Genomic DNA, 72,089 nt, shown 5'->3' with positions numbered 1-72,089 from the left:
TCCTCCATTTTCAAGTAGAAGTTGTTGCAACTAGAAGCACTCCCTAGCTTAAGAACCCATTTAAACTTCATTCTATGTCATCCCTATCTATTGGAAAACTTTTGACAAGGTACATATGAAATGTTAGTCTTTTTTTAGTTTTTCTAGGTTGCTTGAAGCCCTGAGACATTGGAGAAACATTGTTTTCAATTTCTTCTAGAATGAGTATAGAGGTAGAGAGGCGAGGGTCGTAGGGAAATTAGTACCTAAGACCTGATAACATCACCTAAAAATCGGTCTTAAGAGAAGTTAAAAGCATGTTCCTCCAGATTTAAGAAACTTCTACAACCATTTCTGTTTTTCTTTGAAAGAAATTGAGCTATAACTCCTGTAGTGGGCTGCTACAACATCCTGGAGAAATGGGTGCCTAATACCTTCCCTCTCCCAATCCTTGGGACCTGAAATCTCTCGATTGTGCGCCTTTTCCATGGAGAGTAGAGTCACTATCAAATTAAAAAAAAAAAAAGCTCATTTCCTCTAAAAAATGGGCGACACTCCATTTTTTTTTAGTCGAACATGAGCTTTCTAGAGCTCACTCTAAGCGATGAACAACCAATCGAGTGTTTGTATATAGGCATAAATCAAACTATTAGATTTTAGGGTTTACAGCTTGATCATGAATTTCTCACGAGTCTGTTTGCCAAAACTCTTTGGATTTCTAATAAAAGTTATGTTTGCATGAATACAGAGGAAGAGGAAGACAATCAACAATACCTAGTGCCCTTATTTGATATCTTTTCAAAAAGCTATCTCATTCTGGTTATTATATGAAAAATGTTACTTTTATTGATATTAGGGTAAAAAGTTGCCCTTATTGGCTAGAAACCCATATATTTTTGGTTGGGCCTACTTAATTAGCCCTACTTTTACAAGAATGCATGTCCAACTAACAATTTAAATAGTTAGATTCAGGCCAAGTTTGGAAGTGTTTATTTTCAAAATAAGTGCTTAAAAACAAGTGCTAATTCGAATAAGTACTTATTTGTGTTTGACACACAACTTTTTCAAGTGCTTATTTTAAAAACTAAGCACTTATTTCATAGTTGGCATTTGGTGGTCTATTTCTTCAATAAGCTTGTTCATTTAAAAAGACAACTTTGACCCTCATTTTAAGAGTCCCACATGTACAATGAAAGAATCGAAGAAACTTCGACAACAGATCTCAAAGGTGTTGGCCACTCATTAAGAAAAATGATCTTCACACTACTGATAATGTAGGTTTGAATGCAGACCGGATTTGTTGTCCATTACTCTACCCACAATCTACCCGGCATGAATTGCAGCCACACATCACCATCTTGTATTGTGAGATGTGTCAGGCTGCAATGTACTAGGAATAGGGCGCGGGTAGATAAATGTGTAGGAAATCTGGCCTTGTTTGAATGGCTGAGATGTTGATGTATTTACCCCCATCACATTGTAGAACAATGATCTCCTTATTTGTATCAACAGACCCCAAAGAAGATGGATTAGTACACCAAATTGACAGAGTTGTTTATTCCAAGAATGGCTAACTTTGGAGATGAAATAGGGACCTGAGCAATCAAGCGGTAAGAGTAGAGAGCATCTCCCATGCAGTCCAAGCAATAGAGGTTGCACTCACTCTTTTTGGAGTCACAATGGATTCTACAGTGACTAAAGTAGTTGGCCTTCAACCATGTTGGACCAAGATCATCGTCCCCAGTTTGATTGTCAAGGTCACCTAAAAATGCATACCCACATTCTCAAATCCATTAAAAACTCATCAAAATAAAGAATTACAAATAGAGACACAGAGAGACCAACCAACAAAGAATAAGAAGAAATAGAACAGAGCATTATCTAGTGATCAGTGCTCTCAGCATGAGTTTCTTTTGCTTGGTCTTGACAACCTCGATAGACTGTCATTGATTCTCGATAGGCAGCTTATCCAGTTATTTATTAAAAGACTAAAATGAGAATTGGAAGAAGAAAGCACACACACAACCGATCGGCTTACTATTGAATTTATAGAGAGAATTAAAGTACATGTGTAGTAGGATTCTAAGACCAAGTTTATCTAGGAGATTGATACAAATACAACTGTTATCAGTTCTTATCACTTGCAGGGTTCGAGTGGGACTCTGTCTTAGAGTCTTCCATCGTAATACTTGTGGAGTTCGAGTTGGACTCTGCCTTGGAGTCTTCTACAGTAATATTTATAGAAGGGGTAGAACGCAAACCTGAAAAGCAAAAGCAACCCATTTTAGAAAGGCAAAATAGATTGAGAGAGTATAGACCCTAAAGCAACATTAGCCTTGATTTCTTATTTACCAAGAATTGCGTAGTGTCAACAGTCAAGCTCTAAAAGCTCTACCTTTTGGAGAAGATTCAGAATAGAAGCCGCGGTGTTTTTGGAGTCGGATAAGGGGAGGCAACAAGCCAACAACAAGAAGAGAAGGCTGCGAAGGATTAAAAGAGGGTTTGATGGATCAAGGGAGAATATATGAGGAGGTACCTAAGTGAGATTCCCTCGAAGAATAAAACCAAAATAATAATAATAATAATAATAATAATAATAATAATAATAATAATAATAATAATAATAATAAAGGTTAAATTAGAAAGGCCCCCGTGTACTATGGAGTCAATGATAAAGACCCCCTATACTTTAATTTGTGATAAAGACCCTTCTTAACTTTTACCATACCACAAATACCCCTTATCTGTTAAGTCAAATAACGGAATGTGCTAAATTACCAAAATAACCACCTGAACTTTCTTTATTTTCTTTTCATTTCCCTTTTCTCTTAAACCATAACCTAATATAATCTTCATATTCCCTTACCAATCATCATTTTCTCCTCTCCCCTTGCTTTTGCCTCTACCCCCGTCGGTGCCGATCACCACTCGCTCTCAACATTCACCACCGGTTATCCACATGAATTGCAGAATAGGACGACCTTGCTAGCATAACAAAAAAGATCACTGTGGACTTCCAAGACAAATGCCACCAATTGAAGAGGATTGAACAAATCAATCGTCACTGTGGTCATTGGAATCATGGTGATTTGGTTGGTGATGTTTTTTCACTGTTTAAATAAATAAGAAAGGGTAGTTTGAGGATTTAAAAAATTTTAAACAACTAAATGAATTTTTTCTTTAAAGTTAACTGACAGAACACTAAGGGAGGGAGTCTTTGTCTAGTGGCTAAATTTCAGTGGGATCTTTGTCGCAAATTAAAGTACAGGGGATATTTGTCACTGACCCCATAGCACAGGGGGGTCTTTGTAATTTACACTAAAAAAAAAAAAAACAGAAATCGGTTGAAGATGAGAAGCAGTTTTTTTTTTTTTCTTTTTGAGAAAAACATTATCAAACTGATGAAAGTGTTACCTAGAGTCATGACACCATTGCTATAGTTATAGATTAATTATAAATAGTTTATTACAATTATTAGGTAAATTGTGTTATTGGTTTACTATAAATAGTTTACTATAGTTATTAGGTGAATGGTTTGGGAAATTAAATTCCAAGCAGAAGAGATGGGATCATATGAGAGCGTCATTTAGGCTACGTTTGGCTGAGGTGAACTCGTACAAATTAATGCATGAAAATTCGAATAAAAATTAAAGAACGTAAGATTCCGGCTTGAGGTTAAGGTTTTACTTTATTCTAATTCTCGCTTAGTTCTGATTTGGGTTTTATTTTATTCTGGTTCAAGTCATATATCAAATAAATTATATATTTTAGGTTTTACTTTATTCTGGTTCAGGTTTAATTTCAGGTCTTATTTAGATAAAACTAACTGAAACCAAAATAGAATAAACCAGAATTTGCACCCAATTAATAAAACTGCTCCAGCCCCCATGCATCCAATACTGAAACGATTCAAGAGAATTTAGACCAACATCATTGCCCCTCCTCCTAACGCTTGTACAATTTGAATGCGGCAGAGGTGACGCCGACCCCCTTGGATTCCAACTTCATTGCCAAGTTGAAGAGCAAATCTAAAACAGGGGATGCATGGATATATTCTCTAACACGCTCCCTCACACCCATACCTGATTAAAAGATACGATGGAAAAAATTCACAAATGCTATGTTTGGTTTTAAGGAAGGAAAAGGTAGGGAAAGGTAGGAAAACCTGTATAACGTTCATACAGGTTTCTCCTTAACACAGGGTAAAGAAAATGTAGATCTTGGTTTTTAAGCTAGTGGTTGATAAATTAAACACAACTCAGAGGGGATTGTTACCGTATGTTATGAGTAACCACCATTAATGTACTTTGTTTGCAAGAAATCAAAGACAGAGAGAGATGAAATCATAAAAACTGCACCCACGTTTTATTATAAAACCCCAGAGGCCAGATCAAAACACAGGCTACTTCTCTTTTCTCGCCTACTAAGCAAACAAGCAAATTAACCAAACCCACACACGATTGTGTGTGTAAGAGCCTTTATGTGGAAGGGAGAGGGCAGCTAGCTAGTAGGGTAAGTGCATTTATTATTGTTATTCCCTCGTAGTCGTAGAGGCCACTGCCCCTTCTTCTCTAGTTGCTGCTGCTTTCGCTGAACTGACAGGTCTGTGACAAGTCACAGATGGAGGGAAGCTTCTCCGCCTTCTTCATCAGTCTCTCCATCTCTTCTCCCTGTAATCTGCTTTGGTGCTGCTGCTGCTGTTGAACCGTCCACTGGATCGCCTCACACGTGCACTCGTCCCTCATGTTCTGTAGCTCTTCACAGCATCCCTGTGTATCATCCCTCTGACTGCCCCTTATGAGGTTCCCCGTCTGCCAGGATCTCATCAATTGCCGGCATTCGTTCAGTTGGTGCTTCTGGATCTCTTTCCGGCACTCACCAGACTGGCTTTGGCTTTGGCTTTGTCTTTTGTCATCATCTTGGACGACAGTGGTAATGGTGGTCCGGTAGATGGTGGCCTCAGCCATGGCCACCAACCCCACTAGGAAGATTGCCATGACAAGGAGTCTCGCCATTCTCGTTTCTGATGGAAGCTGCGCTGTTACTTTCTTCTTTACACAAGGAGAAGGAATTAATAGGTATTGAGACAGTTGAGACTTGGAATGAGTGGAAGCGTGGATTTCAAAGTGTGTATACGTGGGGGTATTTGTAGGAGGCTTTGATTGCTTGCATGCTTGGAATGTGGAAAAAGGTTATGGACACGTTGATTGGTTGGATTTGGATGCAGGAGGGTACATTGTCATATGCAACGGTGTCGAGTTTTTCAGTTTGTACCTCTGCATGCCGCAGACTGAGTTGCAACTTACAAGGAATATATTAACGCGTTTATAGATCAGACTCAAAACTTTGGATGGGTGCTTAGAGTTTGTCCCACATCGGTACACGTCGTTTTTCCCATACGCATAATTTTGTCTTCGTGCAGCAACTAGCCATGGTTTCTGGTGGTTTCTAGTATTGGTGAGTAAGCTTCGGTAGGAAATAATGGTTCTCTGTATAATACGGAGTTTTGATATATAGCTTACTGGCTGGTTTCACGTAATTAAGGGCCCGTTTGGCTCATTGGAATAAGAGTTTGGAATTAGAATGGGAATGTGCTATTTTAATTCTAACAGAATCTTATTCTCATAATTCCATTTCTGTTAGAACGATCATTCTCTCCTCTCCCATAGAATGAAATCCTAATACAATTTATTTCAGTTTTGATTCCTATTTCTGGATGAACCAAATAGATTGTTCCGATTCGGTTTTGATTCCGATTCTAACTTCGATATTGTACTTTGGCTTCTTTTGTATAATAGATATTATACGCGTGATAGTGCTAATTGCTAAATACAATTGCATTCCTTTGTGAAGTCAACATACCATCTCAGCCGACCCTCTTATTCATCTATGTGACGTTTCGATCGATGAATGAGATCATATTCGTCAAAATGAACTAGTTTGCCACACATCCTATTTATCTCTAATAATAATGTCTACTAAAGTGAGAATAACTAGTTCGACCTCCGGATTGTTTTTTCTTTCTTTTTCTTTGGTAATACAAGGGAAAAGAAACTAACACCAACGGTGTCAAGAAAGACAATAAAACTAAGATCCCACAAGCTTTCGTTCACGGACTCTTCCTCACCGATCACTCCTCTATTAGCCAACAAATCCGTCCCTCCATTGTCTTCACTAGGGGTGTTCACGGTTGGGTTGGATCGATTTAAGACATTTTGTTCAACCGATTCGACTTAATCGGGTTACTAAAACATCAAACCAAAACCGACCGACCATAAAGCAAAATTAACCCAAACATAAAGGGTCGATTTGGGTCGATTTATCAGCTTAATCAATTAGTTTATCAATGTGATTCCGTCCAATGCATTCCGGAACTAGAGATGGAGATGTGGGGAGTAACAATGCTTTCTAGAACTAGAAATCTCAATTGAAGTTTGATTTTTGGCCCTTTACACACCATGATTAAGGCTGCATTTGCAATTTGGCATTCATAGATACTCAAAAGACCAATGGATTTATGATGCAATCTGAAATTTGAATAATTCAGCTATCCAATCTGATATTGGTCAGAATGTTGGATATGGATAATGGATTTAACTATCCCTAAACCTAGAGAGGCTACCCTATCTAGCTTCTACTTTGTCCTCCTCTTTAGTGCACAACTCCTACTTGTCCATTTCAGACTTAAGAGTTGAGGGCATGAAGCTTTACAAAAGAATGTTGGAGATGCTACAGTAACCTCAGCTGCTTATTAACTAGCAGTCTAGCAAAACCTCTCCCAAAATGGCTGCTGCTACTTCTGCTTATTAAATATTAAATAGTAACTAGCAAAGCAAAATGGCTCCTAATAAAGATTAAACTTGTAATTGGACATCATTTCAGCCATAAACTAAACTGAACATCACTAATAAAGTTTAAACCTGTAATTGAACATCATTTCAGCCATAAACTAGACTAAACTGAACATCACTAATATAAACCATCTTTATAATAAAGCTTCTAATAATGCTTAAACCTGTAAATGAACATCATTTCAGCCATAAACTGAATTGAACATCACTAATAAAGCTTAAACCTATAACTGAACATCACTAGCTTTTGGACTTAAAATCAAATAAGGTGTAAAAGAAGCAGTCATAAACGGATCATCATTTCAGCCATCCAATGACAAAATTTTAAATGAAAAATTAATGACAATTTTTTCACTAATCACTAATTAATCCAAAATTTCTTGCAGCTGTTCAAAAACTAAGTGGCTTAATGGACTTAGGAACTTCATGTTTGAAGAGGAAAATGTTGCCAATGACTTAACTGTCAAGAAACAAATAAGAAAAGTTTATTTTACATTGTCATATTACTAGAAAAATGAAAATTTAAATTGTAGAAAAAATAATTACACTTGTAAAGATTATTAATTCTTACCAAAATATCATTCATCATCACTTATTTAATTTGACATAGTTAAACAATGCGAACTTGTTCTATTGTTCCTGAGAATTCTAAAGCAAAGAAACAAATATTAGTATGTAACCCAAAATATTATATAAGTTATAAATAATATCATGAAATAAGGTTTATTCACAAGATCATAAATATTACCTAATTTGATTTCATCATATTTTTCCACTTCATACATAACTTCTCAAACATCAATTGGGATTAGTTTGGACCGTAACCAATCTTGGCCATATATAAGAGCATTCACCATTTTTGGATATAGTGAACTCCTAAATATTGGATAAAGTAAATGCCTTGTTGTGTTGAATGCCAATTCAGAAGCAACTATAAAAATTGGCATGGCCAAAACATTCTTTGCTAATATTTGGGGTGGTAAATGGGTGGGTTTGGTTGGATTGGGTAAGGGTTGAATACCAACCCACCCATTTTGACCCACCAACCCACCATGACCTATCATCAATTCTTGATAAAGGGTCTTAACCCACCCTAACCATAACCCAGCCATATTGACCCACTTGACCCATTCATATTGACCCTTACCCACCCTCATCCATACAACCCACCTACCCTTACATATAAATACAAAAGTGGGTCGAGTCGTCTCGTATACTCAAAAACAAACAACACCAAGAAAAAATATCTATCAATGATACAATGTGGTAGAAGCGGGTCGGGCCAACCCGTATACTCGATAATAACAATGTCAAGAAAATAATCTCTATTAAGGATATCATGTGGTAGAAACAGGTGGGGTTGACCTATATACCAAAAAGCAACATTTTGAGAGAATGATCTCTACCAAGGATTCCATGCAGTAGAAACAGGTCGGGTCGACCCGAATACCAAAAAAATGCAAAAAATATGCAGAAAAATACCAAAAACTTTGCTGAAAATGCAAAAAAGGCAGTAATATTGCAAACAATTCATTAAATAAATACAAAAAACCAGAAAATTACAAAGAAATGCAGAAAATACCAAAAATTAAAAAACTTTTGTAGAAAAAATGTAGGAAGTACCATAAATTTGCAGAAATGCATGAAAACACCAGAAAATGTAGAAATTAATCAAAAGAATTGCAGAAAATTCACAACAAATATAAAAACAACAAAAAATTGCAAACATTGTGAGGACAATACCAAACTACTGCAGAAAATGCAGAGAAATAACAGAAATTGCAAAATTTATGGAGACAAATACCAGAAATTTGCATAAAATATCAGAAAATATAGAAAATACCAAAAAATTTGTAGAAATGTAGAAAAATAGTAAAAATTTTCAAAAATTATCAAAACATACCAGAAATTTTCAGAAAATACCACAAAGTAGTAGAAAATTGCAGAAAATACCAAAAATTACAGAAAATTACTAGAAATACAGAAAAATACCAAAAAATAAAAGAAAATGCAGAAAAATTACAAAAAAAAAAATACAACAAAATAGCAGAAAATTCCGAAAATTATAGAAAATTACAAAATTTGCAGAAAATGCAGAAAATACAAGAAAATTGCAAAAAAAATAGTAGAAATTGTAGAAAATAGCACGAAATTTCAGAAAATGCAGAAAAATACCAAACAGTTGCAGAAAATACAGAAAATAGTAGAAAATACCAAAAATAGCAGAAAACTACAGAAAATACCAAAAATTGTAGAAAATGCATAAAACACCAGGAATTATCAGAAAATTGCAGAAAATGCAGAATAATACCAGAGAATAGAAGAAAAATTGCAGAAAATACCAAGAAATTGCAGAAAATGAAGAAAATATCAGAAAATACCAGAAAATTGCAGAAAATTCAGAAAAATACTAAACAATTGCAGAAAATACAAGAAAATTGCTGACAAGTACCAGAAAATATAAGAAAATTGTACAAAATTAGCAGAAAATTGCAGAAAATTAGCAGAAAATACCAGGAAATTGCAGATAATGCAAAAATGCAGAAAATAACAGAAACTAGCAGCAAATACCAAGAAATTGCAGAAAATGCAAAGAATACCAGAAAATTACAGAAAATTAGCAGAAATTGCGAAAAATACCAGGAAATTGTAGAAAATACCAGAAAATAACAGAAAATACCAAAAATAGGAGAAAATAGCAGAAATATAGAAAATAGCAAAGAATACCAGAAAATTGAAAACATTATGCAGACAAATAGCGGAAAATGCAAAAAATACCAAAAAATTTCAGATAAATAGCAAAATATTATAAAAATGCAAAAAAAAAAAAACAAAAAATCATAAATAAATTTAAAACTTCTGCAGAAAAAAAAATCAGAAAAAAATTCACAATATAATGTTTTAAGAACCTTCTAATAGTATCAAAATTTAGCATGGTAAAGATGAGTACATCATAATTGATAAATTAAGTAAGCAAAGAAATAAGTAATGTTTGAAAGAAAAACCATATAAGATATTACAAATTTTTGTTTAGTTAGAATTAAATGGAAGAGATAGCTCACCAAGGACCTGTTCTAAGGAGTGCAAAATGATCAGTTTGATAAGGAGTTCTTCTATCAAATATCACTCTCTTTGTTGTCCCCATATTAGGGAGATGCTATAAAAAACCACAATTGTCAAATAGTTGTAAGTTAAAATAAATATAAATGGCATTCAAATAGTCAAACTATAAAGATAAATTGATAAATATATAAATGACACTACCTTTCTAGTCATATTGTAGGGATATGCTTCCAAATTTGGAGATATCAACCTCTAAATCAATGTTTACATTATCCTTTTCTGCTTTATCTACATTTACAAAAGGAAAAAGAAAAAAAAAATGAAATAGAGGAAGAAAATGTAATGTGTTATATTTACCTTCAAACCCAAATAAACAATCCCGAGTGCATATCATGAGCCATTATAGACAACTTAGGAAATCGTTTTTCACATGACTTTCAATATGCTATGATATCTAGTTCAGTTTGTCTCTCAATATATGGCTCCTTCAAATACAAGTCAAGTTGCAACTTCCTTTCATTTGTAGAAAAGACTTAATTTTCATAAGCATCATAATCCTACATAATACAAATAAATACATAATTAAAAATGCAAACAAATATATTATCATAATTTTGCATATGACTTGTTATCATTTATTAAAACAAAAATGTAAAATAATACTCACCTTCCCAAAGCCATATTCATTGTAACATGTTGCATTACTACCCTCCATTGAACTTGTGGAAGCACTTAGATCAATAGATGAATAATGATTCATGTATTCTTTAAATAATGCATACAATGTGTCTCGAACATGAACACTTTTATCTTTCCCATCCTCACCATATAACCTTGTAAGTGCATATTCCACAATCTTTAAATTGTAGCAAGGATCCAAAACTACAGCAATGGCCAAAATAGTACTATATTCTCCCCAATATTTGTCAAACATTTCTTGCATGGGTTTATTCATCACACTTATAAACCAGTCTATGCTTTCTAATCCATATCTTAAAGTTCCTTGGATATGATAAACTCTATGAAAAAACAAGTTTGAAGTTGGGTACTTTATGCAAAAGAAAATATTTGTAACTTCATAAAATTGTCTCAAAAAGCCCAGTCTTTTCAACCTTTACCCATTCATCTTCAGTTGGACAATTAAGATAGTATGGGTCCACCAACTTCAAGTGGCAAAACACCTTGTAATACTCAATTGTTGTTTTAAGCATAAGATAAGTTGAATTCCACCTTGTAGGAACATCCAAGCATAGCTTCCTCTTGTATTCCATTGAAAACTACTAGACAAATCCATGAACTTCATCAATCATGACTCAGAACCCTTAACAAATTTTACAATGTTGCGGATTTTTATCACAGATTCATCTATCATTTTCAATCCATCTTGCACTATTAATTTCTAAATGTGTGCAACATAACACACATGAAGGAATTTTCCATCATAAAAAAGTGCCTTTTGAAAATTTAACCAAGATCTATAAACATTAATAATATCCAATGTAATTGATAACAATTTATTCTCAATTTCCCACTCTTTCAACACTTTTTAAACCATATCTATAATGGCAGCATCAGAGTGAGGGGTGGAAAGTGGCAAAAACTGAGTATCCTCTTCTGCAAACACCAATCAAAATCCACAAAATGTACTGTAATGCAAATATAAGACTTTGTTCTGATAGAAGTCCACATATCCAATGTAAGATTATTTCTACCATGGATGGAATGCAACAAATCATAAAACCTTTTTCTTCTCTCATATAATCTTAAAATATTGGCCTTAATGGTGTTCTGTGTAATACATCAAACATCAAAATTCAAAACAGTATGAACATTTCTATTTGCTTCATGCTCTACATATGAGAGAGGATACCCATGCTTTATTATTGCCATTGCTATCGCTTCCTTATATGCAACTTCATTAAATATGTGAGTCCTACTTCGAGGACTATGGCTCTCAACTATCATTTCTTTACATATTTTCATATGTCGTGTCAAATTGGATGTGCCAAAACCAAGATTTATAATGCATGTTTTCTCACACAACTTACACTTCACTTTTGGTTTCCCACCATCATCAATAAACTTTTCAAAAACCCCCCCTATACATTTGAAAAACCTCTTTTTCCACTAGTAGAACTTGAGACTTTTGACATTTTTAACAAAATCTAGAAAAAAAATGCAAACATACAATTTAAGTGTATGACAGAGAAAAAAATACATATTTCATATTGTAAGTGTATGAGAAATAAGAGAAATAATACAAAAATAGCATTCATTATATGTAGCCATGAGCAAAATTAAGTTCATAGAATAAAGACATTAAGTTGAAGTTGACAATGAAATCAGTTTGTGGCATAAGTGAAAAATTTCATGGATAGTGCTGATAGACAGAGATAAACTCCCTATCCCAATAAGATATAAGCATGGGATGAGTTAGAAATAGAAATACTTTAGAAAGATTTAAGAGAGTTTTTAAGGAAGGGGGAGAGAGGTTGAGAGATTTTAGGATGATTTTTAGGTAATTGAGAAGTAAGTACTACTATGAGCAATGATAGCCTTGTTGCAGCGGCTCAATGAAAGAATAAAGAAGGATGACATCATTATTGCCCTCTTGGTGCTGTTATGAAGAACTAATATGCCAAACTTGGTGCTGTTATAGCATTGTCGCTACTGCTAGATGCATCGTTGTCGCCTTGGTAACCTTAAAGTGGAGGGACAAATTCTCCAAGTAAAGCATAGGCTTCATCCAAAACTCTCTTCCAAATGACATGCTAAGATAGTGCTATCATAGTGAAGCACTCACATGCACCAAAAGAGAGAGAGAGAGAGAACAAATCCCATTGAGGATGGAAACTCTAGTAGGATGATAACTCTCAAAAGATGAGGGTTTCCTTGAAAAGTAAATCCAAATTCCTTGGATGTCAGTCATGGCAATTCTAATAATTTAAGCAATGTATCCCTAGGGATTATCTCTGGACAAGAGAAGCGGTTATATGAAATTAGGGACAAGGTCGACTCCAATAAGAATAGTGTCAAGATAATAACATATCTGAAATTCTGAATTCCCATTTCTTATAACCTTTCTGGACTTCAAAATTTAAATCACTCATTGAATAAAAGATTAAATCTGTACTATTTATACCTTGTTAACTTTAACTTTTAAATTGGAAGAAAAAGCACTTTTCAAATTTAAAATTTTATAAAACTAGACAAAATAGCAATACAAGCTAGTGTATAGAGCTTATATGAATTAGTCGATTGAACTCATGGATAGGATGAATCGGTTAAAACAGAGTTTATAATGCAAGGAAGCTTCCTAATTGGCGTGTTTGTCCATACTTATGATTTTGTTTTTTCTTTTAAACAAATCCTAATCTCTCCCCATTTTCAGTTTTTTGTTTTTTTTGTTTTTTTTTTTTGCTTCTTTTTTTCATGTTTCTGAGGGAAAAACCAACAAATGAAAACCTTAACTTTCGACCTTGGTTGCTTCAATGAAAAGACTAACAGAGTTGCTTCAATGTCAAAACCAGCAAAGCTTTAAAGAAGATGAGCAATGTCAAAAGATTTACCTATCCAAACTCTCTTGGTTGCTTCAATGGCGGAACTAACAAAGAGTTGTGCTCCCCTTAGATTGCAAAAAAATTTGACAGCAAGTGGCTTGAAACCCTAACAACTTTTTTCCTTGCACTCGATCTGATGACCAGAACAAAGAAAACCTTAAATGGATTAATCTTCGATGTTGGAAGTTTGTTTGAATGAGAATTGAGAAAAGTCCTGAGATGTTTATTCGATAGACAACTTTGCAGCTTCTCTCTCGACCCTCTCCTTGACCCAAGTTACCCTAACCCTTTTTGACCCGATGGGTACCCTCGACCCAACCCATCCTAACTCTCTTTTCCTTGACCCTAATGGGTCATTTGACCCATATAACCCACTACTGAAATGGGTGGGTTTTGAAGCGGGTGGGTTGGGTGGGTCAGAAGGGTCAAAGTCAAGATTGCCACCCCTACTTGCTATTTGAGAAAGAATAGGATACTTTTGAGAATTCATTTTCCAACAAATCAAAATGTTAAATGATTGTATAAGAGTTATCTTGGGACATCCTTTCCTAACCGATCAAAAGTTCTTCCAAAATTTTCAGCAACTTCCAACATCAAATAGGTAGAATTTCACCTAGTCTCAACATCAAGGCATATAAGATTCTTATTTTTTATTTTCTCATTCTCAACACACCTTTTGAAAGTTTGAAGCCTAGAAAGGAGATGATCTTACATATCTTATTGCATTTCAGATTTTGAGAATAGACTCATGCAAGTAAAGTCTTCCAATCCTTCTTTTAATATCAAATTCATAATATGAGTAGAACATCTTAAATGTATGAATGCATGTTCTATGATGGTGACTTTCCAACCCCTAGTTCTTCTTTTTAAATATCTAATTGCACCATCATTAGAACCTACATTATCAAAAGTAATTGAAAAAATTCCATCAATGCCCCATTCTAACAAACACTCCTCAATATCCTTACCAATTGTTTCTTCCTTGTGATTAGGAATTTGACAAAACTTGAATTTTTTTTATTCAAGTTCCATTCACTATTAATCCAATGTGCAGTCAACCACATAGAACTTAAATTTTGGATTGATGACTAAGTTTATCATTGGTAAGATATATACGTTGATTTTTCATTGAAGTTTTAATCTTCTCCTCAAGAAAAATTTTCATGCAAACTCTAGAAATTGTGATACGAGATGGGACTGTAAACTTAGATTGCAAATCTCAAGAGTAAATCTTAAATTCTTCCTCCCTTTACAATCTTAAAAGGTAATTCATCAATTATAACCATTTTAGCATGCTCCTTTCTAGTTTCCTCAACACTAAAAGTCAATGCTTTTAGCTTACCGATAGTGAGACCCATCTTCTCTTCATTTTTAGACTCAAAAAACAATGTCTTTTGCCTTTTATCAACCCTGTAGGGATATTTCATGCACTATTGCTACAAATGACTTCACATGTTACTAGTGTCATGATTTTTTGTTTCATATGTGTAGTCTTTGCCACGATAATTACATGTAGCCCTAGGTTCATCCTTATCCTCCATTTTAGTGAAATGATCCCAAATTTTTTATTTTAATCTAAAACCTTTCCTTTTTGTTTGCTTAGTAGGTTGTATCCTAGTAATTTTACGAGTAGGGGGATTTTTTATCGGATTTGTAGCTTCAAAATTTTGTTGCTTTGATTTCATTGCCATTTGATCTTCAATTTCATCAACCTCATGCACATTTTGATCCATCTAAAAATAAAATACCATTATAAATTTATAATGAATTTTCCAAGATGAACATCCCCAATGAAACAAGTTAAGAAAAAATCAACTAATTGGTTTAAACCAAAAAGCTATATATGTTATTTTTTATCTAACATTAGTAAAACTAAAATATATTTAAAATTGAAATATATAAAAATAGATAGTTTTTTGTGCAAATTATGAAATTAATATAATTATATATTACTATATTTCAGAAATGTATTTAAAATTGATATATATTTTGGAAATATATATCTAATATATTTCGGATTATATATTTCAACTTTTAACATGCATTAAAATTTACAAATATTAAATAAATAAACAAAATACTAACCTGTGAATGTAATGCTTGAGTCTTGAAAAGTTGAGACTTGAGAAAATGAGAGTTGAGAAGAGGGGAGGAAAACAAATTTGCTTGTAGTTGTAATAGTGGTGGACGAAAGAAGACTTGAGAGTGCTTGAGGCAGACTAGGCAAAGATGAAGATGAATTGATGAAGATTGGAATTTGAAAGAGCCAAAGAGAAATCAAGATTCAAAACTCTAGGACTCCTATTCGGTGTAAAGCATGCCTTATAGAGTAAAACCTCTCTTTGACTCTTTCCAAAAATGCAAGATTCTAACTTGTCTACTCTCCAAGACTCCATTGAGAGCAATTTTCTAAGTTTGGCAAGTCTAAAGGTGTAGGGATCTTGCTTGCAATACTTGCTAATCCCAAAAAGGTTTTTGAAATTAACTCATATTATGCCTTTTCCCCCATATTCAATGTTTCCTATTTGGTGCAAAGTTTTTAAATCAAAAAAGAAAAACAAGCCCAAAGACAAAACTAATGTCCATTTAACTAATGCTTTTATTGTTTTTTTTATGTTAAAGATAAGTAGCTAACTAGAAAGCAGAAACTAGGATAGGGATTACTAGATTATGGAAAGACTAGAAAGTTAGAAAGTTAGAAACTAGGATAGGTTCTATTTTTTACATTACCCTTGATGATTTCTAGCTATGTTGTCCATTTGGTTCATGGGGGTCCACCTTATCGATTTTAAGACTTTGTTATTGGGGTGGATTAGGTGATTGGAGGCCATGTTTAATGTTAGCTTTCTATCTATGCTTGGGCCTAGATCATCACATACTCTAAGGATATAGGCAAATGAATTGCTTTAATTTACTAAATGAATTCAGAATAAATTTTTTCTACCAATTTAATTTGATCCCACTCTTTGTTATTAAGAACAATATAATTTCTAACTTTCTCTTCTTCATTTTCTAGGTCCAGAATGCTTGGATTCACTACCTTGGATAGGGGTCTCTCACAAACCCAAGAATCTTTCCAAAATCTACATTTTGAAACATCTCATATCTTCCACCTTAATCCCTTTCTTAAATTCACCTCTTCTATATTGATTATTTTCCAAGCCCATGAGCTTGATTTTGTAGTATTATGATAGAAAAATTGGTGGTGTTCTTTCATCTATGGAGAGCTTGAAAAAGGAAAGAGGAAATACTTTATAGAAAAAATCAATTTTTTGTCATCTAGAACTTAGGGTGCATGGTGCTGCATTAGGGATTTTAATATGATCTTTAATATAGATAACAAAGTAGGGGTGGGGGGAAGAAGTAAAAGTATGTCAGATCAAAGGAAATACAGTTGCAATGCATAAGTGGGTCTTGAAGAAATCTAGAGTTCAGGCCCAAGGTTTACATGGACTAATGGGAGGGATAGTGTGAACCATATAAAGGCGATAAAGGTTTGAGTAGCTTGAGATGGAAAGAATGGTTCCCTGATTCAAAGGTTTTGGTTATCTCTACTTGTGGTTCAAACCATTTACCTATCTGCTTGGATACCAATCTAGTTAATTTTAAGACAAAAAAGCCATTTAGATTTTAGGAAATGTGGTTACACATGAGAGCTGTATAGATGTAATCAATGAGGTATTGATAGATTTTAATCCTGACCAAATAAACCCTTCAATCACCAAGAAATGCTTTAGGCTGAGCAATTCTCTAAGGAAGTGGAACAAGAATGTGTTTGGGAAAGTCCAAGATTGCATTGAAAAGATTAAGGGAGAGATTTTATGGGCCTATGAAGGGGGAGATTTTCTACCATCAAAAGGTTTTAGAGATGGAGAACAAGCTGGATGTGTGGCTAAGAAGGAAGGAGATTTTATGGGCCTAGAAATCTAGGGTGAACTGGCTCCACTATGGAGATAGGAATACAAGATTTTTTTCACAATTCAACTATTAGAAAAAGAGCCAAGAATAGAATCCTAAAGTTGAAAGATCAGAACGGGAATGGATGGAAGGGCAGGAGGACATAAAAAAAAAAAAAAAAAAAAAAACCTCTTGAGAATCATTTCCAAAGGTTTTTGTCTGCTTCTCACCTTAGGATATTGATTTGGATTTGCAAGGGGTCAATGTAGTAATTAATGAGGAGAAAAAAGAACTATAGGGAGAAGTTATAAAAGTAGAGATTAAGGAGGCCCTTTTCTAAACGGCCCCTGGGAAGGCCCTCGAACCTGATGGTTTTTCCAACCTCTTCTTCCAAACCTTTTGGGGTATGGTAAAGGAAGATGTGGTGGTAGAAGTGAAAACTTTCTTTACCAGTGGTCTTTTAAATAGGAATATGAACTTTACCTTCATAGCTTTGATTCAAAAAATCAAAATCTAGAAGATGATTCACACTTTAGGACAATAAGCTTTTTAAATATAATGTACAAAATAATTGCAAAGATCTTAGCAAACAGATTGAAACCAATCCAAAATAATATCATTTCTGAAAATCATAGTGCTTTTATCCATGGAAGGGTCTCAAACAATATCTTGTTAGCTCATGAAGTAATGTACTTCATGACTCACACAAAAGGTAATAGGAGTGGTTTCGTGGTTGTTAAATTGGATATGAGCAAAGCATATGATAGAATAAAGTGGGAGTTCTTTAAATTAACAATAGAGAAAAATGGAGTTTGGTAGCACTTGGATATCTTGGGCAATGAAATGTGTCTCTACATTCTCTTTCCAAATTTTAGTAAATGGGACCCCCTCAAAGAGGGTTTAGGTAGGGAAATCCTCTGTCTCCTTACCTTTTCTTGCTTTATTCTAAGGTTTTATCTTCTATTCTTAATTAAAATGTTGACTAAAATGAATTATCTGAAATCAAAATCCACAAGTTGGCTTCAACAATATCTCATTTATTTTTTTGTAGATGACAATTATATTTTCTTGAAAGTCAATATCAAAGAGGCAAGTACTTAATTGGATGCCATCATTCTTTTTGAAAGAGCCTCAAGACAATAGGTGAACTACCAAAAATCTAAAGTTTTTTCAATAACAATTTGCATGCAACGTTTAAAAATTTGTCTCAAATTGCCTAAAATCCATCTATTTAATTGGGCTCCCATCCTCTTATAGGCCGAAAAAAGTTACAAACCTTTGAGTACCTTGTTGAGAAAGTGGCCAATAGAGCCAATGGGTGGAGTGGTTCCTTCTATCTCAAGCTAGAAAGGAGGTTCTTTTAAAGTTAGTTCTAATATCAATCACAACATATTATATGCCATGCTTCCTCTTACCAAACAAAATCTGTAAGTCTATAGAATGTAGTTACAAAAGATTCTGGTGGAGGGATAATGAGGAGAAGAAAATTGAAAGGTAGATCAATTAGGGACAAGTGTGTGAGAGTAAGTCTAATAGTGGATTGGGTTTCAGAGATCCGAACTCCTTCAATTTGGCCATGCTTGCTAAGCTAACTTAGAAGCTTTGTTCTAATACAAGGAGCTTATGGCCAAGAGTTTTAAAAGTAAAATACTATCCAAATTCCCTTTTTCTCTATGCAAGTCTTAGAAGTAGGCCTTCTTAGAGTTGGCAAAGTGTTCTAGAAGGTAAGAAAATTCTAGAAAGTGGTATCTTTTGGAAGGTCAGTATTGGATCACAAATAAAGATGTGGGATGATCCATGGATTTTGGGATTAGAGAGCTACAAATTAGTGGGGCCAAGGCATAAAAATTCTACAAATTTAATGGTATCAAATCTGATTGATCATGAAAACAGAAGGTGGAATAGAGAGAAAATAAATGGTTTTTTGCCTCCAGTTTATGCCCAAAAAATAATAGAGTTGGACCTCTCTTCCAATCCGTAGGATGACAAATTGGTGGGGTTGAAAGTAAAAAAGGGCTTTTCTTAGTAAAATCTGCTTACTTCATTGCAATGAAATCTCAAGAGGAATTAATGGAAAGCACTAATGACACAAATTCTAATAAACATTTTTGGACTTTGATCTGGAACTCTGAATTGAGCCAAAAATTAATCATTTCCTTTGGAGATGTTGTGTTAATGGTCTAGCCATGAAATGTAACTTATTTAGAAGAAGACTAGTGGACTCAGATATCTGTGATAGATGTAGCAATGAGGCTAATTCTATTATTTACACTCTGTTGTTGTGCGACAAAGCAAGATGCATATGGTTGGGATCAGGTTGTGGCATAATCTTGGCTTCAACATACAATTCCCTATCTTCAAGGACTGGCTGAAGTGGATTTTCTCTTAGTTGGGAAAATCTCAGTTGGACCTCCTAGCAGAGATTGTTCTAGCCATTTGGGGTAACTAGAAGGATAGAAATGTTTACTATTTTGATAAGGAAGACTTAAATCCTTTGGTTGTTATTTCCTTTATTCGTAGCTCAATAGTGGAGAAATCTCATCTTTGGCAATAGAGATTGGAAGGCTCTTCCAAAGTTAATCATTGTGAGGTTTTAGTTTTTGGGTCCCACTAGATCAGGGGTAGTGGAAGATCAATCCAGATGGTGGTTTTTTCACAATTGGTCAAGCTTCTTTTGGCTTCATTTTGAGAGATCACAGATGCTAGGGAGCTGTTTTGGTCCTATTAAAGATTCCTCACCGATAGTAGTTGAAGCCAAAGCTTTATTGGAAGTTGTTTCTTTTGTTTGTTAGCTAGATAAAAACAATGTTTTTTTTGAATCTGATAATACCAGTTTGGTGATGTTTTTGAATAAACAAGATGATTGTGTAGATCGAGACATTTATTTCTGTTGCAATGACATTCAGAAGATTGTAGCCACTAGAAATTACAATTTTTGGTTTTGTCGATGGAAAGCAAACAGTGCTGCCCATGCAACAACAAAATTTGGTTTATCTCAAGCTTTTAAGTCCAGCATATTGTACCCTTGTTCCCTCTTAGATGCTATTATGTTGGATCAAGTTTTTTGTTGTTAATGTTTTGTTTTTCTATTTATTAGGGGTAGTTTTTGCTTAGGTTGTGTTGTCTTTTCTTTTCTGTGTCTACTTGTAACCTTTATTCTTTTGTGTTTAATGAAAGTCATCTTTACCAGAAAAAAGGAAAATTTTCTTCTTTTAAGTACTTTTTTGCTAACAACTTGGACCCAAAGATTATTGTTTCTTATATAATTTTCCATCCTAGTTTTATCATATTTTCTTGATTTACTTGGGTCAACTTCCTAATTACAAGGCCTCCATTTGCTTTATCCTTGCAAACCATAACCCAATTAGAAAGGGCAAATGATTTATTACTTTGATTTGAGTTTAAAGGAAATTTTCTTTGTAATTTATCTAGCTCTTTGGAGATTTCTTTGGGTAAACCCATGTTACCACCTTGAATTGGACCATGTTTTTTAAGAGAGTTATGCAGCCACCTAATGAGAGAATTTTTTTTCCACCTTTCCAATTTCTTTTTGTTCTCTCCGTTAGGTCTAAAGCTAGATGTGGGAGAGCTATTTATTAAAACTTTATAACTCACCAAAGTTACACATTCCATGATCCAATTTACTCATTTTAAATGGAATCCAAATTTTACCAAAGCTGCTCTTAAATAATCTCACTCAAGTTTGTCATAAGCCTTTTTTATATCAATTTTGAAAGCAATACTACTAGTTTTTCCTCTCTTCCTTCTCATGGAGTGATAGATTTCTTGCACTATGAGCACATTGTTAGTGATTTGTCTGTCTAGGATCGGCTTTAGTCTATTTACTAATATTTTTGCAATACATTTTTTTTAAATTACATTGCGTATACTGATTGTTCTAAACTTATTTGGAGTCTTAGGGCTATCTACTTTCAGGATGAGAGCTAGAAAAGTTTTGCTCAAATTATGACTCATTTTCCCCGACTAAAGAAGGCCATGATCACTCATATTGCAACCTTAACTATGTCCCAATATTTTTTGAAAATACCCATATTTAAGATGTGGTTTTTGAATCCTCATCAAGTTCAAAGCCTTTACAATTTCTAGGTCTTGAACTTCCTCTATTAGCTCAATATTCTCTTCCTTTGAAAATTGTATGGTATTTAAAATACTTAAAATTTTATCAAGGCCTTTCATACCTTCACTTTTTATCCTTTCTTTGTAGTGGTTTGTAAACATATTTTTTATTTAGTACACCTTAGTAACCCATTTATTATGTGAATCCCTGATACGAGTGATTTGGTTCTTATGTAATTGTGTTGAAATACTTAGTGTTCTTGTCTCCACACTTAAAAGCCAAGAGTTCATCAATTTTATGGGCCCAAAACAATTATTCTTTCTCTATAATTTTCTTTAATCTCTTTTGCAAGGCCTCTCTTTCTTGTGAATAATTACCTCATTAGGAATTTCCTCCCTTTCTTTTTGGCATTTACTAATTTCCTCTATCAAAATTTGTTTTTGGATAAAAATGTTTCCAAAAGTATTTATGTTCCATTATTTTAAACTTTTTGCATTTATTTTTTATTTTTCATGTAATAGTTGTCCTTTGGACCCTTTAACTAGTATGTTCTAAGTTTCCTCTATTATTTTCTTGGTTGTGGGCTCTAGATTCCAAATATTCTCGAATCTAAAAGGTTTTGAGCCCTAGTTTACCTTATATTTTGTTTTTAAAAATACAAGGTGTTATCTCAACTCAAGAAAGGGAGGTTTATTAGGTGGGCTTGGGGGAAACTTTGTCCTCATTAATCATTTGTTAAAGCCCAATTATTTTTTTTCTAGTAAGTGACCTCTTCGCCATGTGAATCTGTTACCCTTTGCTTCTAGCTCTAGAAGATTGCAATCCTTTATCATTTAATTGAAATAATTTGTTTGGTGTCAGCACTCGATTTTTGCTCAATCCGTTGCCTGAACCTCCAATTCACCCCAAACACTAGATAAGACCCTTCTAACCTCTCTAAAACACTCAAAAACCCAAAAAACCCAAATTTTACCTTGAGAGCCCTCAGATCCACCACTAAACTTGCCTGATACCTATCCGATGGCTCCAATCGACCCTCACTTACACCTCAACCATTAGATCAGACACAACCATCAGACCCAGGACATCCCAAAACACCTACCCATGAAATTTGAACTTAAGATTCCTTCGTTCACCCATCAATCAAAACAAAGATGTCATTTCGACCATTCTCGCACCCACAACCCATATCCACTTGATCCAAACACATCTAAACCAATCAAACTTTTCCAATCACCCCAGAATACCAAACCAGCCCAAAACACCTCCATTTACCCTTAATCATACCAAGATTTCATTTCAAGGTTTCAGATTGACCGGATTACAAATTTGCCCGATCCAGACTCAATTGGCTCAATATAATTTTACCAATCATCTCAAACTACCCAAAAACCCTACCTTGAGAAATTTCACCCAAAATTGCCTTTATTTTCTCCTTCATTACACAAAGATTCCATTTTGAGCCCTCAAATCAACTAAATCGAACCCTTTCCAGATATGCCTAATCTAGATCCATTCGGGCCAATCTGACCCTGCCAATCAATCCAGAATATCCAAAAACCCCACCCCATGAAATTTTATTCAAAACTACCCCCGTTTGCCTCTTCATCCAAAAAGATTCCGTTTCGGCCAATCTCATTAGCCCTCTCACATCAAAACCCTTCTCAACCATCAGATTCATCTCAACTCGTCAATTTTTGACCCATAAACCACCCACCATTGGACTAAAACCCCAGTTCAATCCTTGAACCCAATTTGACCCTTTTTTTAAAATTTCCAAAATACCCCCCTAAATTACTCAAATGACGAAAATACCTTCGCCCTAATCCATAAACATTCGGGGGTCACTGTAGCCCATCCCCTTCCTCGCGATAGACACTTGCGGCAACCCCCAACAAGCGACACCCGAACAACGGGAGCAACCAACCTCCCTCCGGCCTCTCCTCTTCTCTCCCATCTCTTCACTCTATTCTGTTCCTTTTCCCTCTTCTTCTGCTTCTCTTTCTTCTTCCCCTCTTGACCCCATTTTCTGTTTTTTTTTTTTTTTTTTTTTTTTTTTTTCCGTTTTGTCACCGCCGCTACAACTCTCATTTGCTCTCTCTCTCTCTCCTCTCAGACCATCCGAAATCCGCTCATAACCCCTTCTTCTCAACTCCAAACTGAAAAAGAGCACCGAAGGCCCCCTTCACTCCCTACTTCGAATCCTTTCCAGAACTGAATCCCCTGTTTTCTTCATCACAGATGCGAGATTTTCCTCATTCTATTCATAATCTTGAAAAGATCTCACGGCGAGGAGTTCTCATTTCTTCTCAGATTTCTGGCCCCTTGTCCGGCGTCTTCCTCATCAACAGAGTAGAATCAACAACGATCGTCATCTTTTCAAACCGGTATTCCTCACAGCCCTATGCCAAATTCATGTCTAAAATATAGTCTCCTTTCCGATATTCTAGTGGTCACGCCCCTCAACCTGCGTCTTTCAAGCTCAATCGAATCCCTCCTGTTGCAGTAGCAAATTTAGGCCGAAATCCAATTCATGTGAGTTCAACTTGTTAAATCTCTCTCCCCGACTTTTCATCATCCCGGTTTCTTTTTTATTTTTTATTTTGGCATGGAATGATGGATGTTAGGATGATTATTTGGACTGGCAACGATTCTCCCTACTGAATTGATTCTGTTAAAACTCTGGAGATCTAGCCAGTCCCGTTGGATTTATGCATTTCCTTGATTTTTAGTTACCAATTTTCTTATTTAGTGTTAATCGTAATCTGCTACCTGTTTTGTTTTATTCTTTCTTTTAATCTTCTCTGAATTGTTCGAATGGGATGTTGATGAGTTTTAGATCTAAATATATTGGTCCTCTCTCTACCGATTTATTTAATTGATACTTGTTAACTTGTTTTAAGGCCAAGATGATTTGCTTATGAAGCAGGTGTGCCATTCATGAATATGATTGTTTGAACTGAATAGCTACCTGGTTTAGCCTCTTGGAGTTGTAATGAGAGACACTGAAATGATTTTGTTTTTGGCCTCAATATACCCTAGATGGAGAAGATGACTGATTTAACTGCTCCGATGTACAGGGTTATACAGGGATATTTCCGGTAGCAATGAGGATAGGAAATGCTGAGTGAATAATGCACCAAGAAAAAATGGTAAAAAATAATAATAAAGAATAAAAATAAATTGGAAATCAGCAATAGAGTTGGTATAAAAGATGAATAAAAATAAAATAAGTTTTTTTATTTGTTCTTATGCTTTATTTTTCTTTGACATTAGTATGTTTTGATTGGTTAAACAATTATGCTTTTGTGATTGTGTTTGTTGGCGATACCATGTGGGCTCCACTTATTGGACCCAGGAGAGGGGTGTCTAACCCCTTCCCTCTCCCATCCGAAACCTACCCGGAGGTTCTATCACCTCCGGTTCCTAATCTGATGGGTGACGATTCCATTTAGAGCCCAAGTGGCAAGTGAGCCATTTTCCGACGCTCACATTTGGGTATGGTTAAAACTTCCCCATTCTTATCTTATTTCCTTCTATATGCATTGAAATCCCCAATTAGGCTCCATTGGCCATGGATATGGATCTGATTACTTGTATTTGTGATCCATTGCCACATTTGTGGCTGCTCCACTCAGTTTTGAGGAGCATACACGAAAGTGGAGCTCCATTGGGTGCTCAAACCTTTTTCTATAATGGTTGCATGGAATAGATGATCATTTGTTGTTATAATATCTAGCAAAATATTATCATTGTGGAGAAGCCATAATCCACCTACATAGCCCATTGGGTTTACAACATGATAATGGCCAAATTTAAATTTTCTAATAATTTTTTCTCCGCTAATGGGGTTAACTCAAGTTTCCAACAAAAGAAACAAATATCAGCTTGATGGAGCTTTATTAGGGCAAAAAGGTGACAATGCAGCTTTAGACTTCCTATTCCTCTAACATTCCATGCCACTATGCACACAATTTGAAATTTTGTTGGTAAAGATCCTTTTGTTAATAGTTGCAGTCGCGTTTGTTGGAAGGGTTTAAAATCCATCATATGGATGCCTGAATCATGCTAGATGGTTGGCTAAAATTTCAAAATTTTTTCAACCCTTGTGGGAACTGATTTCCTAATGAATTTGAAAACTGAAGTGGACCAAATTTGAAACCAAATCAAAAAGGAAAAGGGAAATTACACCTGATACGGATACTAAAAGCACAAATCCCAAGGTGGAAGTTCACACCCAAATCAGACATAAAACTAGCATCCATTGAAGATGGTGTAATGTGTAGGTGAAGCTAGTTCAGTAACATTCTACACTGTTTTTAGCAAAATTGTGATCCAACTTATTTGTATCGAATGAGGCAAGTGAGATTGATTTCCTTCAATGTTTTTCTTGTAAAAAGTAGAAGAAAAACTAATAAAAAATCAATTCCTGAAATCTTAAGTGGTGATAAGGTTTCTTGGGAGACAGAGAAGAGGAGAGAACAAGAGAAAGAGAGGTGTTCTAGTCTAGTTTATCCTCTTCTTCTTTTATCTCCTTATTGGGCATCCTCTTAATCAAACTAGGGGATTATCTACATCTGATTTGGATTTGGACTCTATTAAGAGATATGCCTTATTCTCTTAAGAGGATGGGTGCTCCATACCCATTACCAAACATAGATTCGATTTAGAGCACATGACAATTACAACTTGCTTAATCTTATTAATTATGGGTCTTAGGTCCATCTACTTCAAAGGCTCATGACCTAAGGTATTGCATGGCCACTTTAGGTTTGATATTGTATGGAGTGGGATCCTACAATGATCTCACATAAACCCACATGGGTTCGAATCAACCTCTGAAAGAGGCTAGGCCGAATTCACTGCTTAGGGTAGTGAACCCTTGACCCAATCAGCATTAGTTCAAATTGGGCCCAACATTTACACATAAATGATCATTGGATTCAGACACCCTATTAAAACCCAAGGAAATGGACTAATGTAAGACAAAGCCCATTAAGTAACTAGCCCTGTGATGGTATCTTACACTTAACCTCTTGGCCCATAATGATCAAAACACTTAAAGACATCTCCCCTATCTATAAAGTGCAGTGCCACACTCTCTACTTAAATGGATCCCGAGATTAAAATATTTTGCAAAAATTTTTCATAAAATAGTAGTATATAACATATAAATACATTTTGCAAAATTAGATTTCAAATACAGGTGAAATCCGCTATCGATAATTGAGATTTCCATCAGAGAGAGTGTAAAAGTTGATATTCACTTTGTTCGACAAAGGGACCGATCCTATTACTATAATCACTCACTTAGGTGAATTCTTAAACTGCTCTAGCATACTAGATATTTGACCCTTAATGGATTTCATTGGTTGACATATCAAAAACAACCCAGTCAAACACCTAGTATAGTACCATAGTCAAGTCTAGGGCTATGTATAACTTTTTAGCTTTGCCCATCTATTTCACTAATTGCCCTTCACAATAGATTCTTCTTGATCCCTTCCAAGAAAACTCTAGCCTTAAGAGCCCATAAGGCACATAACGAATGAATTTATTATGGGATGAGAGAATAAAGGCCTTTTATTAACCCTACTTTTCCTTCCTTTTTGTCCTTTCTCAAAGTGAGTGGGCCCACCTCATAAGAAACGAACCCAAGAAATGGTTTGGGAAATTAAATTCCCAACTAGAGAGAGATGGGAGTGTGATACTGTCATTTAGATATTTGGCATCAGTGGAACAAAGCACCGTTTGGAAAATGGTGCTTATTTTTTGTTTGGAAGCAGGTTTAGCATGGTGTGGTTGGAGGTGTGATCAAAGTTGTTGTCGTTGAGGTTGGAGTTCGGGACCGTGAATCTTTCCTCTGAAGTTTCCTAGCCCTAAGGTTTTTAGCTATTTATCCCTCAAAGGAAGAGATTGAACGGTGGATTTCTCTCTAATGGAGGAATAGGTGTAATCCGACTGTGCGAAGGCTTGAGGGGAGTAAATGGCTTCTAATTTTTTCCTCCAACGAAGAAGTTTGTAGTGCTTTCCACTCCCGAATTCAAACCTTTAATGGGATGTGGTTCACCCTATCTCGCTAGACTTAGGAAGGGTGTTCTTCGGAAAGGCAGAGAAGAGGTTATAGTAAGTGGTGGATCAGGGTATTTGGCATTCCCCTCTCTGTCTATTGTCTAGCGTTCTTCAAGGAGATAGCAGATGCAATGGGTGGCTTCATTGCTACGGACCCAGATAATCTAGCCTAGAGCAAGGTGGTCCACGACATTCCCATGTGTGTTGAGCTAGAAGTGGATGGTACCAGGTATCTCTTGAAGGTTGCCATTGAAGACCTGGAGCCCCCAGTCTTTAGTCGAACCTTGGTATGCAGAAAATGGGAGTCAAACCTAAGTTCGATTTCTCCGCCTCTGTTCAATAAACCGGACCTTCCAAAACTTGATTGCGAGCAAAGATTGTTGGAATAACAAGATTAGTTACAATACTTGTCCCACTTGCCATGTGTACAACTCTGTTACAACGGATGTAAACCCATGCCTATATATATCGCATGTATTGTAAAATTAATATATTCAAGATTCAAGAATTCTTTCTTCTCCGTGATACTTGTCATGGTATCAGAGCCATTACCTCATCACAACAATTCTTATTTCTTTGCTATTTTCCTCTTTTCTTCATCGCACACCTTGTCATTTTATCTCATCATAGATACTTTTCCATTGTAGGATTGCTCTGAAATCTTGTGTCAGAGTTCCATCCCCTCTTGCTCTGCTCTATTTCTTCTTGTCTTTTGCTCTTGGCAGAGTTCAGATCTGCACTAGAACTGCTCCTATTTCTCCTTCTTGCCGCTATTTGGTCTTTTCTTCATTAAAGATCTAGACTGTAATCGCCAGATCAGAAATGGAGAATGCGGTAAGCTTTCCATACTTCTTGCATCCATCTGATAGTCCAGGAACTATTCTTGTATCATGCCAACTCATCGGAGACAATTTCCCGATGTGGCAACGGGGCATGACTAATGCTCTGAGGGTGAAGAATAAATTCATCTTTGTTAATGGATCTTTACCATGTCCGACTTCCAATGGTCCTGATCTGAATGCTTGGATTAAGTGCAACTCCATGGTAGTTGCATGGATTTTCAATTCACTGAATAGAGAGATATAAGACAATCTGACCTTCATCAAATCTACTGCTGACATTTGGAAAGAGCTCCAAGAATGGTTTTCTCAAGGTAATATTCAACATACCCATCAACTTAAGCGAGACCTTGCCCTTCTCCAACAAGGTGAATCATCGATGACAACATACTTCACCAAATTGTGGACTCTATGGGATGAACTCAGCTCTCTTGTAGAATATCCGGAGTGTACCTGTGGAGTAGCCAAAGCCTTTCCAACGGAGTGTGAAAAGGAGAAACTACATCAGTTTCTCATGGGACTCAACGAGTCCTTTAATGCTATTCAGTCCAGAATTCTCGGATCTGAGCCTCTTTCCTCACTGAGTAAGGCTTACGCCCTTATCACACAAGAAGAGCGACATTAATTGGTGGTTTCTCTCCGTATACTGCAACCTGAAGCAGCATCTCTAGCAGCAAATACTTCCAAGAATGGTAATCCCCAATCAAGATTCAAATGTGACCACTAAAAGTGCACAAGCCATACCAATGACCGGTGCTATGCTCTTATAGGCTATCCTTCCAATTGGAACCGTTGTTGAGCTAACAAAGTTTCAGCACAACAAGCCAATTCTTCCAACACTGATCGATTAGCCTCCTATGCATCTGTTGATGACATATTTGCTGCATCCATGGATAAAATATCTCCAATAGTAGGTCTTACCATGCACCAATATTCATAACTCATTTCCTTGTTAAGTCGAAAGTCATCTGACTTTGCTGCGAACGTCATTGCTGGTAAGCACTCCTCACCCTCTGTCGAATGAATTATGGATAGCGGTGCATCTAACCACATGATATCATCTCCCTCTTTTTTCTATCATTCTAAACCTGTTCATACCCCCATTCGACTAACAAATGGTTCTGTTACCCATGCTTCTCTCCAAGGTTCTATTGCAATTAACTCTTACATTCTTCATGATGTTCTGTTTGTGCCTATCTTTCATTGCAATCTCCTATTTGTTAGTAAAACAACTCAACAACTGAACTGTGTGGCTACCTTTTTTGCCTCTTCTTGTACTCTTTAGGACCCAAGCTCCAAAACTGTGATTAGGATGGGTGAACTTTTCCATGGTCTGTACCACTTCTTTTTCCACTCCATTACATCCCCAACGGCTATTACTCTCTCTATTGCCTCCATCAGTTCTGATATTTGGCATAAAACGCTTAGGCCACGCCTTTCGAGCCCGCATGGAATTCATCCCTAGAATATCTACTTTTAACTTAGATAAATGTTGTGATACTTGTCATAGAGCAAAACAAGCTCGTATTCACTTTCCTATTAGTACTACCTGTAGTAATTCTCCTTTTGCTTTTAATTCACTGCTACTTACATTCTGGTGCATGGTATTTTCTTACTATTGTGGGTTTACTTGTTAAGAAAATAAATCCGAGGATGGCACTTATCTTATGTCTTTTTGTACTATGGTTGCTCACCAATTCAACACTTCTGATAAGCAAATACGTTCAGACAATGGGTCTGAATTTCTCTCTGGACCTGTTCAACAATTTTGTATGGATCAAGGTATGTTACAACAGACCCCATGTGTTGCAATGACTCAGCAAAATGGGGTAGCAAAAAGAAAGCATCATCACATATTAGAAATGGCTCAGGCCTTGCATTTCCAAGCTTCTTTACCTATTTCCCTTTTAGGGGAGTGCTTATTCACTACAGTCCATATAATCAATTTCCTGCCCACATCCTTACTATTAAATGTTTCTCCATATGAAGTGTTATTTCATCAGCAACCATCTTATGTCCATTTGAAGGCATTCGGTTGCCTATGCTATGCTCAAGTCATTCCCCGACCCTTGGACAAATTTGCTGCACAGGCTGAACCTTGTATATTTGTGGGCTACTCACATGGCCAAAAAGGCTATTAGATTTACAGCCTTGAAATCCGACGCATCTTCACAAGCTGAGACATTGTATTCTATGAAGATCAGTTTCCCTTTCATGATGGTCCATCACTTGTAACTAAGCCCAAATCATCAATAGTGGTTCCTCTTCCTCCGTTCCCTCTCATGATTGTGATTATCCACATACATTTGCCCCTTCTAATGGCCAAACCCGCCACAGTTACTATTTCAATTCCATCCATTACTCATTCCCAACGACCCCATCACCAAACCACCATCCTTGCCGACCTCAATGATTACATTTACCAATTACACTCTTCACTTTCACAATCCAACCATGCTACATTAGCAGTTGAACCCAAAACCTATGCACAAGCTGCCCGAGATTCCCGTTATCAACAAGTTATGGTAGATGAAATTTCTTCTCTTGAAAGAAATAATACTTGGGCAATTGTACCCCTACCCCCAGGCAAGCATCCCATTGGTTCCAAATTGGTAAATTAAATACAAGGTAGATGGTTCCATTGAGTGCTTTAAAACGCGACTTGTTGCAAAAGGTTATACACAAATTGAAGGCCTTGGCTACCATGACACTTTTGCTCTAGTTGCAAAATTATTTACTATTCGTTGCCTCCTTACTATAGCTGCCATCAAAGGTTGGGACCTTCACCAATTAGATGTCAATAATGCCTTCCTTCATGGACACCTCTATGAAGAGGTCTACATGATAATTCCACAAGGTTTTGATACTCTAGATTCAACATATATTTGCAAACATCAGAAATCTTTATACGGTCTTAAGCAAGCTTTCCGTATGTGATTTGCAAAATTCACTCATGCTCTTACATCTTTGGGGTTCCAACAATTTTCCAATGATTATTCCCTTTTTAATGCCTACTCCAACTCCTCATTTGTGGTTGTACTTGTGTATGTGGATGATGCCATCATCACTGTTGATGACTAGGTTCGAATCACATTTCTCAAGAAGTACATTGATGAACAATTTGGCATTTAAGATCTTGGGTTGTTACAGTTCTTCTTAGGCTTTGAAGTCACTCGTTCTACATCTAGCATTTTCCTTAGTTAGCACAAATATGCTCTAGACATTGTGCATGGTGCAGGACTTCAAGATTGCAAACCATGTTTAATTCCAATGGAACAACAAAATCACTTTGTTGATGATTCCAGCCCTCCATGCTCTGATCCGGCACAATTTCGCCATCTTGTATGTTGCCTTGTATATCTGACAGCAACTTGCCCAAATATTTGTTTCGCCACTAATTACCTAAGCCAGTTCATGCATGATCCTCACCAAGAACATCCGAGTTGTCCGTTACATCAAAGGCACCATCTTAGCTGGCATCTTCTTCTCTGCCACGAGCACCATTCAGTTGCTTGGTTTTTGTAACTTAGATTGGGCCAGCTGTCATCTTACCCATCGTTCTACCACGAGATATCTCACCCTATTTGGAGACTCGCTTCTTTCTTAGAAAACAAAGAAGCAACACATGATTTCCTGCTCCTCAACAGAAGCCGAATACAGGGCCATGGCTGCTATTGTGATACTAATACTTACTGAACTCACTATTACACTCACTGAGCCTCAACAGAAGCCGAATAGGGGCTGCCGACACCGGGGGACGATGTTGCAGCATCAGAGTCCGCTCATAGCGGAAGGAAGGAAGGATGTTGCGATGTAGTCTTCGACAAGCGCGACGATGGAGATGGTTTCAATGGAGGACCAGGTGTTGGAGAAACCAGAGATGTTCTTCGCAGCCCAGCATTCAGCGGTCGTTTCAAAATTTAAGAGATTCCTGCTCTTCGCAGGAGGGCGGGTGGGAGCGAATGTTTTTTCGAGTTGGGGCGTGGGTTGATTTCTATGGGTCAACCCAATTACATCCATTAACCCTATGATGGGCGGGACTTATCCGCTTCAATGGTAAAGCCCATGACGCCTTACTCCCCGTACACAGTCGTCAACCCGGAGGAGGTCTTGGTGGGGGAGGCTGGGATGGACTCGCAAGAGAAAGAAGATTGTGTAGAGCGGGAAGCTTCTGGGGGTATCCTTCTCTGCGGAGCAAGAGCCTCAGTTGAGAGATTGACTCAGCTCATCAGAGGAGCTTGGACTGTTAAATTCATTCAGGGTCTGTTTGTTTGCTTGGGCCGTTAAATTGAGGGTCTGTTTGCTTTTTCTTCTTTTGGAGGTCTCTCCCTGGTGCATGTTTTGTTGTTTTGTGGCCCTTGAGCTCTGGACTCGAGTTGTATAGTAAGTGGTTCGTTTTCGTCTTCGGGATTTCGATTTTTGTATACCTCTTGTCGGATTGTTTTCTGAGAAAACATCGAATTTTGCTGCCACATAAGCTGTTTTGCATTGATCATATTATTCAATATGCAATGATGCCGTAACAGTAAGAGAAAAACATGGTGCACATTCAATCAATTGGGTTTATCACTGCCACTCCTAACGCTTGTAAAATTTCAGTGCGGCAGAGGTGACGCCGACATGGATCCAGAGAGAATCTAAAACAGGAGATGTACACCACAACTGTAGAAATGGATCCAGGGAGCTACAATCCTTCCACCTAGACTAATTATATACACTTTGTGGCCAAAACATTCCACCAAACTGTAGATGTAAATATACGTCCTAATTGTTCACTTAGTGTGGATCATATTTTGCTTGAAAGTAGGCACCCGGCTTCTCTAATCTCTATCGGGGGATTTAGAAGATATGATGGGAAAAATCCAGTCACTAAAGAAACTGTAGATATTCAATGTAGATCATATTTTTAAGCCCGTGGTTGATAAATTAAACACAACTCACATGCCGGGGATTGTTACCGTATGTTATGACTTATAAGTAACCACCACACATTTAGATATTGTTTCTCGGAAGATCAAAAAATTTGAAAACGTTGGTCACAGAGAGAGAGAGAGAGAGATGAAATCATAAAAACTGCACCCACGTTTTATTATAAAAACCCCCGAGGCCAGAGCAAAACACAGGCTACCTCTATTTTCTCGCCTACTACTAAACAAAAAAACAAGCAAATTAACCAAACCCACACACGATTGTGTGTGTAAGAGCCTTTCTATCGAAGGGAGAGAGCAGCTAGTAGGGTACGTGCATTTTATTGTTATTCCCTCGTTGTCGTAGAGGCCACTGCCCCTTCTTCTCTAGTCGCTGCTCTCGCTGAAGTGACAGGTCTGTGACAAGTCACACATGGAAGGAAGCTGCTTCGCCTTCTTCATTAATCTCTCCATCTCCTCTCCCTGTAATTGACTTTGCTGCTGCTGCTGTTGAACCGTCCACTGGATCGCCTCACAGGTGCACTCGTCCCTTACATTCTGCAGCTCTTCACAGCATCCCTGTGTATCATCCTTCTGGCTGCCCCTCATGAGGAGCCCCATCTGCCATGACCTCATCAATTGCCGACACTCGTTCAACTGGTGCTTCTGTATCTCTTTCCGGCACTCATCAGAGTGGCTTTGGCTTTGGCTTTGGCTTTTGTCACCATCTTGTATGACAGTAGTGGTGATGGTGGTCCGGTAGATGGTGGCCTCAGCCATGGCCACTAACCCCACTAGGAAGATTGCCATGAAAACGAGTCTCGCCATTCCCGTTTCTGATCGATGCTGTTTCGAAGGAATGGGTATTGAGACTTGGAATGAGAAGTAGCTGATAGTGGAGAGGTGGATCTCATTGCGAGTATATGTAAGAGGGTATGGTAGCTTGCATGTTTGAAATGTGGAAGAAGGGTCATCGACACGTTGATTGGTTGAGGTTCAATGGACGTACCTGTAATGCAACGGTGTCGAGTTTTTCAATTTTCTACTTCTCCATGCCCCGCCCCAGAATTGAGTTAAGGAATCTATCGACGCGTTTGTTGTTGCCCAGACTTCAACCACTGAATTTTTTCGACACGGATACTAGTACTACAATATAATTTTGTCTTGTTTCTTGTTTGGCTCTTTCCACTTCGATTACTAATTGGGGTCCAATTTTGAGCGGGTTTAGTTGGATTCAGGTCAAGACAGGTTTAACCTAACATCGAAACCTTGGAATTGGGTTGATCAATAGTTTTTACCTTTCCAAGTCTAATCAGGGCTTACTTAAAGTGTGGATAGGTTTGAGTATACATGTTTTGAGTACTCACCATTTATTGAGCTTTGTGATCTAATTCAAGAGTAAAATAAATTAAAAATATGTACAAACGATATTGACAAAAATACATATATAAACATACAATATAATATATATCTACATAGGCATACAATATACATATCTAGATATATAGGGTTGAGTAGGGTTTAGGCTACACAAGGCCTCAACCTATGTTTTGATTAGGCCCACTCCTGAGTTCGAAAGTTGCAGCCCTACCTCGTAGAAAATTGAAATGCGATGGTGGTTTTACAATCCCAATCCCAACCACCAAGTTATATCATTGGAGAACAGCGATAGCTCTTACCTAAAGGAGAGATATCCTTTATCCTCCCTGTATTACAACTCAGAGGTGTTTTAGACTATGAATGTTTTTGTTTTTGTTTATTTTTGAAATCGTAATATCAATAAATAAAAAAAATACTTTTATCAATTCTATTTTTGTTTTAGAAAGGTAATATATTGGTTTTGTTTTTTATGAACGGTGATTTGGCCCTATCTCGTAATAGGGGGACACGTGGACACTATTTGACTAACAGATGATAGCTCAGCATGACCAGCCTGCAACATAACAGTCTTGGGCTAAAATGACCTTGAGACAGGGTCACCCCGAAATGAGATTGCCTCGGTACCAGATCGCAACAATAACATTTCAATGCCAAGGCACTTCGACACTTAGTCTAGTTCGGGACTTAAAGGCGTCAGCTCGGGGATACCGACGTGCCACTATGAGGATCCCGAAAATCCCTCCGATGGTTCCTAGACTTTACGGGATCACACCGCGTAACAGTTAGCCTTATCTCCCCCGACCGATTCGGGCGGACTCGATAAACCCTATCCATTAGCAGCACTATCTCCCATTATCGCGGAAACGGATCTCATCGTGACGAGGATTTCGAAACTACTCCGCAAAACCCGCGAGGACTCCATTATATAAAGGCTCCACTCCCTAGGAGTGCAAGGTATGCGTGATTTCCTGCTCACTTTACTCAAGATTAAAGATAGGGGTTGGACGGGCAGTGAAGGCTCGTTTAGTAGACAGCGAGCGAGCAGCAAGCTACGGTGAAAAGCAGCGAGCTCCGCTTTCAGAAGCGAGCCAGAGTAGCGCGTTAGCCTTTTTCCGCAGGCTGCTCTGCTAGTTGTAGCGCGCTCAAGCTCTCTACTTTCAAGCAATTTTAGCTCGCTACTAGCCTACTAACTTAAGCATCAGAGCAACCTCACCGGGTTAGCATCTCGGGGTTCTCTGATATCCTTGCAGGTTCAGTCCGCCATTCATCTAGAAGCCAGATCACCTCCAGCTGGGAGCAGCCAAATCGTGCTAAATCAGTTTTAAACATGGTTCAAAGTATCATACATCCCTTATATTGATAGAGGAATATCATTATTTAGATACACACAATTTTATGTATTTATTTTAGTTCTTTTTCAAAATTTATTTTTTTGGAAAAGTAATTAGGCATATTTTTTATTAAAAAAGAGACGGGTCCCAAAACACCTGTAAATAGGTGTATGAGAACACAAAAGATACAACACTTATTTATCAAAATTTTAAACCTTGATTTTGAAAAAAAAATATATATGCTTTTTAAACCATCATAACAATGGTTCTTAAAACAAAAAAAAAACACAAGTGCAGAAATTATAATGATTTATGGAAATTGATATTAAATAATCAGATAAAAACATATTTCCAAAACTAGAAGCTCACATGTTTTTTGTTTCAGTTTCAAAAACAAATTTGTGAACGCCCCCCTCCCCTAAAATTTAAGCATTTTTCTTTGGCCATCAAGCATTTGTAGTAGCTGCATGAAGTAAGAAGCTTTTTCCGTATATAGTGTGATTCGTTGATGTGTGGAAAATCAAGCAAAAGTTGTGGGTAAGTCATCATGACATTTTATGAACCCATATAATTAGAATATGGAAGAGGTTACCTTTCCTTTTCTTCCAAACCCATATAATTATAACATATATAAATATATGTTATATATAATTGATTTGTTTAGATGCATGATATTTGTATAGCCCCCATTACATAGTTATTTTAACACTTGTTTTTCTAAATTTTGTACTAAAAAAAACAAAAAAAAATGTCAACAAACAAATACTAATGAAACATATGATTAATATATGTAGTGAAAGTTGAGTTAAGATCTAAAATCGAGAAATTCTATGAGGTCTTAATGGATGGTAAGAAGGTTGGGTAGGGTTGGGCCCAACCCAACCCGAAATTGACTTCGGGTTGAGTTGGGTTGGGTTAGGGTTGAAGGAATTTAGTTAAGGTTAGGGTTAGGGTTGGGTTGGATGGGTTGAAGGTCGGGTTTGGGTTAGGGTTAGGGTTGGGGTTTAGAACTTAGGGTTGGGCTAGGGTTGGCCTCAACCCGACCTAACCCGGCCCGACTTGCAGCCCTATCAACTTTCTTTTTAACTTCATAGACCCATTTTCACCCAACAATGTTACATGAGAGGGTGGAGGTACTAATGACCATGTACCATTGTGCAACAAAGCGTTAAATTCTGTGGACATGGCATCACGCCATTCAGCAGATCTATTAGCTTCAGAGAAACAACTGGGTTCAGAGAGGGTAGTAGTGTGTTCAGCAAGTAATGCACTAGGTAGGGGATGATGAGTGGAAAGTGCATGCTGGTTGGAGCAAACAACCATGTGAGAATGCAGTGGAGGCGGAACAGGTGCAATACGATCTAAAAGTTCCTGAATGGAACGCATGCCACGTGGCGGTGGTGGTGAATATTCTATATCAGATGACGATGGAGAGCTAGCAGCCGAAGTAGTACCTAAAGGAAGGGGATAGGTGGGAGAAACATCAGCTGTGGTATCCTGTGACAGAGCAACAAACTCCTACAAACACTCATGAGAGCCATTAGTATCTGAACCAAAATCAGATGTAAGAGGAGGTAGAGGTTTGAGCAGAATAGCAACACAAGTATCAGTGGATCGTGCAGGAGGTGAAGAGGAAGGAGGGAGAGCATAGGGAAACACTATTTCATCAAAGATGACATGGCGAGAAATAAACAAGTGGTTAAAGGGTGTATGATAGCGCTTATACCCTCTATGATGTGGGTTGTAGCCAAGGAAAATGAATGGTTGGGAACGATAATCCAATTTATGCTTATTGTAAGGACAGAGGAGAGGATAGCAACAACAACCAAAGACTTTCGTAAGGGAATAGTCTGGAGCCGAGACAAGAAGCCTCTCAAAGGGAGAAATATGATGGGTTACTGGTGAGGGAAGACGATTGATGAGAAAGGTGGTGATTTGGATAGCCGCATCATCCCAAAATTGGAGGGGAAGAGATGCATGGCCTAGTAATGCAAGAGCTGTCTCGACTAGGTGCTTGTGCTTCTGTTCAACACACCCATTTTGTTGATGAGTGTGAGGACATGAAAGACAATGTTGGATGCCAAACTCACTTAAGTGTTTAGTGAAAATGCAAAATTCCCCACCCTAATCACTTTGGAAGGCCTTAATGGTGGAAGAGAACTAATTCTCAACAAGTGTCTTGAACTATAAAAAGGCATCAATAGCTTGAGATTTATGAGTAAGTAAATGCACCCAAGAGAAACGGTTATAGTCATTAATGAATACAACATAATAGCGAAAGTCATTGCGATAAATCATAGAGGTGGGACCCCAAACATCAGAAAAAATGAGATCAAGTGGTGCATTAGAGCAATGTACATGGAGAACGAAGAAATGGTAATTGCTTACTTTTTGCCATTGACAAGACTCACAAATTGTAAAATATTCATTAGTGGAAGGCAAACCATAATGACTAAGGAATCTTTTAACAATAGACAAAGCCAGATGCCCAAGACAAGCATGCCACTGAGACATAGACACTCTTTCACCAACAAACGTCTGAGGTAATTTATTGGAAGAAAATGACTGAGATCTTGAATGGAAAAAGCAATAGGCAGCTGGTAGAGACCATGCATACTAGGTCCTCGAAGGAGCTCCATCCTTGTAAGATCCTTCACAACAAAATGAGAAGAGTAAAATTCAAAAACCACATTGTTGTCACAAGTAAATTGAGAAATGGATAGTAAATTTTTAGAGAGAGCGAGAATATGCAAAATATTGCGTAAATGAAACTATTATTATGAGAGAAGCACGAAGAACCAATATGTTGAATACTCAAACCTATACCATCTCCTACACAGACTTGGTCAATACTAGAGTACTCCAAGCACTGTTGAAGATTGTTGACGTTGGGAGTCATGTGATTTGTCACACTGGAGTCAGGGTACCATGCAAGATCATTCGATGAAGAAGCAGTGGAGGCTTGATAGGCTTGCATGGGAGTAGATGCATCAGTTTCGTCAGTATAAGAGAAATCAAAATGGCAGCAACAGGTCTAAGCTACATGTCCTGGCTTCGAGCACAACTGACTGATAGCTTTTGGTGTATTATTATTGGAAGAACCAAAAGGATTGGAGCCAGAATATCCACCCCTTCCACCATGGCCATGACCTCGACGATTATATCCACCACGCAACTGGAACGACTGATCTGATGTATGGTCGAAGGGCGACCATGTTAGCTGAGAGCAACGAATCAGAGGGTTGATTCTACTTCAACCAGATTTCATGATTTATTAGGACGCCATGGAGATCATCAATAGAAAGATCATCAGTATTCATGCTAGTTGTAATAGATGCCACGAATGATTCATATTCCGGCCCGAGGCTAGCAAGAAGATAAAGTAAGAGATTCTGTTTTGCAACAAGTTAAGAAACAGTAGCAAGGCATTTAGCCAAGGATTTGGCATTCTGGACGTACTCATTTATTGATTGAGCACCCTTTTTTATGGTCTGTAGTTAATGCCAAAGTTGTAAAATACGGGCCCGAGAAGGAGAGCCATATGATCAGGGCCAGGATTTCCATACTGCTGCAGCTGTAGGTAAGCCAACTACTTGTGCAATAACACTTTCATTCAAAGAAGAAATAAGCCAACTGAGAACTAATTGATCTCTCTTGGTGGAGGAGTGATAGATCCGTCTACCAAGCCCATTAATTCAACAGAGTTGAGGAGAGGATAAAACTGAGTATGCCATATGTTGTAGTTGTCCCCATTGAGTTTGGTGGGGAGTATCTAAGTTACATTGGGTATTGAAGTGAGATTTGGAAAAAAACCAAAGGTTGACGCTGATGTTGCCGAGGGGCTATTGCTGGACATGTTGGTGTTGTTGCTGGAGGCCATGAGAACTGAGCTTGGATCAACTGGGAGCTCTGATACCATATCAACACTGATTCAGAAGTTAATAGAAATCACACACTTTGTGAGAAAAGATTGTATTGCTTATATAGGTTTACATGAGATTGAGTTTGAACTCAGATAAGGAACAACTCTACAGTAGTTATCAGTGATAGGGATTCTTAGGATAAGATATTGATGACCTAAGAGTTATCCGAGAACTCTTAGGATTTATCCTTCACAAGACTAGAACAAATGCATGGGAGTGAAAATGAAAAAAAATGCAAATTCTGGTTTAACTTTGTTTTGGGTTTTACTTTATTCTAGTTTGCAAATTCATATCTTTATTTGTTTCATTTGTATTGCAATCAAACAAAATAAGCTAAAATTTGAAACAAAAATAGGTTAGAATTTACAATCAAATCATTTGCAAAGTAATAGTTCAAATTTGTTTGCATTGCAACCAAACACAGCATAAGCAACGTATAACTCTCAATGCCTAGCTATTGGGTATCACTTTTCAAGAATTACTTTCTACTCTCTACTAATTGAATTATATATAGCATATCCAACGTGAAATATAGCCAGGCAACCAAGTGCTCACTTGTGGGTAAGTGGTGCTGAAGCCTCGTTTGATGCAAATCTTTTCTAGCATATTGTACCAAATCTTGAAAGCTCCTGCTCCATTGATAAAATTAATTGGATAATTTATAGATAAAAAAACTTAAGGTGAGTATTGGAAGAAATAGCTAAACCTTGCTTCTCCTCTTCGATCTCCTAAGAGTCATAGCTCTCCAACCAAAAAAAAAATATATCAATAATCAATGCCCAAGATGTTCAACTCTGCAAGAAAAGTTGATACCCAAGAGATAAAACAACAAACTTGAACGACTTTAATTAACGAATCAAATCTATAAAATGAAATAATACTTTGCCTTTCGACCGAAAGGAAAGAGTACTGACTTCTATTTGCAAAGGTAGATAGAACGTACCTTCTTCAACCTCATATTCAAAGGTGCCTATTTACAACCAATTTAGCATCCATTATCAGATACGCTAATTGGTTTGGGGAGTACAAATCGTGGGTAAGTGGGCATCTTCGGTTTGTTTATTTTCAAATTTTTATTAGAAAAAAATAATAATAATTAAATACCTTGTAAAGATATGTGAACATCTCAGATCCAAAGTCCTTGATACAACCAATCTAGCGTCCAATGGGTTCGGTTGGAATACAAAACATCGAGATACATGGACATCTTCAATTTGTTTATTTTCAAATTTTTATTGAAAAAAAAAAAGAGAAAAAGAAAAGAAAAATACCTTGTAATTAAGACGTGGACATCAATTAAAATAGCACACACACCTAACGTGACCGAAAGCTAAGGAATACCATAGAATCTTTTTCGTTCATTTGGTGAGTTACCTTTGCATTAGGATTTTGACTATAAAGGATGTCATGGCGATTGGCGAATCTAACGATTTCTACCTATATTACATGACCATGGCTAATCTTTCTCTGCCTCGCCTCGTGGCTTAATAAGAAGGTTGGTGGGGGAAATCAGTTGTGGAAACTACCTTATCTATCACTAATGTGAAACGTGAATGGATGAACAAGTCAATAGGAATGGTGAATGAGGATGCTGATTTGGCATAATGGGAGTGGTGGGAAGGGGAGGGGAGAGAGAGCATCAAGGAGAATGCAGGGTGGAGGTAATGGAGCAAAGAGAGGCATGATGATGTGAACCATCTTGCTATATATATATATATATATATATATATATATATATATATATTGTGGGGACGACCTATGCGATACACGGGTTTTTTTAAGCAAAAGTTAAGCAATAGAAATACATAAAAGTATATAATTGTTTTATATTTTAAACTTTTAACAACTAATCCGGTCGAACTCAACCTAAGTTGGTTGGTTTTCTAGTATTTCTGATCAGCTTTGGTTTAGAAACTTTCCAACTCGACCAACTTAGGTTAGTTTCGATTTGTCCATTTGTAAATCGACTAAAACTGAACCGATTTTATCATAAATATATATTTAATATTTTATATTTTAAATTTTATTTTTTAATACAAGAAGGTGAGAATTTTTTCATATTTCTTAGTCTAAAATATTATATATAATAAATTAAAATTTTTAATTTATTTTTTAATAATATCATTGTAATTTTATTAAATTTAAATTTAATTTTTAAGTTTAAATCTTTTGAACAAACAAACCAAACCGATAATTAATAGACCCAAACTAATACAACCCGAGTTGATGGGTTGTCACTAATCCTTAAATAGGTCAATTTGGTCAAATCAACCAAATTCGAGTGACAAACTCCCGACTTGACCAGGTCGATTTGGTTAGCAAAATAGTCTGCAAATGAACTGAACCAATCCTCGAATACTCCTAATTCTAACTAAGTTAATAGTCTAATATCTAATAAATAGCAATAGTTTAATCTATAATTATTATTGAAAATTTATAGCAAAAGTACACAATCATTTATAATGAAAATATAATAGATATCTAATAAAAATAAAATAATTACAAAAATACAATAAATACTGAAAATATAATAAATTAGTCAATAAATGATGTAATCTCAAATAATAGTTTAATATTTAATAAATATTAATCTATAAATTATAAAAAATATATAACTACGAAATATAAATAAATTAAATTTCAAGAGTTAAATAATAGTTGTTTAATCTCCAAAAACTATTTACAATGTTCTGTTAAATAACAAAACAAAAGTATATTTATAAATAATTATTGAAAAAATATATATAAAAAATACAATAAATAATTACTGAAAATAAAATAAATAGTAATTTTAGTATATATAAATATATAATGAATATACACTATTATGTAAAATTATTACCAATAAGTATTATTTTTTTTCGAAAGTTATCTTCTATAATTATTAATTGATATAAATTAAATTATTTATCTAGAATATTATTTAATTATTTAAATAATAATATTATTTAATATTTTAAAATATTAATTATTTATTGAACTCAATAATCCATAAAATTATAATTAGTACTATTATTACATAATTTGTTAATAATGTTGTAAAATTGTAAATTATTATTAATTAGAATATTATGAGATCTATTATAATTATTTTTCTACTTTGAAGAAATTTCTTAAATTTATTACATAATTTCGTTATTTTTAACTATTTAAAATTTTGTCATGTTAAATATTTTGTTATTTAAATGTTTAAATAATATGTAAAACATTTAAAATTTTTCATTATTTGATTTTTATTTATTTTAATGTTATTATGTAATGTTTAATATTTTATATAATTATTTAGCTATTTTTAATGTTTTGTTATTTAAGATATTTAGTTATTAAAAATAATGTTATATTTTTTAATGTTAAATTTTTATTATTTGAATAACATTTAAATTGAATGATTCATAAAATTATAATTTATATTGTTACTATATAATTTCATGATGAAATTTGTAAAATTATAGAATTATCAATAATATTAATATTATTAAATATATTATAATGAATTTTTGTGTTTTGAATAAATATTTTAAATTTAGAATACAAGTTTTTTATAATATTTAAATAATTCTGAAAATTTTTAATTGAAACTTTTTTAAAATAAATATAGATAAAAAGTGGGGGGGGGTAGTTTAGGAGAGAATCTCTCTACTAAATTAGAGATAATTTAAGAGATAAAACAAGTTAGAGATAATTTAGGAGAAAAATAGGAATTAGAGTCAATTTAGGAGTAAGTGGGGGAAAGTTGTGCCACTTGTCTGAACATTAAAAAAGAAAATCTCTCTTTCTTTATGGTTGTTAAAAATAGTTAAGCCTATGTGATTTTCTTATTATTGGCTTAATGGGTAATTATGTGGAATTAAAAAAATAAAAAAATTCAAAAATTTTGAAAGTTAGGTTAGGAAGGGGGGTTTGGAGCAAGGAGAGGCATGGTGACGTGGACTGTATTATTATTATATATATATATATATATATATATATATATATATATAGAGAGAGAGAGAGAGAGAGAGAGAGAGAGAGAGAGAGAGAGAGAGAGAAGATACATAGATATATTTTTCAACATGCATACCAACAAAATATATAATATTATATGTAATATTCAATGTTTAGTCTAATGATGTAACACAATGGTCATTTTTTATACATTGGACCTAAATTGTCAACTTGAACCCAAATCCAACCAGAGTGTGTTAAATTTCCATCGGGGCTGGCCAGGGTTGAATAGATTGGACTTAACCTTAGGCTCAGGCATTAAGTCTAGGTATTAGGGTTGGATTTAGCTTGGCCTTAAACCCATCCCAAACCAAGGAAGTGATATCATCCCTGGCTACCAAGTAATGATATTAATTATAAATAAGAGTAAATTGTTGAAACTTTTCCTGAAGTTTTTGACTGTTGCTAAAACATCCCCAAAGTTTAGTAATTACAATCACCTCTCATGAACTTTCTAATACAGTTGCAAATAGACCCCCTTTGGTAGAATCTTCTAATAAAAGTCATGAAAATGTCTAAAATATTCATAGAATTACTATTGAGAAAAAATAATAAAAAAATACAAATTTTATGAACAACAAAAGCAAAGAGAATTTATTGCTACTTTACCTTTGAGTGACTGATATGAAGGAAAAATTTGGAAAATAAAAGAAAAGAGATTGGAAGGATTTCGGGTAATGATTCAGAAAATTTGAAAAATAAACATTTGTGTGAAAAGTAACTACATGAGTACTAAACATATGGACATTGATGTTCAGTTCGTATGAGACAGTCAAGTCGTAGATCTACTTACCAAGGTGTTACCTGCACTGCAGCTTTCCTCGTTGAGAATCAAGCTCAATGTCACCTCGTGTCCATCGAGCTTGAGGGGGCGTATTATGGTAGAAGACTCCAAGGCAGAGTCCAACTCGAACTCCACAAGTATTACGATGGAAGACTCTAAGGTAGAATCCCACTCGAACTCTGCAAGTGATAAGAACCCAACATGCGATAAGAACATATAACAGCTGTATTTGTATCAATCTCCTAGATAAACTTGGTCTAAGAATCCTACTACACGTATTTTATTTCTCTCTATAAATTCAATAATCGGCTGTGTATGTGCTTTCTTCTTCCAATTATCGTTTTAGTCTTTTAATAAATAATTGGACAAGCTGGCTATCGAGAACCAATGGCAGTCTATCGGGGTTGTCAAGACCAAGCAAAAGAAACTCATGCTAAGAGCACTCCTCTAAGAGCACTCACTAGAGAATGCTCTGTTCTATTTCTTCTTATTCTTCTTTGGTTGGTCTCTTTGTGTCTCTATTTGTATTTCTTGTTCTGATGAGTTTTTAATGGATTTGAGCATGTGGGTATGCATTTTTAGGTGAACTTGACTGTCAAACTGGGGATGATGATCTAGGTCCAACATGGTTAAAGGCCAACTTCTTTAGTCACTATAAAATCCGTTGTGACTCCAAAAAGAGCAAGTGCAACCTCTATTTCTTAGACTGCATGGTTGATGCTCTCTACTCTTACCGCTTGATTGCTCAAGTCCCTATTTCATCTCCAAAGTTAGTCATTCTTGGAATGAACAACTCTGCCATTCTTGGACAACCTCTATTGCTTCTTTGGGGTTTGTTGATACAAATAAAGAGATCATTGTTCCACAGTGATAAGAGTAAATACATCGACCTCTCAACCATTCAAACAAAGCCAGATTTCCTACTCACTTTCTCTGCTCACGCCCTACCCATAGTACATTGCAGCCGACACATCTCACAATACAAGGTGGTGATGTGTGGCTGCAATACATGGCGGGTAGAGTAATGGACAACAAATCTAGTCTGCATTCAAACTTACATTATCAATAGTGTGAAGATCATTTTTCTTAATGAGTGGCCATAATCGAGGCCGAGGAAGGGTGTGACCAACACCTTTGAGATCTGCTTCCGAAGTATTTTCGATTCTTTCATTGTACATGTGGCATTCTTAAAATGAGGGTTAAAGTTGTCTTTCTAATTGAACAAGCTTATTGAAGAAATAGACCACCAAATGCCTATTATGAAATAAGTACTTATTTTTTAAAATAAGCACTTGAAAAAGTTGGGTGTCAAATGCAAATAAGTACTTTTTCGAATAAGCACTTGTTTTAAAATACTTATTTTTAAAATAAACACTCCCAAACGTGGCCTAAATTTGACTATTTAAATTGTTAGTTGGACATGCATTCTTGTAAAAGTAGGGCTAATTGGGCAGGCCCAACCTAAGGCCTAGTCTATCCAACTTGAGTTGAGACTAAGACTTCGGGCTTCCTATTGTGCTTCAGTCAGAAAACTTGGGCATGACCCAGCTTGGGTTAACACTTTGGATAGCTCAAGTTTGTACATATTTTCAATCCATTTTAAAGTTGGACTATGCAGCTTAAGAATAGTTTTTGAAAAAATATCAAATAAGGGCATTGTTGCTCGTCTTCCTCTTCTTCTGTATTCATACAAATGGAACTTTCACTAGAAATCCAAAGAGCTTTGGCAAACGGACTCGTGAGAAACTCATGATCAAGCTGTAAACCTTAAAATCCAATGGTTTGATTTAAGGCAAAAAAGAAAAGTATTTTTTAACATAAAAAAAAAATGTTTGTCTTATGCCTACATACAAACACTCGATTGGTTGTTAATCACTTAGCATCCGTATATATTGTCCATCGTTGAAGCAAATGTTTTCCCATGAAACCTAGTGAAGGGAGAGATATCAAACATATAAAACATTTGCTTCTCGAATTCCATATGAGGAGCTCATATTTGGAACTACTTTTACAGCAGTTGTGACACTCACCCAGCTACTGTTTGAGATCATAGATGGAAACCCTATTCCCATAGTGTTCTTCATGGGCCTACTGTTGATCCTTAATGCCTTTGTCTTAGCCTTCAACTTCGCCTTCTTTGGTGTTGTTAGATCCATCTCTGTCCATAAAAGATACTCTAAATTCGCATCGTATTTCTAGCAACTCACTGTCATTTGTATTGCAAAGGTTGCTGGAATCCTACTATGGATTCCAGTGGTTCCAGCTGGGCTTAGGCTGAAATCCCTTTTTAAGTATGGCCATTAAATCTATTTTTAAGGTTTTAATCAACATGTTTCAGGATATGAAACAATATATAGCTTCTCAAAATTGGTAATCCCAAGCCAAAATTGGTAAATGGATTGGAAAATTTGAAGTCAGTGGAATGAAGGGAAGCTAGAAAAATACTAGATGTTGCTTTAGGAGGAGACGACAATATTGTTAGATGTTGGTCAAACTAACGGACTTCACTCTGCAATTAATTTCTCCGAGAAGAAACAATATTTTTTTTCTGGATGTACGTGTAAGAAAAACATGGTGATTTATCACTGGGATTCTTGTTTTCTCTCATCGTTCTTTAAGAGTTCTATTCGCATGAATATAGAGGTAGAGGAGGAAGACAAGCAACAGTGCCCACTGCCCTTGTTTGATATTTTTTCATAAAAGTATCACGTTTTGGTTATTATATGAAAATATTATTTTTTATTGATATTAGGGGTAAAAAATTTCCTTTATTTGCTAGAAGCCCAAAATATATTCATCAATTATTTCAATTTTCAAACCCCCTCAATCTCTTTAGATATGATTAAGCCTAAGCCTGGCCCAAGATGTATTGGATTAAGCTCAATTTGGGCTTGAATTGTTTGACCTCAGCTTGGTCCATGCCCAATTCTGAGACTTACATCTTAATTAGGTTGAGCGGTCAATGCTCTCATAGGGCATATGAGGAAAAGAAAACTATGAACTGAAAAAAGCTTCAAAGTAGTAATTAGAACAAGAGAAAGATGGTAGTGTTTCTAACTGTTTCAAAACCCAATACCGAGGTCATTTGAAACATAAGGCATTTCTGAGTTTAATAAGAATTCATTTATAAAAAAAAAAGTATTTAACTCCTAATAATATTTTTTTTTCATTCAATTCATTTTTACCCACTTTTATTCATTTTAAAATTTCATCTTATAAATAAGAATAAAAAGAAATGAGAGCTGAACTATTACACATGGCCTCAAATAATTGGAATCAAAATGACCCGATTCCAAATCCTATCCCCATCCCCATGAACAAAACGGACCCTTAATTACGTGGAACCAAACGACGTGTACCGTTGTGGGACCAAATTCTAAGCACCCATCCAAAGTTTTGAGTCTGATCTATAAACGCGTTAATATACTCCTTGTAAGTTGCAACTCAGTCTGCGGCATGCAGAGGTACAAACTGAAAAACTCGACACCGTTGCATATGACAATGTACCCTCCTGCATTCAAATCCAACCAATCAACGTGTCCAATAACCTTTCTTCCACATTCCAAGCATGCAAGCTATCAAAGCCTCCTACAAATACCCCCACGTATACACACTATGAAATCCACGCTTCCACTCATTCCAAGTCTCAACTGTCTCAATACCTATTAATTCCTTCTCCTTGTGTAAAGAAGAAAGTAACGGCGCAGCTTCCATCAGAAACGAGAATGGCGAGACTCCTTGTCATGGCAATCTTCCTAGTGGGGTTGGTGGCCATGGCTGAGGCCACCATCTACCGGACCACCATTACCACTGTCGTCCAAGGTGATGACAAAAGGCAAAGGCAAAGCCAAAGCCAGTCTGGTGAGTGCCGGAAAGAGATCCAGAAGCACCAGTTGAACGAGTGCCGGCAATTGATGAGATCCTGGCAGACGGGGAACCTCATAAGGGGCAGTCAGAGGGATGATACACAGGGATGCTGTGAAGAGCTACAGAACGTGAGGGACGAGTGCACGTGTGAGGCGATCCAGTGGACGGTTCAACAGCAGCAGCAGCAAAGTAGATTACAGGGAGAAGAGATGGAGAGACTGATGAAGAAGGCGGAGAAGCTTCCCTCCATCTGTGACTTGTCACAGACCTGTCAGTTCAGCGAAAGCAGCAGCAACTAGAGAAGGGGTAGTGGCCTCTACGACTACGAGGGAATAACAATAATAAATGCACGTACCCTACTAGCTGCCCTCTCCCTTCGACAGAAAGGCTCTTACACACACAATCGTGTGTGGGTTTGGTTAATTTGCTTGCTTGTTTAATAGCTACTAGCTAGACAGGGAAAGGGGGCATCCTGTGTTTTTGCTCCGAGTTTTTATAATAAAAACGAGGGTGCAATTTATTTTATAATTTCCTTCTCCTCCTCCTTCATCTTCTTCTTTTTCTGTCTGCTCACTTGTGATAAGCTTGACAAGCAACGTTCGGCATATCACAGACATGGGAGTCTCATAAAGAAAAAGAAAACAATATATGTTTGTTGAAAACAAACAGGTGGCATAAAACCGTGATTGCCTAGTATTCATATGAGATAGAAGAACTAAGGGCAACTTTTTTGCCCTTAATATCAATAAATTAACAATTTTCGTATAATAATTAAAATATGATAACTTTTTGAAAATATATCAAATAAGGGCACCGTTCACTGTTGTTCGTCTTCTTCACCTTCAAAAAATATGGGTAATTCTTTAATTTTTTTAGGGCTTCTAGCCTATAAGCGCAATTTTTTTCCCTTAATATCAATAAAAATAACAGCATGGGCAGTTCTTTGATTTTTTTGGGCTTCTACCCGATAAGACAACTTTATGACCTTAATATTAATAAAAATAACAATTTTCGTATAATAATATAATAGGATAACCTTTTTGAAAAAATATCAAATGAAGGCACTGTTCACCGTTGTTCATCTTCGTAGCTGATAAAAGGCAACTTTTTGCTCTTAATATCAATATAAATAACATTTTTCGTTTAATAATTACAATAGGATAACCTTTCTCAAAAGATATCAAATAAAGGCATCGTTCACTGTTGTTCACTGTTCTTTGATTTTTTCTTATTCCATGCCAAAGAAGAGCTATTGTTCTAATTCCCCGTGCTGTTCTAGGGTATCTTTCTTTTTCTAATAAAAATCTAAAAGTTTCGGTAAAATAATTCATCAATTCTCTAAAACTTCATATGGTTCTATGTTTTTTGTCTCTGCATAGGGACATCGAAGCTTAATAGCAGTGATGAACTTTCCGGGATCAGCAGCATTGGCACTAACCAGTATTCGATAAGTAAAAGCCTCAATGAAGCATTATCCAAACGAGCAAATCTTATCGACCCCACACCTGAAGGTTTTCACTTTCGCAGAACTAAGCACGATAACGAAGAAATTCAAACCTGAAACTGTGCTTGGCCAGGATGGCTTCGAGAGGGTTTTCAAACGTTGGATTGATGAGAGGACATTCTTTGAAAACAAAAATTACAAGCAAAAAAGTACATAACCATTCTGGGCACCGGTTTAGGTAAAAAATTGAGTTTGTGAGGTCCATTTTGAGCGTGTGATTCATACGACCAAAAAACAGAACCATTTTGGCTACTAGTTTTTGGATCGACAGTTTGGTCGTTTGGTTCAAATGGACAACCTGTTCTGACAACAAAAAGTTATAAACAAAAATTTATGGAACCATTTTGACTACTGGTTTTTAGGTTGGCGGTTTGATCATCCGATTCGAACAGATAGTCCGTTTTAACAACAAAATTTACAAGCAAAAAATTGAGTGTATGGGGTCCATTGAGCAGTATCATACATGTTATGTCATTTGAATATGTGACTCATACGACACAAAAACGGAACCGTTTTGACCACCAGTTTGTGGATTGACGGTTTAGACATTTGGATTAAATGGATAGCCCATTCTGACAACAAAAAATTATAAGTACTGGGAAACCAGATCTCCACATAACCTTCCTACCGTAACGCAACCTTCGGTGGGAACCTTCTACTGAAACTAAGTCTCCTAGAAGAATTTGGAAAACCAACTCCTACTAAAACTAAGTCTCCTAGAAGAATTTCCACAAAGTTTTTCATGGTATCAGAGCAAGAGCAAGGGTGCTTAGAGAAGTAAAAGAGGAAGGTCTGTCATCGTTCCTCTGTCGGCAAACGAAAACAGAGCAGTGGCACTGCACCCGCAACTGTGCACTGCACTCTTCCTGGGCGAAGCAACCCCGCATCGGACGAAATCCTTGTGAAACAGTTCAGTCTCTGAAGCTAAGAAGTTCTACGATCACAGGAGGTACAAGCGGCGCGAGAGTGCCATTTTCAGGCACCATCATCATCGTCTTTCTATCAACAAACAGAAACAGAGCAGTGGTGCACCCGTAACTGTGCGCTTCATTCTTCCTGGGCGAAGCAACCCCCCATCGGACGAAGTCCTTGTGAAATGGTTCGGTCTCTGAATCGAAGAAGTTATGCGATCACAGGAGATACAAGCAGTGCGAGAGTGCAATTTTCAGGCACCGTCGTCGTCGTCTCTCTGTCAACAAACAGAAACAGAGCAGTGGCGCACCCGTAACTGTGCGCTGCACTCTTCCTAGGCGAAGCAACCCCCCATCGGACACAGTGTTGGTTATCAAGGCATGCAGAAGAATCCTGGTGCCAAAAACCATTGAAGCTGAGCCCGACCGTGGCAATCCCAGAACTTGACGAGAGTATCATCGCCACACCTGAGAACAGATAGAGTTTATCTAGTCCAGGGTACCGAACGAGTCGAACCGAGTGAGAGTAGTCGCGCAGTTGTTGAAAGGGAATCTGTTCCTTGAGATCGAAGACTTGAACGAGTCCAGACTCGCCTACTGTGGCCAGGAGCTTTCTGTCAACAAATTTTCCACCATGACTGGTAGAGTAGGAGACAGCAGGAAAGGTGCAGGGAGAGACATGGTCATCTTCTCGCCATACTACTTGCACCCATCTGACAACCCTGGAATGATCATTTCACCTGTCCAATTGAAAGGTGAGAACTATGAGGAATGGGCGAGATCTATGAGGAACGCCCTTAGAGCAAAGAGAAAGCTTGGGTTCATTGACGGAAAGTTGGATAAACCAACAGATGATTCGACCGATATCGAAGATTGGTGGATGGTGAATTCAATGCTGGTTGCATGGATTTTCAACACAATCGAACCAACCTTGCGAACCACTATATCATATACGGAGAGCGTGAAAGATTTGTGGGAGGATCTGAGACAGAGATTTTCTATCAAGAATGGACCACGAGTTCATCAATTGAAGGCTGATTTGGCTGCTTGTAAACAACAGGGACAAGCAGTGATGACTTACTATGGGAAGATGAAGGTCATGTGGGACGAGTTGGCAGAATATGATCCAGTACATGCATGTCGCTGTAGCGGTTGCAATTGCAAAATTGCGACCATACTTGAAAAGAAACGAGAAGAAGAGAGGATACATCAGTTCTTGATGGGTCTTGATGAAGCAACTTATGGCACCGTACAATCGAATATTTTGAGCATAGAGCCATTGCCGAATTTGAACCGTGTCTATGCAATGGTCATTCAAGAGGAGAGGCATCAAAGTATAGCCAAGAGCAAAGAAGAACGAAGTGATGCTATGGGTTTTGTAGCACATGCTGGTGCAAAACCAGTTGTTGCATGTACAAAGGATAAAAGTGTGAGCTATACACACTGTGAAAAATCCAGACATGAAGCAAAGGACTGTTTCCAGGTGATTGGATATCCGGAATGATGGGGAGATAGACCACGCTCAATCGGGAAAGGAGGAGGCCGTAGGAAAAGTGGTTCAGGCGGACGAGGACGAGGAAACAAGGAAAGAGCAAATGCTGCCCAAGCAGTGGGAAGTGAGACTGGAGGACAGAAAGTTGGAACCACAAATGATCATGACCGCAGCGGGTTTTCGGGGCTGAGCGGAGATCAATGGACAACCCTTCTCAATATTTTGAATTCATATAAATCTGGTGAAAAACTTTCCGGTAAGAAAAGTTCTACTGATTGGATAATTGATTCTGGGGCGTCACACCATATGACTGGAAAAATTAATTTGTTGATTGAAGTCCGGAATATTACGCCGTGTCCGGTAGAACTTCCTAAAGGGAAGCAAACTACTGTAGTGAAGGAAGGGACTTTGCATTTGGGTGGAAATATTTATTTGCATCATGTGCTTTTCATACCAAGAATGAACTACACTCTTATTTCTGTAGCTAAATTATTGCAAGAGATAAATTGTACTGACACTTTTACTGACAAGCTGTGCGTGATACAGGACCAAACCTCGAGGACTCTGATTGGAGCAGGTGAACAGTGTAATGGGGTCTATCAGTTCAGAGGAGCAGCACCAATTTGAGCAAATCGGACAAGTAGAATAAGTGAATGGGTGTTGTGGCATCGCAGATTAGGGCATCCATCTAAACAAATATTATCTCCTCTTCCTAAAGTAGATAAATTGAACAGTAAACCTAAAAGTGATAAGCCATGTGATGTTTGTTACAGAGCAAAACAAACTAGGGAAGTTTTTCCTAAAAGTAAACATAAAGCTGATGATTGTTTTTCTCTAATTCATTGTGATACACGGGGTGCTTATAAAGTACCTGCTTCTTGTGGTGCCGTTTACTTTCTAACCATTGTTGATGATTATTCTCATGCTGTGTGGGTTTACCTATTACTTGAAAAAAGTGAAGTAGCACATATTGTTGATAACTTTTGTGCCATGTCAGAACGCCAATTTAGCAAGCAAGTCAGAACTGTTTGAAGTGATAATGGAAGAGTTTAAAAGCCTGAAGTCGTACTTTGAGACTATGGCATTCTGCATCAAACTTCCTATATTGGAACACCCCAACAGAATGGTCGAGTGGAGAGAAAGCATAGGCATATTTTGAATGTTGCGAGAGCATTGAGGTTTCAAGCAGGTTTGCCTATTTGTTTCTGGGGAGAGTGTGTCTTGACTGTTGGATACTTGATAAATAGGACACCTTCTTCCGTACTTGATAGGAAGACTTTGTATGAGGTACTGTTTGGGATGACACCTCGATACGAGCAAATGAGAGTGTTTTGTTGTCTCTGCTATGCCCGTTGGAGCCCTCGAGATAAGGATAAGTTTGGAGCGAGGAGTAGAAAATGCGTTTTTGTAGGCAATCCCTATGGGAAGAAAGGTTGGCATGTATATGATGTTGAGAGCGATGAATATTTCGTCTCCCGCGATGTAGTCTTCCATGAAAATATATTTCCATATGCCGGTGATTTAGAAGTACCTCTTGAAGACAACCCTAGCCCGGAAATTACGGTTATAGTTGATGATGATGTTAATCACAGCCACAGAGGAAATAAAGAGAGGGGGAGTGACGAAGAAGCTATTTGTTCGAATGATAGGGAGAGCTTTCAAAATACTAATAGAAGAGAGGAGGAGCAAGGCAATGGAGGTGATGTGCAGGAAGTGGAAGCTAATGGCGGTGAGGACAGAATTAGTGTTGATCCAGCACCACAAACAACACCAGAAGAGCAACTTGGTAGGGGACATCAACATCGCACACCGTCTATTTTATTAAAGCCCTATGTAACCTATACTGCTCGATGTCTGAAAGACCCCATTCGCACTCAAGCCAACTCTAAATCAAAGTCCTCAGGTACGACTCCCTATCCCATAGCAAATTATGTGACATGTACTAACTTTTCGGCTAAACATCAAGCTTTCTTAGTCGCAGTCACTGCAGGAGCCAAGCCTACCAGTTTTTCTAAGGTAGTAAAAAGTGAGAAATGGAGAGAAGCTATGAGGAAGGAAATCCAAGCTCTGGAGGATAATGGTACATGGACATTGGAATCTCTACCTCCCGGGAAAAAGGCCATAGGGAGTAAATGGGTCTATAAGATCAAATATAATTCAGATGGGATGATTGAATGGTATAAGGCACGCCTAGTTATCATCGGGAATAGACAGGTTGAAGGATTAGATTACAATGAGACTTTTGCTCCTATGGCCAAACTGACAACAGTCCGAACCTTCTTAGCCGTGTGGCAGCCGCTAGGAATTGGGAGTTGCATCAGATGGACGTACACAATGCTTTCTTACATGGGGATTTGAATGAAGAAGTATACATGCAGTTTCTGCCAAGATTTAAATCTAAGGATCGAACAAAAGTGTGCAAACTGAAAAAATCTCTCTATGGACTGCGTCAAGCCCCTAGATGTTGGTTCTCAAAGTTAACAACGGCCTTGATACAGTTTGGGTTTGTTCAAACGTATCCTGACTACTCTTTGTTCATCTATTTCAAACACAGTGTTTGTCTGCACATGCTGATATATGTTGATGACCTGATTATTGGGGGAAATGATACTATTGCCATTGTGAAATTCAAAAAGTATCTCATCGGTGCTCATCTGCGCGTAGTGCGTTATATGAAAGGATATCTAGGACAAAGTCTATTGTACCATTCTGATAGCGATCTGTGTCTATATGCCTATTGTGACTCTGATTGGGCAAGCTGCCCATTGATGCGACGATCATTGACTGGCTATTTTGTTTTGCTGGTGTAGTCACCGGTTTCTTGGAAAATGAAAAAACAATATACCGTGTCGCGCTCCTCTGCAGAAGCCAAATATCGTTCAATGGCTACGACAAGTTGTGAGCTAAAGTGGATGAAAAAACTTCTTTTGTCCTTTGGGGTGGCGCATGATGAACCCGCACGGTTGTATTGTAACAATCAGGCAACTTTGCACATAGCCGCAAATCCAGTGTTCCACGAGCGGACAAAGCATATTGAGGTCGATTGTCATTTTGTTCACGATGAACTACGGCGTGGGAACATTGTTACTTGCCATGTTCGAACCACAGAGCAGTTGGCTGATATCTTGACGAAGGCTCTAGGAAAAGAGAAATTTGCATATTTCCTTGGCAAATTGGCCATCCGGAATCTACATGCGCCAATTTGAGGGGGAGTATTGGGAAACCAGATCTCCACGTAACCTTCCTACCGAAACGCAACCTTCGATGGGAACCTTCTTGCATGCTGTATTCCTAGATGGATTTGGAAAATCAACTCCTATTGAAACTAAGTCTCCTACTTGTATATATAGGATGTACCTTTCAAAATAAAGAGACAAGAAGAAGAATTTCCACAAAGTTTTTCAATAAGCAAAAATTTACGGAACCATTTTGGCTATCAATTTTCAGGTCGGCCTTTCGATCATCCAATTCAAATGGAAAGTCCATTCTGACAACAAAAATTACAAGCAAAAAATTGAGTATGTGAGGTCCATTGAGCAATATCATACATATTATGTCATTTGAACGTGTGACTCATACAACCCAAAAATGGAACCTCTGATTTGAACAGACAACCCGTTCTAACAACAAAAATTAAAAAAAAAACCAAAAACCATTGAATGGGTCAATGGGTTGATGGTTTGACCACCTAGGTCAATGGGTCGTTGACTGATTCAATGGTTTTTGGCCAAGGACCGGGATCGGGGTAGATTGGAACTGGTTGCCTGGACAGTTTCCAATTAAAAATATAAAAAAAAAAAGACGACACATTCTAACAACAAAAATTATATGCAAAAAATTTAGTATGTGAGGTCCATTAAACGTTACCATACGTGTTATGTCATTTGAGCGTGTGACTTATACAATCTGAAAACGGAACTATTCTGGCCACCGATTTTCAAGACAACGGTTTGACTATTCAGTTCGAACGGATGGTCTAATAATAAAAAATAAAAAATAAATAAATAAATGATTAAAAACCATTGAATGGGTCAACGGTTCGACCGTCCGAGTCATGGATCGTTAACATATTCAATGATTTTTGCTACAAATCAAAATTAGGATAAAACGGAACCGATTACCTGCATGGCCGATTAAAAAAATAAAAAACAACTAAAAACCATTAAACAAATCAACGGTAAATGATTCTAGTGCTTAGATCAATGATGATTGACCGATTCAATATTCTCCACAACAATGGGTGAAGTTTCACTCAAAACTCGCAGTGATAAGGGATGAGCACGTTGATCATCTGGATACTGCCATCTGTGCTCGATTTGGAAATTTGTAGCCACCATTAGAGAAACATCAACTTATTGTTTTGGTTGACATTTACTTTGTGGGTTTTCATTTCTATCTTGTCAACTTTATCCCGTTGATCCCTTAAAGCTTTCCTTATATTTCAGGTTGCACAAGTCAATGGACCCATCACCGTAAAACCTTGTAGTTGGAAGAGAAACAACGACATCTTATCACTACTCATGCTCTTCTCTTTTCTTCTTCCATTTTCTTTCTTTCTGTATCTTTCTTAAGATTTCTCTTTTCTTCTTTTTTACGTTAATAAAATTTGTGCCTGGGACCTATTCAAAGTGCGCTATAAAAACAATGGTAATTTAATAGTCATCCTCCGTTACGTTTCTTTCTTACCGGAACGGATCACCGGGGCCAGGACCCAGGGCTACTCCAGTTGATCGGAAGCTTTGCAAGGCTCATGCTTGAGTAGTAGGATGTTGGCTTCCCTTTAAAGCAAAAGCTGGGGGGGTTCAAAATAATGAATTACAAAGAGGAGTCCCTAAACCTTACTATATCTGCTTCTCTCTCGATGGGTGGAGGGCTTGAGTGGAGCGGTAATGATACAACATTGATAGATACCCACTTCACCTAGCACCCTTGCTCTATTTCTTTAGCCTGACCCACAGTGAAGTGAATCGTAGAAAAGAGGTAACCCCATTTGTGAATTGTGATGAAGCAACCATGGACTTTCTGTGGCGGGAATTGCCATGCCGGCCACGTTGAAAATTCAGACCAGTTAAAACAACCAAAGTATATCATAGATGGCTTTCTTTTTCCCTTTTTTGATGAGTGTAAAGTGAGTGACTTCATTAAAAGTGGAGCATATATATATATATATATATATATATATCAAAATTCATAAAAAATAAAAATTTAAATTTTTTTTAGTTTTTTTTTTAAATAGACCTCTTATATATATAATTGTATATAAAAATAGGCCGGGCCGGACCGACCCCCAAATTATCTCAGAAGAGGGAGGCTTGGTCTAGGACGGCCCGCACTTTATGCAGACCAACCGTATGTGGCCCATGCCATGCCGGCCCAGCACGACCCAATTTATACATCTAAACAGATGTTATTTTGGCCTTTTTTTTTTGTAGACTATCATTTTGGGCACTAAAAATCTTTTCCTCCTTATTAAAAACAGTTTTTAATTAATCTGTGGTTAAACCAGTCTATTAAACCAATTTATTAGATTACCAAAAAATGAAACCAATCTATTCATCACCGGCCAGTCATATTTCTTGGTCCATTTCACCTGGAACCATTTACTTAAAAAATATATAGAATAAAAACCGTTGATTCAATCAACAACCTGGTGACCCGGATGGTTGAACTATGACCCATCAACGGGTCATGGCTTAGGTTTTTTTTTTTTTGTTTTTTAGTTATTTTTATCATTAATAACAGTGAACCTCATCTACCATACTAATTTTTTATTTGATACATTTTTCTGATTTTCTTTGCAATTTTTATATTTTTGTATTATATTTTTTTTTATGATTTTATTATTTAATTATGACAAGAATTAATCTATTTAATCCACATGGTGTACCACTAACTCACTACCTGAATAGAAAATCAATTCCATTTTCAGGTCAGTTATTTTAGGGCCGTTTGACAGGGCTGAATTGAATATTCAGTTAAGCTGGTTCAACTACTTTGAGGTACTCTTAATAAACTATCTAAAGAGGTTGACAGTCCAAAAATAAATTCAGGAGGGCTTATGATGATAGAGTTGTGTTAATTGGGCTGCTTCAAATAAGCTACTTAAAATAATTTCACCTGAAAGTTTTTTTTTTTTTTTGCTCATGTAAGTTTATTTTTGGAAACATGACTTCACAGATTTCTAGGTTTTGATTTCTGGTTTAGTTTTAGAAGCCATTGTGTAAAAACTCTGCCAAACGACCAATAAATGGTGACTGACCGTTGATTGGGCTCTCCTATTTTTTTGTCCATATAAGGCCCACCTGATAAATCTAGAAGCCACGATGCTTCAATACTCCCAAACGGGCAGTACTTAGGTTCAGTTTGGGAAAAGTATAAATAGAAGGATATGCAATGTACACGTAGGATTAAAGTATTGGTATCAGTTATTATATCAGGCTATTTAGATGTAGATACGGATATGAATATGCTTTGGAAATGCATGGATACGAACAAAAATATGGAAACGCTTGGATATATTAAAAAATGCATATAAATTTCACATATATTTTAATAACATTATATTTAAGGTCAAAATATCCATAATCAATGTATAAATACATAGGAAATATATATTTTAATGGCATTTGTGAATAAATATTTACAAATAATATAGCAGGATGTATATAATGTATCAAACAAGGGCCCTAGAACATATTATATATTTTTACAAATTAATATGTGCACAAAACTATTATTATGCTACTTTCTATTGAATTTCAAGGTACAAAACATATGCAATTAAAATATAAAATATAATTAAAAAGTCAGCTAAAACTTAATTCTGAAAATTTTGACAAACAATATTTTTATTTTTGTAAACAATAAACATGTTATTATAAAATGTAATTAAAATTTAAGTTAATAATTTATCAAAATATATAATCATAATTGAAAATATATCAAATATTTTAAAATTTCTATGATATATATCATATGCAAATTATTAATTTTTTAATTATTAAAATAATTATTTCATAATTAATATTTTTATTTTTATAAATTTTATAAAATAAACAACATTATTTTCTATAAAAGTATATTAGTGGATTTGACAAATTCAATTTATATTATATTCTCGAGTATTTTATAAATAATATTTTCATGTTTGTAAATAATAAATATGTTGTTCTTTAATGTAAATTAAAATATTAATTAATAATTTATAAAAAATTTAAGATACATACCATGTTCAAATTTACAAATTGTAAGTACTAAAATAATTACTCTATTGTGTGTGTATGTGTGTGTGTGGATTTGAGAAATTATTTATTCCATTAGTTTACAAAATAGAATTAATAAAAATTTATTTTATGCGTTCGATTATTTGGGTTCATATCACAGCTACTGTATTTTTTAAATATAGATGCGTGAAAACTCAAATCGTGTTCGATTATTTCAGTTTATTGTACTTTATTTAAAAAAAAAAGATAAAAAAACAAATTAATTACTATTCATAAAGGGCTGGAATTGAATCATTGATAATCAAACTTGTCATTGTGTGGTTTTCTTATGGTCAAATGATGGGGAAGAGAAGGATAATTAATATAACTAGCGTGTATACCTTATCTAGCAGAAAATTTCCCCATTTTCTCTTTGCTTTGATTCTAATTCCTCTAAGGGAGGTTTTAGGATCAGTGTAACTTGCAGTCAAAATTGAAATGGTCTATTTGTATAGTTTGTTTGGTTCAGACAAGAATTAAAATTGAAAAATCAGTTAGAATGAAATTTCATTATCGAGGAAAAGATCTACCAGAAATAAGAATAGGATTTCAATTCCACCCAACCAAACTAGCCTAGGTTTTTTAGTAGTGTAAAGGTGCATGCCATATAGAGCTGAAAATAATATTGTAAATTCGAATTTAGTCAGATTAAGTCAGTCTTATTTTAATACGTTTATAAAATTGACTCTTACAGAAGTTATTCAAGCAATTTTATTCGTGAAATACAATATCAAAGACTGAAACATGCTTTTAGTTAGTTTATTTTGTATAATGCGACTGTATTTCATTATTTTAATACTCTAATTTAATGCCAGAACACTTAACGCGACTGCATTTCATTATTCTTATGATGAATAAGAAGCAAGATGGTGAGCAGAAATAAACAAAATTAAACACTTTCTCTTATGGAGATAGCGTACGAGATGGGACTTATAAGCCAAACAGTCCATGAGAGGAAACTGTTAAACGCACATGGCGATGGCGTCGTTCGTTTCCTCTTCTGAAGACTGAAGGAGACCCAGAGGTTCGGAATTCGGAAAAAAAACTCGGGACTCGGGAGTCACTAGCTAGTTACAATTGAGGGAATGCTCTTTTAACGGTTGATAATAAGGCCACGTCTCTCAAGATATTTGGAAAACGATCTCGTAACTGAAGATGGAGATGGGTCCCAACCCAACAAACAAATTGGGCCATGTAAGATGGGCTTGGTGTCCAGTAGGTACTTCGTAGTTTGATCTATCTGCTGTCTCCAGATCCATCAAACGCAAATCAGATAAGGATGACAAACTAACCCAAACACCACCGAGGCGGCCATATCACATAATACATATCATCCTTTCCCCTTTATCCGCTAACTCTTTTTTCTTTTCTAATTTCATCATCGACGCATAACGGTACAGTCGATAGAACCGTATCCGTATCAACTATCTACTATTACTATCAGGCCGCCCAATCATTCCCAACCAGATATCCAATGGTTCAAATTGAACTGTATCCTACACTGTCATTCTTAATTCCTGAACCACACCGATCGCCTGGATAATTCTATACACGTGGCAATAGAAGACTCTCCTACTCTGGTTCCCCGGAATAACATAAATTAATTAAGATTAGAAACTGAAATTTAAAATATTAGTGGATAAGAGCATGAGTTACCACGTGGACTGATCCACTAGACACGTGGCATAGGTTATTCGAATCCCTTTTGACCCGCTAAAAATCAATCCTACACCGTGCCTGACAATGAGTTGTCGAGCGAGACGACCTGCCCAGAGAAACCCTTTGATAAGTTATATAAATACTCCGCCATTTTTTAGTCTCCTGAAGTAACTGATTTCTTAACCTCCTCCCGACGTGCCTACCTTGGTTGCCAACCCCTCTTTGCCAAGGCCAATCCGTCTCTCATACTTTCAGAAAAACAACACTTGTTTTTCTATTATATGTTCTTTCGTTTACAGCACAAATCCCCTCCAATCCTTCTCGATGGAGAAATCTTCCTCCGTCATCCACTGTTTCCAACCCTTTCAAGTCTTATCGGAGCAGTTATAAGTCAGTTCAGTTCCACTCAAGACCTCACCCATCTTCGTCTATCCTTTTCTTTTATCTTCAAGCAGTTGATCTTATGCTTCTCGCTGGTTCGTCTCTTCTTTCTTGAACGGAGGAGAAGAAGAATACCTTATACCTGTTGTTGAAAAGTAAGATTTCTTCTCCTATTTTTCTTTCGTTTTTACAGGTTTGAATTTGATCATGACACAAGGAGTGAGGAGCCAAAGAAAGAAAATGAAAAGTCTCACCTTTCGATTCCTAATCTTTGACGATTTGTAATGTTTTTCGTATTTTTTTGATTAATTTAATTTATTCTTAATTCTTGACCGTGACTCTTTAGGCATATCCCCTTGTTAGTGGAAACCCTCTGAAGATTCTTTTTGCCCGGTCTTCATTCACTGGCTCAGCCTTTCTTAACTTCCTTCCGCTCTTAAATCTTCACTCTTATCTTCTGGTGCAAGTCAGAACTCGACTAATGGCCGAGAATTCAAAGTTGGTAAGAATTCTCTTTTCCTCTTTCTTTCTTTTTTCCTTAATTCAATTTCATCATGTTATTTCTGAAAACTACGCTTTTGAGACATTTTGTTACGGTGGTGATCTGTTTGGAGACATGTGGATTGGATATATTAGAATTCAGGGTCAGAGGGGTTCGTTCAACTGACGAAATGACTTCTTTTCATTTCTCTTTATCTGGATTTTTCCTTTCTTTGTTTCAGCATTGCGGCACCGCTTCGCAGAGTCATTCTTTCGATTTTGTTGGATTCAACAAAGTGGATACCCTGAAGATGGCTACTTCTGATTCCGATACGTCCCCTGAGAGAAACGAGAGGTCTGATAGCTTTGTTGTGGACATGGAAAGCTTGTGTCGTGGCATCGATAAAGACGTCACTGCGAATTCTAGGATCACAGTAAGGAAAAATATGACTGATTCATTGGGTTCTTGTCGATTTCACGTTTCTTCCTAAATCCCCTGTTCTGTGTCCTTCTTTCTTGAATCTTGTGTGCCCATGTTGTTTCAGCGAATATTTTGCACATTTCTTGATAAAAAATTGAATAAATTTCATCGATTTCTTGGTGTATTCTATGAAACCGATTCGTTTCTTCCGATTTTATACTTCAATTGATCTTCTTGAAAAAGGCACAAAAGAATTTTTAGAAATATGCACTAATAATTTTGAGATAAGGAAGAAGCTACCACCTTTTTGTCTTTCCTTGAACCTGAAAATCATATTTTCTAAAATGTTTGTTTTACTCACTGGAAGATATGATAGTGAACGATCATTTCAATTTGGCGTAGGCATTAAGGAAAGTAGGGAAAATTAAAGGTTGCAGAGTAATTATTATATTATGTTTCTTCTGATTTTATTTTATAATTGAAGTTGCAGAGAAACTTGTCTCGAAAAGGGTCTCAGAGAGGAGAAAGGAGGATTACTGCTACACTTTCTCCTATTAACATTAGTGAAAAAGCAGGTTCTATTAATACTACCTCTGCAACTGGTGATGTTTCACCTTCTAAAGGTAAACTATCCTGCAAGCTTATTATAGTTTGATGGTTTTATTGCTTTCCTTTTCACGATTTTGATTTAGATTAGAATGTGAGAATTGGGACGGGATTAGAGTTGGGATTTATCTAGTTGTCTGCATCTATCATTTTCATCTATAATTTTGGGCTTGCGTTTGCGTCTATAATTTGTAATCCAATCTCAATATTTCTCATGTGGGACATGATCTGGTGCTTGTTCATCCCAAGTGAAATGGGATTAATATATTGATATATTTTAATTATTTATGACATAATCTTTATGGGGTAGCAGCTGCAGGAGGAGGAACCATGAGAGGCAGCATTCCACCCGAGAAGTCGGTTATAGTAGCGGTGGAGAGCACAGAGCCTGCTACCTACGCGCAGATGATGAACACGTCGACGGCGACGAGCACGGAAAATAATTACAGCAGAAGCAATAGCATTAACATTAGCGTCAGCCGGAGACAAGGTAGCAGGCGATCTTCCACTAACTCCGGGTTCGTCGTCGATCCTCGGAGCGTTGTTATGCTTTTCGCCACCCTGTAAGTAGGACCTACTTTTGGTTTTGGCCACCTAAATTGTGAATCAGATAGGAAACCCACTGAAAAAATAAACCATGGGAGTAAAAAGCAGAGAATTGCTGTAGCAATGCCTTCTGCTGTTTAGCTAGTTCATTTGAATCTGAAATAGGGTTGAAAATCGGAGAAACCTTTGCAGAGAAGGAAAGGAAGCATTTGACATTGATTATTAAACAAATATGAAAATTGTAGAGGAAGTTTGGTGAGTAGCCTAGATTTAATTATTTGTTGTTGGGGGGAACAGGTCAAGCATGGGAACAATATTGCTCATATTCTTCACGCTCTCCATCAACAACAATCTCAGCGGGGATGACTTTACTCACTCCCAGTGACACTGACGACTCACCAATCACCAGCACCCCCCCCCCCCCAAAAAAAAACCCGAAAAGGAAAACGATCAGAGGAGGAAGTGTTGCCTTTTTTTCTCTATCTTTTATCTTTTTATCTTCTCTCCTTTCCCAGAGTTGTACATAAAACGAAAGATAAGAGGATTGATGAAAAGAGAATATTCTTCTGTCTATATATGGTGAGTGCCTTCGTTTCAGATAAGTTTTCCCCTTGTCAAATGCCAATACCAGGAGACAAGCAAACCCAGAAAGACAAGAAAATGATGGGAAAGGTTGCAGACCAAAATCTATAATTCTCTCTCTCTTAAGTTGCAGTCTCTTTTTAATTTTTGCCTTAAATTTGTAGCACTTTCCAAGTAGACACGGCAGTGCAACGAACGAGGGTAGAGGAAAGAATGGGAATTTAGTATTTGATTCCATAGGAAGGAGCGCCGTATGGATGTACGTTGGCTCATTTTGGCTATTTCTTCATCTCTTGTGTTGTCTCTACCTCTGTTTTTGGTTGAATCATCTCTCTCTCTCTCTCTCTCTCATCTGATTACCAACTGAGGGGAAGGGAGCTCGCTCCCTGCTACTCGCTACTCGCTAGTGAGGCACCGAGGTGATCAATCGATCAGTTCATGGTTAATAACTCCTAAGTTAAGCCATGAGTGAGTGCAGCAGCCAAATAAATAAATGAAAAGAACACGTGTCGTGGGGAATGTATGCATGTTCCTGACTTTTAAAGAGCGTGAGAGCCATGTGCATCTATGACTCTTGTGAGAGTTGCGGTACGTACAAGGAAAACGTTATGACTTATCCATCAAACACATCACATTCTCGCTGCTTTTTCATGTATTTGGCAATTGGCACGTCGCATGAATCATCCTCTACATGTACAATACAATCTCTCTCATACACAAACACATTTCCATTCTAGACTTCCTTGGCTTTATAGCTAGAAACTAGTGATTAGATATAAGAAAATCTGCCCATGTGTTATTTCTCATACTTAAAGAACTAAAAATCCATATGCTAATCTTGGTGAGAATAACTCAAAGAATTAGGTGGTTTTTTCTCATGACAAATCAAATTTGAAATTCCGGTTCTCGGAAAATAGCATTTTCACATATAATAGTGCAGATGGCTGTATGGTAAACATGATAAATCAATCCCCTTGTAGGTGGTCAACTAGAGCAATTATTAGTAGAAATAATTATTATAACCATATGAACTGAACGGTTGTTTTCTGAGATTGAAGATCTTGCAGGTGGCATCTCCCAAATAATCAACCTTGTCCAGTGCTTATCTGATACGTCTACAATATTAATTCTTTGGACTTTTAGTTATTCCAAGTAATTGACTTTCATCGGAAGTCCAGAGGTGCAACCCCACTATGCCCCACAAACTCCAGCAGCAATATCTGATCTTACAAATGTACCTGCAAAACTAAATAAGCAGTCATCCTGAGATGAGAGATCGTATTCGTACTACTCCAAGTTCAGCCTTAGCACCTCATCCTACAGACACGGGAATAGAAACTTACATACTCTAGTAACGTCTTGATATCCGTGGCATTGCACACTTCTGCTTCCGGTCATGGTAGAGCCTCAACACAACTGCCGCTGTTTCTTCAATGGCTTTTCCTGTTACTTCTGCAACCAGAGAACAGAGATGAGAAACAATATGATCAGAATAGAAGGATTTCATAAACCAGACATACTTTTGCTTCATTCAAATAAAAAACAGTCCAGCCGTTCACAATAACAAAAAATGCAGCACTATGTTGTCCTACTTTTGAGATTAATAAGAAATAGAAAAAAGTAGAAAATCTTATAGAAAGATTCTACAGCATGACTCAATTCAGATACTGTAAATCTCAATGCATCAATCACCCCTTTTATGCTGGTTGGTAACACTATGGCTGAGGCACAGGCAAGGACTCTACCCAAGTACCTAGTCAGTGGATGTCAACTCTGATCTTGAAGATTAGTTAAATCTTCATTTATATATTAATTCATTCTTATTTTGTTTTCGTTCCTGGGGGGGTAATTGGATCCTGGCACAGGATTCATGTCTAGAAGTATAGATAAAGGTTGAGGGTCGCATTGGGTTGGCAGCTGGCACTAAAACTTTCACCAAACTCTCATGATCATGAATCCTAATTTGTCTTTTAATTATGCAACTGAACAAAACAGGATTCATGTAACCGATTCCATAAAATTGGGACAAGGCTTACAGGATTCATGTTACCAATCATCATGGGTACCACCACAAAGCATTTTATTACCGTTTGTATTTGTTTTCAATTTTAGGGGCCATTGCTTGGTCTAATGATAAAATCTTACTGACAAGCTTGAAGACATGAGTTTGAGTCTGAGAGTGGCCACTTAATGCACAAAAAGAATGCGAAAGGTTAGGTCTATATTCTATAACCAGTGCACCATCCCAAGACCGACCCCAGAAAGCTGGGATCAGCATTAGGTAATGGGCATATATTTGTTTTCAGTTTTGGGTATGAATTAAGATACCAAACTATCTAAAGCAAATAAGTATACTTACCAATTACTGGCCACAGTGGATTTTGTGCAAAAATCTTATTAGCAAGCTCCAACTCCTCTCTCACATGATCCATCTCTGAGTAGTTACTCCGTGCTTGGCTTTTGAAACCCAGAGTCTTTGCTCTTGCCCTTCTAATCATTTGCAATACCGCAGGATTTATAGTCAACCCAAATACTTTATCTGGTTCTACCTCAAAGAGTGTTCCAGGCAATTCTACACCCAACACAATTGGAACATTAGCTACTTTGTATCCCTTTTGTGCAAGATATATAGACAATGGTGTTTTTCCAGTTCGAGAAACTCCAGCAAGGACAATGTCAGCTTTGTGCAGGTTTTGGGGTAGAGCACCATCATCTTGCTTAATGGTGAATTCAACAGCTTCAATTCGTTGGAAATACTCCTCTGTTAGAGGGAGTTTGCGACTTGGAGCCCCTCGAGGAACTCCAGATGGAGATACACCAAGATGGGTGGTGATGGCCTCTGTGACGGGTCTCAGTATATCAGTGGATGGAACACCCCATAGCTCGCAGGCCTGTTCTGCTGACTCAACCAGGTTTGGATCCGCTAAGGTGTACAGAAGCAATGCACCTTCCTTAGCTGCTTGTTTTATGATCTCCATGAGACGCTCCACATCATCAATCTGAACAGTTTCCATGTATATCACTATCTTTTCATGATTATAGTAGTGGAAAATTTTAAAAAACAAAAAGAAAATCCTGTTCGTGGCAATGAATCAGAAGACAGAATTTCTTCAACGGCATCTATGCATGATTCACTTGAGATGCAGATCAACATTGGAACTGATATGATCAGATGGAAATTGACAAACAACCAATAGACTGTTTCCTACTGTTTTCTGGTTCAAATAGCCAAAAGCATAACTCAGATGGTTCACTTATCAATCACATTGATTGTCAATCTAGGATTTATCAAGGTGGGAAATGCATTGAGGATTCGTCATCAGTCTGAGAAGCTGACAACACTGGTTTGAACATAAAAGGCAGATTATTCTGGAAGTACTTTTTTCTAGAAGAGAGGTCAACTCTAAACAAGCATTCTTACAGAAGTAGACACCCATTTATGTAACTTATAATGTTACCTTAAGTTATTTCCACAGCTTTATAAAATCTATGGGCATTTTCCTAATAAGTGAGGTTTAATGAGGTCTGGGGGTCTCAAAAGTACTCCGTTTAAATCAGAATTTTATTTAACTTGTTATCCTATTTAAAGGTGTTCAATGCTTATACAAATATAGGGAAATTTACTAAAAACTTCCCCCAGCTATCTGACAATTACTAAAATGTTCCCCAGCTATTGAGCATTTACTGAATCCTCCCATATTGGCTAATGTGGCATTTCTTTGATCAGTTTTGATACAGGAATAATCAAAATGAGTGTAATACCCCTCCCAAAACTCCAGATAGTTAGGACCATCATTAGGTAATGACCATGTTTCTCCCTCTGTCAGTCCTAAATGAATTATTTTTAAAGGACTAAAATGTCCCAATTGCATTCACCCCCCAGGAACAAGGCACTTTCTTTCATGAAATTATATTTTTAATTTCTTGATTTAAAACAAGACATTTTAAAACAAATCTATTGTTGTCTTCCTGTTGTTCTTCCTTAGTTCCAATAAGAACTCACTCCTTAGAGCTCAAAACGACATGACCAAAATCTAAACATCAGTTATATTTAAAGGAATAGTAGAAGATAGGAGCCAAGTCAATGGTGCAATGGAAGACAACAATATAGATCATCTAATATAAGGCCTTAGAAATTTATCTAAGACATTGACTAATGTGATTTGCGTATTAAAATGGCTAGGAATGACTAAACACTCTACCAACTATAAATTAGCCTTGGAAATTCTCATCGAAGACCTCTATTTCTAAATTAGTCAAAACTTAAAGTCATGTTAAAACCACATTATAGGTAACCAGATAACCTTTCTACCAACTATTTAATCAAAACACAAATAAGAACAGAAAGATAATTGACTAAAGATATTCTTTTATCTTCAGATTGAGATCCAAGTAACTGTCCTATGATCATATGACTAATTGGTTGTTATGTCACCATTATTTTGCAAGTTAACTGATGTTCAAGTCTTCTTCATGTATGCTGCTACAATTGGCAAGAAAACAAAATATTAACCATTACAAAATATCAACCATGCATCAGTACCATTAATTAATTGCATTAAGTCCAACTTAAGCTTCTTCTTTCTCAAGTAAATCAGAAGCAAAAACCTTCATCTTCTAATTAAGATATGTACTAACTGTGCTTCTAAGAGAGTAATGAGGTGGTCTTTAGAGAGCAGGAGGCTGGGTTGTAGTTGAGACTGCTAGAGCCAACTTGTCAAGAAGGGTGAAGATGATTTATCGAACTTCTATGAAAATTTGTTTTGGTTAATTTTGGAACACACCGAGGAATTGTTGTTTCAAAGAGAATATAGACATCAGTATTGCTTGAAACCTCCAGTTTAATGAGAAGTTTAGTTTTTTGAATATAGTTTTGCACTGAGCATATTTGTATTTGCACTCTTCCCAAACTGAGCCTAAGGCTGTGTACGGGAAGAGTGTAAATGCCGGTTCAGTTTTGCAGGTATTTGGTAAGAATTTATGTGTGTTGATAATGACAGTAAATACAGATTCCAAGACATGTTTTCATTCAAATGAGAGCAAAAGTGTGCATCCATTTTTTAGACAAACTTTTGCACTCAAGTTGTTCAATGTAAAAAAGGTGGATTCTAGTCTCAGGGGTCATGTTTGTACCTATCACAACTAAAAATCATTGTCAAGAATACAAAATTGTCATTACAAAATTAAACCAACTTTGCCTTTTTCTGAACCAGACATATTTGTATTTGTACTGATAATTTTTGCATTTGAACTCTTCCCAAATGCAGCCTAGGTTTCAACTTTTGTACTTAAATTTATGGGTAAGAGACTTAAGCATACCCTGAGTTTTTAAAAAAAATACTTAAATATACCTTGTGACTGTTTATCTTTCATTTTCTTTCAAATTTTCCGAACATACCTTGGCCAATGGACTGATCCTTTTACCTTGTGAGTTTTTTATTGCATATTCACCTTAATGAATTGAAACACATGTTTGTTTGTAGAGGAGATAAAGGAATTAGAGGACATTTTACTTTTGATTTGGATATGGGGTGGAGAAGGTGAAGGCAAGACTCTATCACTATCAATCTATCCCAGGGCAGTAACAGCGGGTTTCCAACTGATTTGGGTCTAAGTGCAACATCCCACTCTGTCTAAGCAGGATGCCATATTGTCATCCATCAAAAATCTCTTGGGCTCACTAATTGTGGCCCAAACCAGACCTGAGCTTCTCCCATTGGTAGTTGGGTTCAAGCTTGCCGAGTCAAGTTTAAAATCACATTCATAAATTTAGGGTAAAATCATTGATGGAGGGAATGCTCAAGTCCAGTGAAGTCAGCCCATAAGGTATATTTAGTATTTTTGAAAGGCTCAGGGTACCTATATAAGTCAATTTATGAAGTCAAGTTATGAAAACTCAGGGTATATTTAAGTCGTTTACCCTAAATTTATATATTAATCATGGTCAGCTTGTTATGGCAGAGGGTATATATGTGCAGGAACGGGTAAGGAGAGAGACTAGAGCTCAAAGCAATGTATGCAGGTCTTCTAAAAGCTAAAGAAAAATAGAAATGAAGTGTATTTTGCTAAATTCAGATGCAAAGAAACTAATATGTGAGCATATGAAGAAACAAGTTTATGGAACGTGGCAGGAAACCATGCTTTATGATAAAATATATAGTATTGTGGTCTATTACTCTATTTTGATAATGTATAGCACCCCAGTGTGTAAATAGAACTGATGATCAAGTAGCCCAAAATTTAGCATATCAATTATGTAAGAATCTATATAATTAGGCTCCTTGTAAATCTGACCTTTTGTTTAATTAAAGTACTTATTTATCAGAAAAAAAAAAAATCAACTTTTGCACTCAAATTATTGTAATTTTAAACACATGGAAGGAACGTCCTTTTGACAATTAATTCTACCAACACTCCATGCCCATATCGAAGCTGAGCTGGAGGCAAAATCTTGTACATCTGGCTGGGCAGCCTATCTTGAACACACCAGTGTTCCGTATGCATAGAACCCACACCTTTTGCATACCAAACACCGACGTATTCACATGTGTGCAAGATTTTGTCTCCATCAATCCGCACTACTTCATATTCAATTGGAAAATGGTACAAACATTTGAAATTAAGAGGGTGTTCGGTTTCATGGCGTTTATTGAAAAAATGCTGCTACATCAGCACCATTATAGGTATTGACGTTATTCTGCATGAAATTACTGTTTGGTTTCAATATTTATCAAATATATACTAAAAATCATAAATGCATTTATAAAATTGTACAAATAAACGTTCAAATCAATAAATGGTCCATCACTCAACCAATCATATACTAAATCTGCCCAACCAGCATAAGTGAAATCGCTTACCTAGCACTTACCATACCATTGGAATGTAACAACACGATTCCAAACAAAGGGGTGATCATTTATCGCCTGGCCAGGCCCAGTCAGAAAATTTAAGGGCTTGGGCCTTAGGTTTTGTGCCCAGGCAAGCCCGGGCCGACATTAGGCTTAGAAATTTATGGACCTAATACTTTAAACCCGGCCCACACCACATATAAATGGGTCGGTTACCTTAATATTATGTTATATAGACATTAATATGGCATATAATTCATATTATATGCCTTCAAAAAATTCATATTATATATAATATTTTAGGTCCGGTTTTTGAGCTGCGAGGCCCAGACTATATCCTTTTATCAAATGTGTGAAGCCCAGTCCAGTCCGGGCTGGACCATGATCTCCCCCGCCACGCCAACGTCCGAGGTGGAATCAGTCAATCGGGATATGGGAAAGTGCTACTATTTTCCTAAAAAATAGTCCAAAAGAGAAAAATAAAGGAGTAATAATTGGGTTAGTCATCATCTGACGTGATTAAATTTATTAAAAGGTGGCAGATCAGAACCGTCTATAAGCCTCCACGGCTCCACCTTGGGAAAAAAACACCGAAGTTATAACCCTATCCAGTTCCTAGATCAAATCAGCCCCACAAGATTGCCTTCCACAACATCCCACAGTATATTCTATCATGCATTGGAAACATCTCTTGATCATAATATCAGAAATAATGATGTCATTATCAGGAGATGTTACCAATACATAACAGGGATGCGTGGGATATTATAGCGGGATAATTTGTACGAGATGGGATCTGCTCCTCACACTTGGGCGCCTCACATGCACATCTACCCTGCATTGGAAACATCTTTCATGAATAATAACTTAAAATTCCCA

The 72,089-nt window shown here is 36.6% G+C and overlaps 4 protein-coding genes and 1 long non-coding RNA gene across 12 annotated transcripts in view; 2 read left to right on the top strand and 3 right to left on the bottom strand.

The window, feature by feature from the left end:
• Positions 1 to 33,633: 33,633 nt before the first annotated feature.
• On the bottom strand, positions 33,634 to 34,074 carry LOC148875490 (2S seed storage albumin protein-like). The gene has a single exon (XM_088964660.1). It carries the CDS (start codon positions 34,072 to 34,074, stop codon positions 33,634 to 33,636), a length of 441 nt encoding a protein of 146 aa, XP_088820786.1.
• Positions 34,075 to 38,318: 4,244 nt separating this feature from the next.
• Positions 38,319 to 41,154, bottom strand: LOC148875489 (uncharacterized). Of its 4 annotated transcripts, none has more exons than XR_016100665.1 (7): positions 40,985 to 41,153; positions 40,824 to 40,887; positions 40,587 to 40,674; positions 40,436 to 40,509; positions 39,417 to 39,866; positions 38,784 to 39,323; positions 38,319 to 38,608 (listed from the first exon to the last, which is right to left on the bottom strand). It is a non-coding gene; the product is annotated as an uncharacterized LOC148875489 (long non-coding RNA). The 4 variants fall into 4 exon arrangements; XR_016100659.1 differs by having other exon boundaries at positions 40,824 to 40,850; positions 40,985 to 41,145; XR_016100655.1 differs by lacking the exon at positions 40,824 to 40,887 and having other exon boundaries at positions 38,778 to 39,323; positions 40,985 to 41,154.
• Positions 41,155 to 51,564: 10,410 nt separating this feature from the next.
• On the top strand, positions 51,565 to 52,434 carry LOC148875488 (uncharacterized). Its single transcript, XM_088964649.1, has one exon. It carries the CDS (start codon positions 51,565 to 51,567, stop codon positions 52,432 to 52,434), a length of 870 nt encoding a protein of 289 aa, XP_088820775.1.
• A 9,071-nt stretch (positions 52,435 to 61,505) lies between these two features.
• On the top strand, positions 61,506 to 64,350 carry LOC148875487 (uncharacterized). 2 transcript variants are annotated; one of them, XM_088965657.1, is made up of 6 exons: positions 61,506 to 61,879; positions 62,071 to 62,226; positions 62,447 to 62,638; positions 63,110 to 63,248; positions 63,545 to 63,794; positions 64,075 to 64,350. In XM_088965657.1, the coding sequence occupies exons 2-6, from the start codon at positions 62,206 to 62,208 to the stop codon at positions 64,160 to 64,162; spliced, it is 690 nt and encodes a 229-aa protein (XP_088821783.1). In that variant the 5' UTR covers positions 61,506 to 61,879; positions 62,071 to 62,205; the 3' UTR covers positions 64,163 to 64,350. The 2 variants fall into 2 exon arrangements, with proteins under 2 accessions (XP_088821783.1, XP_088821784.1); XM_088965658.1 differs by having other exon boundaries at positions 61,507 to 61,879; positions 63,116 to 63,248.
• Positions 64,351 to 65,211: 861 nt separating this feature from the next.
• Positions 65,212 to 72,089, bottom strand: part of LOC148875486 (PPDK regulatory protein) — a 7,921-nt gene continuing 1,043 nt past the window's right edge. The window contains exons 2-4 of one of the 4 annotated variants that reach the window (XM_088965653.1): positions 66,719 to 67,358; positions 65,703 to 65,811; positions 65,212 to 65,605 (exon numbers count right to left, since the gene is read on the bottom strand). In XM_088965653.1, coding sequence (XP_088821779.1) covers positions 65,708 to 65,811; positions 66,719 to 67,358 — 744 coding nt within the window. In that variant the 3' untranslated portion in view covers positions 65,212 to 65,605; positions 65,703 to 65,707. The remainder of the gene's footprint in view (positions 65,606 to 65,702; positions 65,812 to 66,718; positions 67,359 to 72,089) is intronic. The other 3 variants (XM_088965654.1, XM_088965655.1, XM_088965656.1) reach the window with 3 other exon arrangements.

This window comes from Nelumbo lutea, chromosome 1, assembly GCF_056320005.1.
Source record: "Nelumbo lutea isolate HS-2025 chromosome 1, American lotus-T2T, whole genome shotgun sequence".
Taxonomy (NCBI): Eukaryota; Viridiplantae; Streptophyta; class Magnoliopsida; order Proteales; family Nelumbonaceae; genus Nelumbo; species Nelumbo lutea.
This window is presented reverse-complemented; position numbering and strand designations above follow the sequence as displayed.

What these genes read in the sequence shown, in the direction of transcription:
- LOC148875487 (XM_088965657.1), top strand. Translation starts at nt 62,206, where the DNA reads ATGGCCGAGAATTCAAAGTTG. An exon ending in TGATGTTTCACCTTCTAAAG is followed by an intron (nt 63,249 to 63,544) that starts GTAAACTATCCT and finishes ATGGGGTAGCAG; the next exon opens with CTGCAGGAGGAGGAACCATG. An exon ending in GTTATGCTTTTCGCCACCCT is followed by an intron (nt 63,795 to 64,074) that starts GTAAGTAGGACC and finishes TGGGGGGAACAG; the next exon opens with GTCAAGCATGGGAACAATAT.
- LOC148875488 (XM_088964649.1), top strand. Translation starts at nt 51,565, where the DNA reads ATGACTGGTAGAGTAGGAGACAGCAGGAAAGGTGCAGGGAGAGACATG.
- LOC148875490 (XM_088964660.1), bottom strand. Translation starts at nt 34,074, where the DNA reads ATGGCGAGACTCGTTTTCATGGCAATCTTCCTAGTGGGGTTAGTGGCC.